General features: G+C 48.9%; 3 protein-coding genes, 1 non-coding gene and 2 pseudogenes across 7 annotated transcripts; 3 read left to right on the top strand and 3 right to left on the bottom strand.

The window, feature by feature from the left end:
• LOC141417131 (small nucleolar RNA SNORA51) overlaps positions 1-58 on the top strand; it is a 71-nt pseudogene extending 13 nt beyond the window's left edge.
• Positions 59-222: 164 nt separating this feature from the next.
• Positions 223-368, top strand: LOC141417126 (small nucleolar RNA SNORA51; annotated as a pseudogene).
• Positions 369-4,670: 4,302 nt separating this feature from the next.
• On the top strand, positions 4,671-8,414 carry Gamt (guanidinoacetate N-methyltransferase). Of its 2 annotated transcripts, XM_020170704.2 has the most exons (6): positions 4,674-4,934; positions 5,902-6,047; positions 6,245-6,308; positions 6,683-6,750; positions 6,887-6,997; positions 8,077-8,414. In XM_020170704.2, exons 1-6 carry the CDS (start codon positions 4,754-4,756, stop codon positions 8,215-8,217), a joined length of 711 nt encoding a protein of 236 aa, XP_020026293.1. In that variant the 5' UTR covers positions 4,674-4,753; the 3' UTR covers positions 8,218-8,414. The 2 variants fall into 2 exon arrangements, with proteins under 2 accessions (XP_073910636.1, XP_020026293.1); XM_074054535.1 differs by lacking the exon at positions 6,887-6,997 and having other exon boundaries at positions 4,671-4,934.
• Positions 8,415-9,431: 1,017 nt separating this feature from the next.
• Positions 9,432-18,769, bottom strand: Ndufs7 (NADH:ubiquinone oxidoreductase core subunit S7). 2 transcript variants are annotated; one of them, XM_020170702.2, is made up of 9 exons: positions 18,647-18,769; positions 18,384-18,557; positions 15,322-15,421; positions 14,678-14,746; positions 14,221-14,338; positions 12,304-12,483; positions 12,181-12,227; positions 10,550-10,638; positions 9,432-9,586 (listed from the first exon to the last, which is right to left on the bottom strand). In XM_020170702.2, the coding sequence occupies exons 2-9, from the start codon at positions 18,397-18,399 to the stop codon at positions 9,489-9,491; spliced, it is 717 nt and encodes a 238-aa protein (XP_020026291.1). In that variant the 5' UTR covers positions 18,400-18,557; positions 18,647-18,769; the 3' UTR covers positions 9,432-9,488. The 2 variants fall into 2 exon arrangements, with proteins under 2 accessions (XP_020026291.1, XP_020026292.1); XM_020170703.2 differs by having other exon boundaries at positions 15,322-15,358; positions 18,647-18,764.
• Positions 18,652-18,725, bottom strand: Trnan-guu (transfer RNA asparagine (anticodon GUU)). The gene has a single exon. It is a non-coding gene; the product is annotated as a tRNA-Asn (tRNA).
• A 4,828-nt stretch (positions 18,770-23,597) lies between the features above and the next one.
• Pwwp3a (PWWP domain containing 3A, DNA repair factor) lies at positions 23,598-47,701 on the bottom strand. 2 transcript variants are annotated; one of them, XM_020170708.2, is made up of 14 exons: positions 47,550-47,701; positions 46,300-46,427; positions 45,632-45,717; positions 44,186-44,256; positions 40,554-41,408; positions 39,308-39,409; positions 36,838-36,908; positions 34,714-34,790; positions 34,015-34,075; positions 30,819-30,894; positions 30,350-30,400; positions 29,426-29,862; positions 27,525-27,613; positions 23,598-24,708 (listed from the first exon to the last, which is right to left on the bottom strand). In XM_020170708.2, exons 2-14 carry the CDS (start codon positions 46,354-46,356, stop codon positions 24,651-24,653), a joined length of 2,091 nt encoding a protein of 696 aa, XP_020026297.1. In that variant the 5' UTR covers positions 46,357-46,427; positions 47,550-47,701; the 3' UTR covers positions 23,598-24,650. The 2 variants fall into 2 exon arrangements, with proteins under 2 accessions (XP_020026297.1, XP_020026296.1); XM_020170707.2 differs by having other exon boundaries at positions 47,437-47,594.
• Positions 47,702-55,023: the final 7,322 nt, after the last annotated feature.

Below are 55,023 nucleotides of genomic sequence, written 5' to 3'. Positions count from 1 at the left end.
TTACCACAGGCTGTGTTCTTACTCTGACTGTATAGACAGAGGAAGCACTCCGATACTGGTGGCTCACGCCTGTAATCCTAGCTACTCAGGAGGCAGAGATCAGGAGGATCGGATTGCGGTTCAAAGCCAGCCCAGATAAAAAGTTCTGGACCCTATCTTGAAAAAAACCCATCTTGAAAAACCCTTCATAAAAAAAGGGCTGGATGGAGTGGCCCAAGGTGTAGGCCCTGAGTTCAAACCCCAGTACAAAAAAGAAAGAAAAAGGAAGGACGGAAGAAAGAAAAGAAAGAAAGAGACAAGTAAACTTACCCCATACACACCTCAGCCCAGGCCCTGTGTCTGGTCTGTTTTGTGAATGGGAGACATGAGAAAAAAAATTATTATGTTCTTGGCTGGAGTCAGACACACCCCTGTGTCCATCCCTCAGGATTTGCCATGCACCCTCTGAGTCTTTGTCTGTAGATTGTTCCCTTGAGCAGACACAATGAGCACTGTGTTTCATTCCTTTGTCAATGTTGAGAGGGGTAGTAACCAAAGCCCCATTAGAGGAGAAAGGTGAGGGTTGAAGATAAACCACTTATTTAAGTAGCTGGCCGATTGCATTTTGGCTGCCACTGGGAGGCAGCAGGTTGGCCAGAATCTAGGAGGCCCTTTATCTCCTGGAGTCATGAGGCCCCAGGGAGGCCTCAGGGATTTGGAAGGATCCCTTCCTCTTAGGTCCTGTGGAGTCAGCTGGCTCCAAGCTGGTTTTCAGTAGTCCCTCCATCTTGGTATTTATGGTCTTAAATTATTTTACCCAGAGTGCCTGGTTTCTATTTATTTATTTATTTATTTTTTTGTGGTTTCTAGACATAGAATGTGGCTGGCCACATAAAGGATATGCTTCTGGCTTAGTTTGAAAAAGATTCTAACTTGTAGGGCTGGGGTATAGCTCAGTGATGAGCCTGGCATGCATGGGGCCAATGGTTTCATCCCCAGCATCACAAGATAAAAAGGAAAGCAAAGACGGGCAGCTAGTGCTTCCCACCTATAATCCTAGCTACTTGGGAAGCTTAGATTGGGAGGATTGTGGTTCAAGACCAGCATGGGCAAATAGTTCATGAGACCACCCCCATCTCCAAAATGACCAGAGCAAAGCCAGGCACTGGTGGCTCACACCTGTAATCCTAGCTACTCAGGAGGCAGAGATCAGGAGGAGCTTGGTTTGAAGCCAGCCTGGGCAAATAGTTCAAGAGCCCATATCTCAAAATAACCCATCACAAAAAGGGGTGGAGTGGCTCAAGGTGTAGGCCCTGAGCTCAAACCCCAGTACTACATAAAAAAAAAAAAAAAAAGACCAGAGGAAAAAGGACTGGAGGCATGGATCAAACCATACAACACCTGAAGTCTTGGGTTCAAACATCAGTCCCACTTCCCAGAGAAAGAGAGAGAGAGAGAGAGAGAGAGAGAGAGAGAGACAGAGAGAGAGAGATTGATTCTGACTTGTATTTTATTTTATTTTTTTGCGGGACTGGAGTTTGAACTCAGGGCCTACACCTTGAGCCACTCCACCAGCCCTTTTTTGTGGTGGGGTTTTTTCAAGATAGGGTCTTGTGAACTAGTTGTCCAGGCTGGCTTTGAACAGCAATCCTCCTTATTTCTGCCTCCTGAGTAGTTAGGATTATAGGTGTGAGCCATGGCATCCAGCTTGACTTGCATCTTGATGGGAAGACTCCCCTCTCCTTGTGGGCTTTTTTTCTTTTGTTTTTTGGGGGGGAGTTTGTTTGTTTGTTTTTGTAGTACTCAGGTCCTCTACCACTTGAGTCGTGCCTCGTTCCCTTTTATTTTAGTCTGTTTTTTAGATGGACTCTCTTGACTTTCCAAGCCTCAGACCATGATGTTCCAACTTCTGCCTCTGTGGTAGCTGGGATCACAGGCATGTACCACCATACCTGGCCCATTCCTGACTTTGATGAGGCAGGTTGTCACACTGGGGAGGCCTGTGTGGCAAGGACCTGAGGCCCTTGGTCAACAGCCTGAAAGACCTGAATGCTACCAACATTGGTCATAAGTTTGGCAGCAGATCAGTCTCCAGCCAAGACTTAGGATAAGACAGAGGCCCACTTGACTGTACATACATTCCTAGATCCACTGAGAGGCTAGCCTATGTTTTCTTCAATGTTTGGGGTAATTTATTACACAGCAACAGCTAGCTAATACAGTCAGCCTTCTATCTTAGATATTCCAGGCACTCTCCTGAGTTGAGTGATGTCCAGTGAGTACTACCTCACTTGGGGCATACGCTCAGGAAAGCAGCGTCCACTGTACCATTTACAGGCCAGGATACTGGCCTGTAAAGTGGTCATCATAGGGACAGTAGCTGAGAGTCAGACCCCAGAAAGAATGAACTTACATGAGGACAAAATGCAGCAGAGCCCAGCTCTAGTCCTGGAGCCCAACTCTGGTCCCTGACAGCATTCACTCACCCTAATTTCTTCTGAATGTCATGTGACACTGGTGTTATCACACTCAGATCTCATTAGATCCTAATGTGCACTCAGTATTTGAGCACTTTCTTTTTTCTTTTCTTTTTTTGGTGGCACTGGAATTTGAACTCAGGGCCTTATGCTTGTTAGGCAGGTGCACTACCACTTGAGCCACTCCACCAGCCCTTTTCTTGTGTTGAGTATTTTCTTTCCTTTTTTGCTTTTTAATTAGGACTTTTTTTGGGCAGTACTAGAGTTTGAACTCAGAGCCTCACACTTGCTAGGCAGGCATTCTACCATTTGAGCCACTCCTCCAGCCCTGTGTTGAGTATTTTTGAGATAGGGTCTTCCGAACTTTTTGCCTGTGCTGGCTTTGAACTGCGATCTTCCTGATCTCTGTCTCCTGAGTAGCTAGGATTACAGGCTTGAGCACTGTCTATGTGTCAGGCCCCTCAGATGGTCCTGTCAAGTGGGCAATAGAACCATTAAGAATTACTTGGGGCTGCGCACTGGTGGCTAATGCCTGTAATCCTAGCTACACAGAAGGCAAAGGTCAGGAGAATCATGGTTCGAAACCAGCCCCAGGCAAATAGTTTGTAAGACTCTTTATCTTGAAAAAACCCTTCACAAAAAAAGGGCTGGTGGAGTGGCTGAAATTGTAGGCCCTGAGTTCTCTTCCCAGTCTAGGGTCTGCCAGGAGATGAGTGGGCTCAAACATGAAGCAGAAAGATAAGACAATCAGGCTAGGAGAGCTGTCCAGACAGAGGGAAGAATAGATGCAAAGGCCCAGGGTCAGAGGAACATAGGAGCTGCGTAGAAGGGGCCACAGATGGGGGGGCATCTGGGGCCTCAGAATGTCTGTAAGAAGCATAGTGTCTTCTGTCATCAGGTGTAGGGAGGAATTCCAACTCAATGCTTAGGAAGCTTCCTGTTTTTACTTCCTGAGTAAAAGGAAGCTCTCTGAGACCTTGGCCTCTCTGGGCCTCTATTTTCTCATGTGTTAAATGGGAATAAGAACAGACCTTATCTGTCAAGCTGTGCAAAGTGCTTGGCAGACTGGGTGTGGTCTTGCATATCTGTAATTCCAGCAGAAGCAGTGCTAGGAGGATCTCCAGTTGGGAGCCAACCTGTGATACATAGGAAAACCCTGTCTCAAAAACAAAACAAAAGAAAGTGCTCTGAGTGGCGGGTGGCTCATGCCTCTAACAGTAGCTACTCTGGAGGATCATGGTTAGAAACCTGACCTGGATAAATAATTCACCAGTTCCTATGTTGAAAATACTCAACACGATAAAGGACTGGCAGAATGGCTCAAGCAACAAGAGCTCTTGCCTAGCAAGAGTGAGGCTCTGAGTTCAAAACTCAGTACCGCCAAAAAAAAAAAAAAAAAAAAAGAAGAAGAAAGAGCTCTGCAGGAATTGTGACATGGCCTCAAGTTCAGTAGGGAAAGAGGAAGTCATGTTTAAGAGCCAGAAAGCCAACCTGGCCTGGCGTGGGGTCCCATGAAGTAGAGCAGAGGAGGCCGCTGAGCCCCAGGGCCCACTGCCTGACCCCAGCAGCAGGCGCTGCTGAGAGTGAGCCTCATTCCGTGTAGGGCTGCAGCCTAACTTCCCCGGGATGAGGGACACTCCTGGGATTGGGTGCTGCCAAGTTCTCCCCCCCCCCCCCCCCGTGAGACTCAGGGTTGGGACATGAGATCATTCGAGTGAAGAGGGCAGCTCAGTGTACTGGTAAAAGTGGGGCTGTCAGCGTTCTACTTTGCTTCTAGCAGTCTCAGTTTCCTCCCCCCTGTAGAATAGGGTACCAGAAACCACTGCAGCCTATCCTGAAGATTAAATATTTTAAATATTCTAAGCATTGGGAAAATTCTCATCTCTCCATAGCCCTTTCTGGTGGGGGCTTCATGCGGTGATGACACAGGAGGAAACTGACGCAGCTGATGCAGGGCTAACTTCGCCAGGCGCACAGCCTTTGTGTGGCTCCGCGAGGAGTGCGCGCCTGGGCTGGCCCTGCTCCGCTGTCCTCCGCCAGAGGCCGCAGGGTGGCCGCGCGGTGCACACGCCCCGCCCGCCCAGCCGTTGTCCCCAAGTCCTTGCTCTCTCAGCGCCGGCTCCCGCCCCCGCCGGCCGCGACCGCCAAGCCCCACCCACATGGCCCCAGCCCCGCCTCAGATCTCCCAGAAGGCCCCGCCTCCACCAGAAAGCCCGGGCCTTGTCCCTGCTGGGCCCAGAAGGCCCTGCAGTCCCGCAGATCCCTGCGGGTCAGGAGGATTCCGCGAGGCCGCAGCCATGAGTGTCCCCGCCGCCAGCCCGCTCTTCGCGCCCGGCGAGGACTGCAGCCCTGTGTGGCGCGCGGCGCCCGCGGCCTATGACGCGTCTGACACACACCTGCAAATCCTGGGCAAGCCAGTGATGGAGCGCTGGGAGACCCCCTACATGCACTCGCTGGCGGCCGCCGCCGCCTCCAGAGGTACCCCCTCCTGGACGGACGGCGCGAGGCGCGGGGTAAACCGAGGCTGGGGTGTCCAGACCCAGGGACGCTGCAGGCGGCTGACTGGTCGATGAACACCTGCGCCTCTCTGTGCCTCAGTTTCCTCGCCTGGGGAATGGGACTGCCAGGGGGCAACAGAAACAGTAGAGGGGAGTGTTGCAGCAACAGGCGCCTGCTTGGGACGGGGGAACTTCGTCTCCTGGGGAAACACGCCCTAGTCCTGGAGCTGGGTCTTCTAACGTGCAACCTGAGGTGGAAATCAGGGGGGCGGCTCCCCATCTGTGGCCAGGCTGCCCAGAACTGGGGTAGGTTCCGCCCCACTGTGGCTAAGAATAGCTTGAGAAAGCTGAGCAAGGACGCAGCTGTCCTTTCGGTGGCCCTGTAGTCTCCGGTGTGGGAGCCTGGGGTTCCCCAGTACTAAGTGAGTCTCTCCAAAGACTTGTGGCCTGTGGCCTCTGGACGTTGGTGTTCCAACTTGGTAGATGGGCACATGCATTGTCCCATGCAAAGCCTTGCAGAAAGGGGCCTCCACCATGTGGTTCAGAGGGAAACAGCCCCTTCCCTCCCAGATGGCTGCAGGTTCCAGGTCCCAAAGCCAGGCCTTGCCCTTGCAAACCCCATGGTCAGCAGGGAAAGAAGGGGACAGAAAAGTAACCAACTGGAGAGATAAGGGTCAACAGCACAAACAGCGTGGGCAGGGGCTCAAAGTCCAATGCTCTGGCCCCAAAAGCTACTGCTTGGCTGGCCACCCTGTTTGGCTGCTGGCCACGGCCCACACTATTCCCTTCTCAGGATTGCGGTGTTCTGTCCACCTACAGTGCCCTCCTAGCTAGATGTCACATGGGGCAAATGTGACTCACAGCCAGGGTCCCGCCCCTGTGTCCCTTCCATTGGCAGTTCCCCAAACTGGGGCCCACTCTAATGCTTGGCGCCCTTTGTCCTCCAGGGGGCCGGGTCCTGGAGGTGGGCTTCGGCATGGCCATTGCAGCCTCGAGACTGCAGGAGGCCCCCATCGAGGAACACTGGATCATCGAGTGCAATGATGGCGTCTTCCAGCGGCTTCAGGCCTGGGCCCTGCGGCAGCCACACAAGGTGCCCTGTGCCTGCAGGCCCAGCCTGGGGGCAGAGGCCTAGCTTCTCAGAGGGGGCAAGGCCTTGGGCAACATGGGGTGGGGTGGGGTAGGGGTGGTCTCCTCTGGGAGTCCCCCTGCCCCTCCCTTTCAGTAGGTGGGGAGACAGTGGGGTTCTCTCTGACCCTCAGCCCTCTCTCTTGCTCTCTCCTTTCCAAGGTCGTCCCCTTGAAAGGCCTGTGGGAGGAGGTGGTGCCTACGCTGCCGGACAGTCACTTTGACGGTGAGGAAATATAAGCCCAGTAAGGGGGACCTGCTGGCCTTCCAGCTCCAATCTGGGGACTTCTGCTTGCAATGACAGTTAGCCCCTCCTTTGCTTGTGGATGATTTTCTAAACACATCCTCTGATGTGTGCTTGGGGACAGAGCATGGGGAGGGGGCAAGGACATACAAGGGCACATGCATAAATAAGCACACATACACAGGGCCTGGAACACAGGAACTTAATTGGACTGTGGAGAGGCGGCACTGAGTGTCAAGGGCAGCTCCAGGGCTCAGACCCACCTCACAGTGCAGCCTCTGAAGCTCTGGGGCCAGCGAAGTGAAGCTGGGCAAGGCAGTGGTGACCCTGACTGGCAGGCTTGTGTCCTCTTGCAGGTATCCTTTATGATACGTACCCCCTATCGGAGGAGACCTGGCACACACACCAATTCAACTTCATCAAGGTAGGACACAGTGCCCTGGGCACTGTCAGCAGATGGACACCTCTCCTTCCACTTCTTCCTCTGACTTGCTGGGGTGTGGGGGCCCACACTGCGCACACCACAGTGCCTCCCTCCTGATCACCGAACCTGTCCTCAGAACCACGCCTTCCGCCTGCTGAAAGCTGGAGGTGTCCTTACCTACTGCAACCTCACCTCCTGGGGGGAACTGATGAAGTCCAAGTACTCAGACATCACCACCATGTTTGAGGTGCGATCACCTGGGACCTGCTGATGGGCTTTACCCCAAAGCCCAGCAGTGACCTTGGGGGTGACTTGGGGAGGACCTCTTTGTCTCACAGGCATCAGGGGTTGAGCTCTGGGGTGGGTTGGGCTGTGTTGTGACTTTTCCACTGAGAAATCAGGCAAGGTCTGGGCTGGCAGAGTGGCTCAAGTGGTAGAATGCCTACCTAGCAAGTGTGAGGCCAAGTTCAAACCCCAGTGCCACCAAAAAAAAGTAAAAATCAGGCAAAGTCTGAACAGCACTACCACTTCCCATGTTTCCCCAGTACCCTCCTTCACCTTTTCAGCTATGCTTTTTTTTTCTTTTTTGGAAGTACTGAGGCTTGAACTCAGGGCCTTGAGCTTGCTACCAATGTGCTCTACCATTTCAGCCATGCCCCCAGCTCTTTCTGCTTTAATTTTTCAGGTAGGGTCTCTCATTTTTGCCCAGGGCCTGCCTGAACCTCTTATCCTCCCACATAGCTGTGATCACAGGTGGGAACCACCATGCACAATTTGTTAAGATGAAGTCCCACTAACCTTTTGCTCTGGGCTGGCCTTAACCTTGATCCTTCTGATCTCCACCTCTCAAGTAACTGAGATTACAGGCATGTACCACTGCTCTGGGCCTAGCTATGCTTATTTCTGAGCTGCTGTCCTAAAAGCCCACAGAGGTCTTCTGAGAGCCTACTGGTGCCAATAGAGCAGCTGCCTTCCAAAATGTGAGTTAGCTAGCAGCCTACATGTCCTTTTCTGTCCTGGTTCTTCTGCTCTGGTACACACTGATGAAGGCAAGAACAACCTGCCTGGGCATTCCATAAGTGGGCTTGAGTGCCTCAGTGTTTTGGGACATTGGTCTGAGACTGACTGGCATTTGAAAACACCCAGGGGCCGAGGAAACTGCTGCCCAAGGCTAAAGGATGGAGATTGTCACCCACAACCAGGCTGTGTCCCACATGCCTCCACGGTGTATCCCCCATACCTTTGAGCTCCTAATATTGTAAGGTGTGGGTGTCATGGGTGTGGTAAGGCCCCCAGTCCTGGTTGACTTGAAACCCCTCCCCACAGGAGACACAGGTGCCGGCACTGCAGGAAGCAGGCTTTCGGAGGGAGAACATCCGTACCCAAGTGATGACGTTGATCCCGCCTGCTGAATGCCGCTACTATGCCTTTCCGCAGATGATCACGCCCCTGGTCACTAAGCAGTGAGCTGCCTCCCTGGGTCTCTGGACCAGCTCCTCTGTGCCCCTACTCAGTGCCTTTGTGGCTGACAGCAGGATCTGGCCTCTCAACTTGAGTTGTCCCGACTGTGACAGTGGACAACCTTCCTAAGTGCTGTGGGGGGGGTCCGCTGCCTCCCTAGGGTTCCAGGGTGAAATAAACACTGATACTGGCCTGGCCAGTCAGCAGTGTGTGAGCAGTGCAGCCTGCAGTAGGCCTCTTGGGGGCTCTCCGCCTTACTTTCTGCCCTGCTCCGAGCAGCCATCTAGTCCATTACTGATGCCTCCCTATCCCCCCAGCCAGGGTGTGGGGGACTGTCCTCGGGGACACTCAGCTCAGTCCTACACACCTCAAGTGGGGTCATTTGTAATACTTTGTCCCACCACTGCAAATCTCCATTTCCAAATTTCTTGCCTGGCTCCCGAAACCTTGCCTTGCCCATCTGATCACTCTGGGGTTGTCATCCTGTCTGTAACCAGCTCTTGGACCTCTTCATTCACATCCAGACTGTCTGCAGGTGCCCCCACTGTCAGGGCCCCTCCTGATCACCCTTTTTCAGCCCCACCCTAAACATAAGGCCAGGCAGCAGGCTCTGCATTCAGGGCCAGAGGGAAGTCATTCCACCTGAATGTCGATCTCACTGCAGCATGGTTTTGTTCTGAGCCATGCCCTGGGTTTGGGCTGGGTGCCCAACCCTCCCCTAGTGAGCTGGAAATCCCTCATTGCAGTACTAACCAGTGTTAACTGCCCCTGGTGTGTAGCAGGCACATGCCTTGGATTTGTAGAATCACAGTCATAGGAGGACCAGATGTTTGTTCAATGAATACATGACTGAGAGCAGACTCTACAGTGTGGAAGCCCTTGCTCAAGATCATCAGGCTAGGAGAAGGTAGAGCCATAGGTCTCCCCACAGCCCTAAGGGCAGGTGGGAGGCCATATGCATGCCCCAGGTGCTCAGTTGTAGGCTGGGAGGATAGGCTGTCATCAGTCACTCTGGACTGAGAGGGAGACTGAGCCAGAGCTTCTAGCTTTCTGTTCCCCAAAGCCAGCTCAGCTGGGTGACTGGGCCAGGTGGTTCACCTCCAGGGCCTAGTGTCTTCATCTACAGAATAGGAGAAGGAACTCAGTGGGCATGGACACCAGAATCCACTTGCTTCCCTTCCTCCACACTCCACATGGCACAGTATGGTGGGCTCCAGGACTCAGGCGGGTTTACTACAGATTTATTCACAATCTCAGGGATGGCAGTGCCAGTGGCACTACCTGCGGTACCAGATCTTCAGTCTCTTCTCCCGTTTGATCTTCCTCTGCAGCTGCAGGATGCCATACAGCAGAGCCTCGGCCGTGGGTGGGCAGCCTGTGGGGACCCGAGTGTCTGTTCCTCCCTGTACCTCAGACTGCCCCTTTCCTCCACTGTTCAAGTCCCTCCCAAAGGTCTGCAAGGTGCAGAGGCCCAGGGGCCAGGCAGCCCCATACACTTCCCTGAGAGCTATCCCTGTTCAGCTGTTTGCCCTCCCTCCTACCCCCTTCTGCTCAGCAGGCTCAGTCCAAAGGGCTTGATCAGGGCAGCAGAACAGGCCAGATGAGGGCAGGACAAGTGGAACTACCAGGAGACCCTGGAGCTCTGGCAGGTCATGTCTGTTCCCTCAGTTGGCACTGCTGGGGAGGTCAGGGACCTTGAGCCCCTGACCCAGACAACACCGCTTAGCACAGAATGCCAAACAAATCAACACACTTTTCCAGTGAACCCTAACCCAACATGAAACCTCTCTCTGCCTTCTGGGAGGGGCCAGTACACAACTTCCATTTTTCTGGGTGACTGGGATCTTGCTCATGAACATTCCCTAATTCTCTGGAGACCCAGGTTGGGCTCTCAGCCACTGCACTTAGGCCACAGTGCAAGACTGAGAAGTGGGCACCTCTGACCCCTGTCCCCAGCAGGAGCTCTGTTTCCTAACCCTGCTGACCACTGTCCACCAGTAGGGCAAACACCCTGGGAGGTTCCCCTTTGGTGCCAATCTGTCAGGCCCACATTGCCAGGCTTGCTAGGACCTTGTGAAGAGAGCGATCCCTCAGATCCCCAGGTCAAATAAAGGAAGGCCAGTGAAATGTGAATTCCAGATAAAACCAATACTCATGTGTAAGTCTATCCCCAATGCTGTATGGGACAGACTTACCCCAAAATAATATATTAGTCACTATTGTGACTGTCAGTTAACTGAGTGTCCAGTAATGGAGAACCTCCCACAAAAGAAGGCCAGGCCTGAGGCCTCGCTGCAACTTGTGGGCCTAAGTGGGAGAGATGAGGGCCCAGTCTCACCTGGCACGTAGATGTCCACGGGCACGATGCGGTCGCAGCCCCTCACAACGGAGTAGGAGTAGTGGTAGTAACCGCCTCCATTAGCGCAGCTAGAGGAGAAGGTGCAGTAAGAGTGGCTCAGCTCAGTGCAGCCTACTCTCCCAACCTCTAGGCCTCACCCTGCCCCCAGCCTGCCTCCAATGCTAGCAGGGGACTGGCTGTCAGAAAAGGCGATCCAGACTCAACATTGCAGACAAGCAACCAGCAGAGCAAACTGGCTTCCTGGAACCTTCTGTGTGATAGGTTGTAGCACAAGGAAGTATGTGGCTGATGAACACTGAAGAATTCACCATCAAGAGGGACTTTTGGGGCTAGGCGTCAGTGGCTCACACCTGTAATCCTAGCTACTCAGGAGGCAAGAGATCAGGAGGATCAAGATTCTGAGCAAAAAGTTCTCATCAGACCCTATCTTGAAAATACCCAACACAAAACGGCTGGTAGAGTGGCTCAAATGGTGAGACCCTGAGTTCAAGCCCCAGTACCGCCCATTAAAAAAGAAAAAAAATATGGGCTTCTGATGACCAATTTCTGAGGCTCAGACACGTGGGATCCAAAGACTCAAACAAAAAGCACCTTCAAGCAGCAAAGACTGCCAAGGACAAAGCTCCAGGCCACAGGTCAAAACCTTTAACCCCCTCCCTCTCAGCTCCAGTGAGTGAGGCTGCTAAGGGTCCACCCAGGCCAAGAAGCAGAAACGCCCATGTAACTTCTGTGCCACACTGCACATTGTAGATGTAAAGAGGGAAACAACCTGAATATCAGTAGGTAGGGACTAAGCAAACTCTAGAATGTCCTACAGCTTCAAAACTAGGTTGGTAGTCCATCCACACAATGGGATGTCATTCAGCTATGAAAAAAAAAGAAAGGTTCTGAACATGCTACAACATGGAGGGGCCCTAAGGACACTGCTCAGTGAAAACCGGACACAAAAGGCTGCACAGTGTGTGACTCCATTGATAGGAAACATCCAGAAAAGGAGAATCCAAAGATGGGAAGTAGATTTGTGGTGCCGGGGACTGGGGAGGGAACAGGGCTATTTGGAGAGAAAAAATGTTCTGGAACTTGATAGTGACGACAGTTACACCTCTCTGACCAAATCTAAGTCACCGAAGTATGCACTTTAAAAGGTTGAACTTGTAGGTGGGGGGCAGGGGGAAGAAATGGTCCAAACAATGTATGCACATATGAATTAAATAAATAAATAAATAAATAAATTTACTATCAGGAAAAAAAAAGGGCTGAACTTTATAGTATGTAAATTCTATGGTAACAACAACAAAAAAAGTGGCTAAACAGTTTTTAATGAGATGGAGAGATCGCTATACAGATGGGAAGATGCAGCCTATCTCCCAGGCAATGTGGCTTCTACGTTCACGAAGCAGAGAGCCAGGGAGAATGAGTGGCCTGCTGCCTGGGCCGGGGTGGACAGGGGGAACATCCTAGGGGCAACATTCTGTGGTGGCAACTCTATACACAGGCCCCCAGAGGAGTCGAGCTGAGAGTTGTCACCCGGCCACTGACTGCATTTCTACTGAACGTAAATTACTCCAGGGAAAAGTGTGGGCACTGGAAGGCTCCTGCATGGCACTTACCTCCCCATGGATACAACATAACGAGGCTCTGGCATCTGGTCATAGACCTGGAAGAGACACAGGGTGTAGGGTCTACAGGTGGCTTGTGCCTGGGTCAACTGGCTGGGCAGGGACAAGGCCTACCTTGCGGAGTGCCGGGGCCATCTTGTTGGTCAGTGTGCCGGCCACGATCATCACATCAGCCTGGCGTGGGCTGGCACGGAAAACCACACCAAAGCGGTCCATGTCATAGCGGGGTGCTGCCATATGCATCATTTCCACAGCACAGCAGGCCAGGCCAAAGGTCATGGGCCATAAAGAGCTCTGTGGGACAGGCACTCAGGTCACATGTAGCCCACACAGGTTTCATGTAGAAAAACTTAGGTTTTTAGCCTCACTTGCAAGAGGATCACCTAGCTACTTTATTAAGGACAGCAGTCATGTTAAGAATGCTAGTCCTTGACACATGTGAGGCTTTGGCTACTGAGAATGAGCTTGCTGCCCGGCAGAAATGCCAGGCTAGCTATGCCAGCAGGTCAGTACCCCAACCCTGGTACACTCTATATCCCATGGGCACCAGCCAGATGTGGCCAGTGGGAGGATGCAGGTCTAGACCCTGGGACTGTGCATGTCCCAGTCCCATCCCCAAGCCAGCTGGGGGGGGGTTGGGGTGGATAAAAGGTACTATACCTTCCAGAACCACATGTTGGACCCGTCCCTGACACTCCTGGGCCAGCTGAGTGCCACTCCTCCAGGAAACCCATTGGTTCTCCAGCTGCCCCACCATTTCCTACATCTGTTAGTGCTTTGTTCTCCCTGCTCACTCTTTCTTGGCTCTGAGACCCAGAAGTGGCCCTTGCGCCTTGCAGATGTGGGTGCACAGTGAGCAGTAGGGCCTGGGCTATACAGCAAAGAAGAGCCAGCCCACAGCCATAGCTGACATCTGTAGCTGGACAGATGTCCAACCCTGTGTCCCTGTAGCAGGCATTCTGTCTTGGCAATGCAGGGTTATCATGAGGACACTGAGCACAATGCAAACAAAGGCAGAGGCATGTGGACATCCATTAATGGGCGATTGTTATACTTGGGCTATCATAGCTGAATGCTGCCTAGTGCTGTGAAGCTCAACACCTGGGTGTTCACACACTGGAAGGGCGCACAGCACAGGACTGCCATGTGGTGGCTGCAGGAGAGGGAGGTTTACTGAGAAGGACCTATAGCTTCAGCATTCTTGATTGTTCTAACAAAAAATTATGTTTTACAGGAACCAGGTATGATGGTGCATACCTCTAATCCCAGCTATTTGAGAGGCAGTGGTGGGAGGACCTTGGTTCAAGACCAGTGTGGGAAAAAGCACAAGATCCTATCTGAAAAATAACTAAAGCAAAAAGGGCTGTGGGGCATGGCTGAAGTGCTAGAGTGCCTGGGTAGCAAGCACAAAGTCCTGAGCTCAAACCCCAGTATGCCCCCATACAAAACAAAATATTAGCCAGGTGCCGGTGGCTCATGACTGCAATCCTAGCTACTCAAGAGGCAGAGATCAAGAGGATTGCAGTTCGAAGCCAGCCTGGGCAAATAGTTTCCAAGACCTATCTTGAAAATACCTAACAAAAAAAGGGCTGGTGGAGTGGCTCAAGGTGTATGCCCTGAGTTCAAGCCCTGGTGCCGCAAAAAAAAAAAAAAAACCCCAAAAAAACAAAAAAAAACTTTTACATTAGAAGAGAAAAAAGAGGTACATGCAGAGGTAGGAAAAAAACTAGAGAAGGGACAATGTCCTCCCTGGGGCTGAGAGGCAGGCGAGGAGGTAAGGCAGGAGCTCTGTGTCAGTGACTGGGGTGGGAAGAGAGGATGGGGAGAGAATATGAGGAATTCCAACATGGAACCACAAGTGTGAAGAAGTCTCCAAAAGAGCCCAGCCTACTCCTTAAGCTATGGGAGTGGATGCACATGCACATGTGGCAGATATGCATGTGCAGCAGCCTGCATAAAAAAGCGACATGTGCATGTGCTCAGTGGGTATGTGAGAGGCCCCAGAAACTATGGCAGAGCACAGGGACTCACCCGGCGGGCCCAGTTGACGAGGTCATCCAACTTGGCCACTACATACTCGCCTCGGCTCCTAGGAAGGTCGGCGGATTTGGGGACCACGGCTCCGGCCTTTAACACGGAAGGCTGGGTGCTGAGTGCAGTAACACAGGCATGGTTGGTGTGAGCAAGGGAGGCACCCCTAGGGGTGGGTTCTGACCCCTCTTATGGCCCCTGTGTGTGGGGAAACAGCCTATAGCAGCTGCCCAGAGACAGGGACAGAGATGTAGCCACAGCCAGGGGCCTGGATCAGGACCCTCCCAACAGGCAAAGGAAGGAAAGACACCACTCCAGGGGCTCTGGAGATAAGCTGTCAGAAGTTGGGATCCATTGGGACAGGTTGGAACCAGGATGCAGTATCAGCATAGCTGGTGAGGGAAGTGGAGAAAGAGGAAAGGGACTGGGGTGTGTGGCCTCCTGAAGGCCAGCCTACCTGCTCGGGCACACAGTAGCCACACTCTGATGGACACCACGTGCCTGTACAGCTGTGCCCACACTGGAGCTGCCCAGGAGATGGACTGAGGGTCAATGGTCATCCATGAGTATACTGGCTGCTCCCCTCTCCCATCTAACCTTCCCACCCTACTGCAGAGCCTCTTGCTCCTCTGTCCACCAGCCCCCATTCTCTCAGACCACTGGCCAGAGTCCCCAGATCCCAGTGGCCATCTCCTAGCCCTGATAATGCTGTAGACTTTTAAGTTTCTTCTGGGATGTACACCATCAAGGATGGCTCTGAGACCCAGCTCTCCGTGTCTGACTAAGGGGTTCGGCAGCTCCCCTGATGATCAGTCCTCACAGCTCTGCTTAAGTCACAAGGAGGATGGCAACCAGTGGCCCAGATTCACAGGATGCTTTGCTGAGATGAAAAGTGAGCTGAGAGAACCAAGCCAGGCAGACGAAGGTTGAGTCTTGACTTTGCCAGCCTTTGCTGCGCCATGGCTAAGACCAGAGCCCTGTCACTGGCTGACCTTCATTAAGCAGTTCCTGCTTGTTGCTGCTGAAGGGCCCTCCTGACTCTGAGCCTTGCTGCACCCTCCCAGCCTGTCAGGGCCTCCCCACAGGCAGTCAGGCACTTACCGCAGGCCCAGGATCCGGATACAAAACAGGCCAGGAGCTGCAGAAAGAACCACAGGGGTGGAGCCTCCGGTGGCACCAGATGCCAGCAACTCTCTGAGTCCTAGGCCCAGCCTCCAGGTGTTTTCGTCAATACCCTTCTGGCAGGTTCTCTGTCTCATATCCACTTAATCCCAGACTCCACATCAAGGCCACCCTCCCCCTTCTTCCTGTATGTCCACTCATTCCTGCCTCAGGGCTCTTGCACCTGGTGTTCCTTCTGTCCCACATTTGCATGTAGCTGATGCCTTCTCATGGAGCAGATTTCAACTCACATGACTGGGGCATCAGGTCCTACCAGGTCCTCTGGATCTTGGTGCTCATTCAATCTCTGTCTTGTGCACTGATATGCTGCCTGTCTCTCCCATGACACCAGAGCCTCCCTAGGTTCTAAGCACCATCTTGGCCTTGACTGGGCCTGACATACAATGTGTGTGATGCTCCAGGCTCTGGGCTGGAGCTTGAGGGGTTCAAACCCTGCCCAGCACAGTTCTGACCTCTGGTGGACAGCAAATGCACTGTCCATATCAACCTCCCTAGCCAAGTGTCCCCAAGAACTAACTGCAAAGGAAACACAAGAGAGTGTGCTCCAAAAAGAGGCTTCCCTGGAGAACCTTCTTGGAGGAGCAGCCTAAAGCACGACAGAGAGACAGGAGAGTCAGCCTGGAGGTGTGAGAGATCCTGATGAAAAAGGAACAGCCAGAGGCCAGGACTGAGGCACATCCTGGGCTGAATTATGTCTCCCCAAGTGTATATGTTGAATCCTTAACCTTGGAATGGTACCTTGGAATGTGACTGTTTGGGAACAGTCTCTATAGAGGTAATAAAGGTTCTAAGCCAGTCCGGGCTAATAGTTGGTGAGGCCCTATCTCAGGAAAAAAAAAAAAAAAAAAAAGACATTATCTGAAAAATAACTAAAGCAAAAAATGGCTGAGGGTGTGGCTCAAGTAGTAGAGAGCATGGGTAGCAATCTGAAGGCCCTGAGTTCAAACCCTAGTAGCAACAAAAAAATCAAACAAAATTAAAAAACCAAAAACAATCCAGGCGTGGAGGCACACGCCTATTTTTTTTTTTTTTTTTTTGGTGGTACTGGGGCTTGAACTCAGGGCCTCACCTTCAGCCACTCCACCAGCCCAATTTTTTGTGACAGGGTTTTTTCTAGATAGGGTCTTGCAAACTATTTGCCTGGGCTGGCTTCAAACTATGATCCTCCTGATCTCTGCCTTCTGAGTAGCTAGGATTACAGGCATGAGCCACTGGTACCCAGCAAAGCCTATGGTCTTAACTATTCAGGAGGTAGAGGCAGGAGGATCATGGTATGAGGGTGGCCTGGGCAAAAGAATGAGACTCTATCTGAAAAACAAAATAAAAGCAAAAGGACTTGGGCTGATAGAATGGCTTAAGTGGTAGAACACCTGCCTAGCAAGCATGTGGCCCTGAATTCAAACCCCAGTATGACCACATGAGGACACAGAAAAGATAAGCATCTATAAGCCAAGGAGAATCTCATCAAAGAGCACCAGCCTTTCAACAGTTTGATCTAAAACCTCCAGTTTCCTGGCTGTCCCATCTGTGGCAGCCCCTGCAAATTAATCCAGGCCAATGGGAAGTGGGGCTGAGAGAGAGGATGTTGTCACACTGCCTCCAAGGCCACATCCAGAGCAGCTATGCCTTCTATGTGGAAACATAGCCTTGTTCCCTCTGTAGGCCCCTCCTCACTTCTGTCTCAGCCACAGAAAGTGTCACCAAGGACATGGGTGTGACCTACTTCTTGGCAGGTCTAAGGTTGGGCACAAAGACAGCCCCAGACTCCTGCATTTCGCCACCTGAAAACGGAGGGCCTTGAATAAGCTCGCAGCAAAGCAAATGCCCTTCTGAGTGCCTCTGAGGTAATAGGGTCTCTACACCTCTGGACCAGACTTTCTTTTTTAACATACTTGCTATGGATCTCGCTGTACTGCACAGGCTGGCCCTGAACTCCTAGTCTCAAGAGATCTTCCTGCCTCAGCTTCCTGAGTAGCTGCGCTCATAGGTAAGCACAGGACACCTGGCTTTGGACCAGGCTGTTTGACAAAGGGCTGCTGGTGAGAATTCAGAACTATGAACTTACACAGAAAAATAAGCAAATAAACTTTGTCGTTGTCACCAAGATCTAATTAGCCTTTCACTCAATTCTGAGCATAGGCAACAAAACAGCCATATTGACCTTCCTAACCATATTACTGAGGCAACAGAACCCCAATCAGAGCCTTCCAGTCTACATGACTTCAAAACCACAGGTGTAGTTAGACCTCCCCCAAAGCTCCCGCTATGTATTAATAACATTGTCACTTAGATGACTAAGCCACAGCCAGAGGTGAAACAATGTTTGATAATTGTCTTTCTGCATACTGGATTTCCTTGGCCATCCTAGGGACTGTATTTCAGGTCTTTAATCACTTTATCAGAGGAGGGGTCTGAAGGCTTGGCCCTGGAACAGGACGCCATGAGACACTGACCTCCTCTTCGTCCTAGGGTGGATGAAGGCAGTACAGGAAGGGAGAGGCGGGTGGGTAGCTTAGGTCCCATACCTGCCGAGTCTCTCTCTGGACCTTTGAGGTTTTGCTAAGGGTCTGTTTCCAACCCTGTCAGGTGGGTGCACGCCCTGCCCTACTCTATCCCGCTGCTTCAACAGCAGCATCTTGGGCCTTGCTCTGGTCGCAGGGGGCCTTTCCCGGGGCCTGTTTCCCCAACTGTAACCTGCTCCAACAATGAGAGGCCGTGCTTCATCGCAGGCTGAGCTGGAGCCCGAAGAGGGCCAGCGTGAATAGGTCCGAAGCGCTCCTCCGCTTCCCTCGAGATTCCACTCCTGTCCTTGAAGACCTACTAGCCCCGTTCGGACTCGCTGCCTTCCCTCACCTCGGGTCCTGCACTCCGACGTTCCCAAGGCCTCTATCCTTTAAAGCCCCCCCAGATTCAGACCCAGTCCCGACCGTGACACACCCGGGCGACCCGACCCCGGTCACCAATACAAGGTCCATACTCACCCGACAGCGACGCCATCTTGGCCGCGGCCTTCAGACAACCTCTGCGGTCCGTCCTCCTTAGAGCGCCGGGTCACAGGGGCCTTCGCTAAAGAGGCTCGGCGTGCGTGCGGAAACCGGACCCGGGACCCGGTGTTCCGCCTTCGTGGTCGTGGTCGTGCCCGCGCCGAGGGTTCACTAGAGCAAGGTAAGAAAGACATAGGAATGAGGATGGCAAAAACAAAAGCTCCATTCGTTTCTTTTAATCGTGGGAATCAAAACCGTGCCTTTGCGTCCCTGGGTGGGCTCGAACCACCAACCTTTCGGTTAACAGCCGAACGCGCTAACCGATTGCGCCACAGAGACAAGGCTGCGAAGGGTGTTTAAACGGAGCTCTACTAGGGCTGTACAGCCCGGGCAAATGAAGTGAATTGCGCCTGCGCGGCGGCCGGAGCAAGGCGGCGCTGGAAATGGAGTAACTTCGACTGCCTGCCGAAATAGCTCTGTCGGGAGCGTGTTAAACTGAAGATATAAAGGTCCCTGGTTCGGTCCCGTGTTTCAGCAGGACATTTTGCGTTCTAGGATGTCACCCCATTGTGCAGACCGGGGAGCTAGGACCACTCCAAACTCCTCTCCCAGAACTCTATGATGCTAGCCTAAACTTTCTCCTCAATTCTATTTTCTATGTTTTTGTGATGCTGGGGATTAGTCGACCCAGTATTTTTTAAGTTAGTAGGGCTAAAACTGGTTCTGCTTATCAAATCTAATCATTGTTTGGCCGGTGGGCAGCCACCCCATGGCGATCAGGGACTCTCTGCTCACTTTCCACTCCATCCCCTCCTTCCCTTCATGGTTACCAGGGCAACTCTGGCGCGCAGCAATTAGAGGCTTCATGATTACCATGGCAACTCCTGCTGGCAGGCAATGGGTCCTGACCTATCCTACAGATCCATATTACCCCGAGCTCCTCCCCACCAAACCTCGACCTATCCCTGATGCCCCATAATACCTTAGGCTCTTGACTTCACCCAGGCTATAAAAAAACTGGGCTGCCATTTCTCCGGCACGACTTCTCCGGCCCTGCTCTTTGGGAACGGTGAACCTCGCCCGAGAGCGCGCTCTCAATAAAGCCTACTTAAAGCCTGCTTGCTTTGTTATTTGGTTCCAATTTGGCCTTCCCATCAGCGTCGACCTAACAATAATAAACACCCAAATTACCAAAAGAGAGTGCAAAATGCACTTAATTTTAACAATTCTACAGGATATGTTCTACCGCTTTTAGCAATGGGGGACCTAAGGCACCAGCAACACAGGCCTCCTATTGAGGACACTCCAGGCATTTATTAAATTCCTATGAGGTGCTGGGCAACACCAGCCGTGGCCTCTGCTCTTTAGGGCCCTCCAGCACTGGGGTGGAGGTGAAAGGCAGGGGGCAGAGGCACCAGTGTGTATATATGTGGGGGTGGGGGGGAGGGCGCTGTATTGCCCAGGCCAGGCATGGCCTTGAGAGTGGCAATTTATAGAAGAGGGAGATGCGATCTGGGCTGAGAACACTGCAAGGGGGCCTGAAATGCTAGCAGGTACACAAAGTATTTTCCTCTGTGGTTCTCAGGACTCACCCAGCTGGTGTGTTTTAAAAAATGTATTTAAATGAACTCTTTTAAAGTAACTTTAGAGTTACAGAAAAGTTACAAAGATAGTTCAGAGAGAGCCTGTGCAGGCCACACCCAGTTTCCTGTGAACTGAATTTGATGTTAATGGAATACATGTGTCACCCTTATTGATCCATCATTAACTAATGCATGTTTACTCGGGCTTCCTGGGTTTTCCCTAGTGTCTCCCCAACAGTTCATGTGCTGGAAATGTAATCCCCAAAGTCCTATGTTGATGTTTGGAGGCGATGAGGTCAGGAGGGGTCCACTTCATGGCATTAGTAACTTTATAATAAGGGGGGGGTAGGGTGTGGCTTGGTGGGGGGGCATCCTTGGCATTTGAGAGGCCCTGAGTTCATCCCTAGCACTGCAAAAGAACAGGGAAGAACATGCTTGCTCTGCCTGACCGTGTGATTTCTGCTGCCATGTTATGGTGCGTCACAAGGCCCTCACCAGATGCCTGGCCTCCAGGGTTGAGAGAAATAAGTATCTTTTCATTATAAATTACCCAGTCTTGGTAATTCTGTTGAGTGACACAAAACGGAGTCTTCTTTCTGCCCCCTGGACCCCATGACCCCACATCACATCAGTCACCATGTCTCTTTGACTCCCCTAGGGGGTTACCAAGGACCATTGGGACGGACATGAGAACCCTGTGTGTGGGACTGGGGCAGGTGCTGCTCTCCAATGTCAGAGAGCATGTCAGAAGCTCACTGGTCAGGAAGAGGAGTGATTGAAAAGGAGTAGAGGCCTCACACCATCCCAGTACCAATGTACCATGTCCTGACAGAGGCACCTTGGGCCCACTGTAGCTTAGAGTCACCCTGAACTGCCCAGCCAAGCTGTTCTTGGAACACTGATCCACAAAAACTGTGACAAAGAATACTCTTGTCCACCACTAGGTTTTGAGGTAACGCTTCTGCAGTACTAGAGGCTAATTGATAAAGGGATTAGATGGAGAAAGGGATCAGGTGAACTGGGAAGGGGAGGAGCTGGGTGCTTGGGAACACCCAAAGAGGGGAGCCCATGGGAAGCAGGTGTGATGGGGGGAGTGGGATGGGAATGGAGAAGCAGAGGGCAAGAGATGGCTTCAGGAACAGCTGCATACCAGTAAGGACAAGGAGGGGCGGGAGGGGCGGGAGGGGCGGGAGGGGGCGGGGGGGGGGGGAGGAAGAGGCAAGAGACACAGAGCTGTGGGCACACAGGCAGGGGCTGAAGATAATTCCAGCCACTCAGGTGTGGTTTTCTGTGCATGAGGTATAACTTTCCAGAATGTTGTGTGTGCTTAAGTAGGTTTAAACTTTTTTTTTGGTGGGACTATGTTTGAACTCAGGGCTTCGTGCTTGCAAAGCAGGCACTCTACTGCTTGAGCCACATCTCTAATCCATTTTGCTCTGGTTATTTTGGAGATGAGCCTCAAAGGCTTTGCCCAGGCTAGCCTTGAACTGCAAAACTCCTGATCCTAGCCTCCCAAGTAGCTAGGATTACAAGTGTGAGCCACTAGTGCTCAGTTGGTTTGCACTCTTGATGCAAGGTTCACGTGGTGGAATTCTCCACTCCCTTATACAGTGGCTGCACAGATGCGTCCTTACAGCTGGAAATTCCATTTTTTTGAACCATCTTGGGTTGCAACAACTAAAACTAACTTTATGAAGGGGACCCTAGTGACATGGGGATCTTCCTGGTTCTCTAAAGGGGTGGGAGGTCAGAAAGACAGCAATAGATGGCACCTGGCAGGTCTGGGGACAGGGGCTGGGAAACTAGATGGATGGACCAAGGGAGGGAGGGGGCAGAGGAGGCTTCAGAATCTGTTTCCACCATGGTGGAGGCAAAGGTGGGCAAGGGTTCAGTAGTTTATGGCATTCCAGGAGTCCCTGTATCTGGGGACATGTGTGGCTGTCACCACTGGGGAGCTCCTTGCATAGAGTGGATGGAGCCAGGGATACTACTTAGCACGCTGCCAGTGTCCAAGACGGCCACCCCAGAGAATGAACCAGTTCTGGTGTCCACAGTGCCAAGGGGGGAGAGCCAGGTACAGGGTGACATGGGACCCATGGAGAACCATCAGGTGGAGGAATATAAACCCCTAGGCACAAAGGCAGCTATGTGGGCGGATGTGGGTAGGTCACAACTGGCCTTTTGATGCCTCCAAAGCATCCTAGCCACAGTGGCCACTAAGGGTGCGCTTCTAGAACTTTCCTTACTGGGCATGCCAGTGAGGTTGACAGGCTCTGACTTGCTATCCTGCTGCACAATAGTCAATATGGGGCACAAACACCCTCCAGTGCCAAGGAAAATGCCCCCAAAGTGGCCTCAGGACAAATTTTAAACTAAGTATCTTCAACATCCATAAAACATGGGCCAAGAGGGAGGAAGTGAGGTAGGGTACTCCTGGACCCCTCCTAGAGCGTGCAACTGGTTTGGGTGTGTGTGCCTCTGGTCAGGTTTCCCCAATACACATGTATTCTTTTAGCTTGCACTCAAATATGCTAGCTTGAGAACCATCATGTTAGGGCAGCAACTCCAGTCCCAGAGATCAAGGCCCTATGTGCTAGGGACAGAATAAATAGGTCTCCATTTTCAGCCTGGGCCCAGGGGCCAATTCTCCTAGGTAGTGGTACATTCCCCATTGCAGACAGAATTTGGGGTATCTGAAAAGAAAAGCTAGGGTTCAGAAAAGGCATTTAATTCCAGTCTGAACAGCCAGACAATCTAATCCTTAGGACACAGTGAAGGTCGGCAGAAATAAAAGCCCAGGTATAAAAATACTTTGCACAACGGGAATTACACACACACACACACTCAGGTTCCATAAAATGTCCAACAGGTTTCTCATCCACCTGAATGCCATATGTTTGACATGGCCTTTGCTGGTAACCAAACAATACCAATGGGAAGTTCCAGGTCCAAGTCTACAGGGGGTGGCTGTTGGGTTTTCCCATTGAGGACAGTGAGGGTGCATTCTGGCATCAGTGCAGAGGCCCTTCCTCAGGGGTGCACAGAGGGGTTAAGCTGGCTCCCCTGTCTGAAGAAGAGGAGTGACCAGCACAGGGCTGGGCACCCAGAGATGCTTCAAGTCATGTTTCCTTTCCTTAGATGTGGAGCCCACGGAGGGGGGACCAAGGGAGGCAGAACCATCAGGCCAAAACCAACCTTGTATCACCACTTCCTCCTTTCAGATCTGAGCAAAATCAAGTTCAACCAAAATGGCCACGGGAAGTTCTCTGCACCCCATGTTAGTAAGCTGTGGCCACCTCCCTTCACCAGGCCCTGGAAACTCTTGTTAAGGAGATGTTGCTCATCCTGGGCTTCTCCTTGCTCCACACTACCATGCAGGCCACACTTATTTCACACCCTGCAGGAACCACCTTCTGATCTTGCTCCGAGGTGGCTGCTGTCCTCTGGGTAAGGAGGATGTTGGGAAAGAGATCTGGATCCCCTGCAAACCCAGGACCGCAGAAAGGACAGACATAACCAATAGGGGCAGAAACTAAAAATGACCAAATGACCACATCCAAACATGGCTCTGCAGCTGGGGAGGGATGTGCTTTTGATTAAAAGTTCACCTCATGTCACAATCTGAAAATTCATTTGACCAACGTTTATTTCCTCATGCAGCCTCAGGTGTCTTAGAATAAATTATTCACTGGTCTTCAGCCTTAACTTTGACAGAATCTTCACGACTGTGAGGAGGACATGGCCTTGGTGCAATGTCCCCAGGGCCACAGTGCTAAGAGTGCACCCTCAACCCAGGGCAGGGATGACCTGCTGGTCAGTGAGGGTCTGGTCCTCATATTGAGCCTGGCCCATGAGCCAGGTTGGAATCCCAGACAAAGGGCTTCATCTCTGCAGGTGCTGGGCGCAGGCAGAGCTGCAGTACCCCCACCCACACTGGGATCTCACTACAACTGTCCAGGTAGACTGCCAAGACCTTGGTGGTTGGCTGTATGGTGACAGCATAGAGCAGGGGACAGGGAAGCTGGGTGTGGCATCCAGTGTCTGGATTGCACGCCAACTCATTACCCTCTCAGGCCCATGCACAGAGGCCATGGGAAAGACATGCTGGAATCCCATAAGGAAGTGGCTTGCCTTTGGTTCCACCTCTCACCAAGACACTTTCCCTGCTCACCCCCCAGGAGGGACAGGGCAGATTCTACCCAAAGGGGACAGAACAAAAACAAGGTCAGAAAAATATACGGGTCCTTCTGGAGTTCTATATTCACTTCAGACTCTTTTGAATGCTGGGTACATGGATACAACACATAATGTAAAACACAAATGTGCATCTCTTATCAAACTATATAGTCACAATGGGGTATGCAATAAAATCTATTTGTTCTTTTAAAAACCTTTCAGAAAATTTTTTAAAAAATCAAAAACAACCTTTGAGGAACTGCACCTTCCAAAAATCGCCAGGAAGAGAGAGCTGCCTTTTGGTGTGTCAGTGAACTTGACTCTTCAGAACTGACAGACCCAAATACAACACACTTCCTGGGGCCTCTTGCTTTCCAGAGCATTCATGAACATCACATTGGAGGGGTTGAGGGGCATCCTGCAGCTGGGCTTCTTACTAACAGTGGGATACACACACTGGCCAAGTGGGGGCGCTGCAGGCCGCACCAGGGCGGTAGCTGCTCTGTCACCAGACACGCCGATTCCTCTCCTCCAGGAGCTGGTTATCGAATATTTCTTTTTCCCTTAAGAAAACAGAAGATGAAGCACATTTTAGTAATGAATCATTGAATTTTAAGGAGAAAGAAACAGGTGAGGTGGTGTCTAATGGGGGTAGTTTCAGTTGGGGAGATGAGAAAGTTCTGGAGATGGATGGTGGGGACAGCAGCACAGCAACGTAGATGCGTTGAATGCCACCGACCTGCACACTTACAGCAAATTTTAAGTTATGTGTATTTTACTATAATCTTCTTCTTTTCTTTTTGGTGGGACTGGGGTTTGAACTTGGCTTTGCACTTGCAAAGCAGGCAGTCTACAGCTTGAACCATGCCTTTATTCCATTTTGCTTTGGTTATTTTGAAAGTGGGTCTCAAGAACTATTTCCCCAGGCTGGCCTCAAACCTCAATACTCCCAATTGCAGTCTCCCAAGTAGCTAAGATTACAGGCATGAGCCACGAGCATCCAGCTCTTTTTGCTTTTTTTTATTGTGGTGCTGGAGCTTGAACTCAGAGCCTTGTGCTTGCTAAGCAGGTACTTTCTTTTTTTCTTTTTTAAATTTTTTATTATTTTTAAAAAATTTTTTATTTTATTCATAGTGTGCAAACAATGTTTGGGTCATTTCTCCCCCCTTCCCCCACCCCCTCCCTTACTCCCCCCCACCCCCTCCCTCTCCCCCCACCCCCTCCCTCTCCCCCCACCCCCTCGCTACCCGGCAGAAACTATTTTGCCCTTATCTCTAAGCAGGTACTTTCATACACATTTTTGCCTGGGCCAAGAATCTCAGACTCTCCTACCTAGGACCTCCTGTATAGCTGCTCCAACACACCTGGCTCATTTGTTGAGATGGGGTCTGGCTGAATTTTTGCTTGGGTTGGCCTGAACCTCAAGATCCTCCTGCCTCTACCTTCTGAATGCCAGGATTACAGGCATGTGCCCACCATGTCTGGCCATACTGTTTCTTTAAAAGTTATTATTTTTGCACAGGTACAGTGGCTCATGCCTATAATCACAACTACTTGAGAAGTGGAAATCAAGAGGATTGAGGTTTGAGGCTAGTTCAGTCCAAAGTTTAACAAGACCCATCTCAACAAAAAAAAAACTGGGTGTAGTGATACACATCTGTCACCCCAGCTACATAGGAGGTAGAAGGATCTCAGTCTAAGGCTGGCCCCTAGCAAGAACTCAAGACACTAGCTGAAAAATAACTAAAGAAAAAAGGCTGAGGGTAGCTCAAGAAGTAGAGCAGCTGCACAGCAAGCACAAGGCCCTGAGTTCAAATCCCAGTACTAAAAAAAAAAAAAAACCAAACATATATATATATTTTAAGTCCGGCATAGGGGTGCACCTCTATAATCCCAACACTTGGGAAACAGGCAGGAAGATCACAAGGTTGAGGCCAGACTAGGCTACAACCCTGGGGTGTCTCAAAAAAAAACAAGGCTAGGTGGTAGGGTGCTCACCTAGGATGCACAGGCTCTGGGTTTCATCCCCAGTACTACAACAGAGATAAAAGGCAAAATGTGGGTGCAACTCACCAAGCATGTTGCTTAGTTACGCACTTGCATACCCAACCAAATGAATTTAACATCATGTTCATTTGAGGGTTTCCTGGTCCACAACACTTTCTGATGCTGACAAGCTAGAAGGGTAGTTCCTCAAAGGAGGAGAATATAAAGATGAGGGAGACATCCTTAGCATCAATGATAGAAGGTTCCAAGATGGGAGGGAGGAGAGTATGTAAGGCTGGGGAGACAGCCCACAGCTCCCACCTCGTTCTCTCAGGACCACCCCCCCCTTTTTTTTGTGGTACTGGGACCTCTCACTTGCTAGCCTCTACCACTTGAGCCATGCCTCCAGCCCCTGTCACTTTTATTAGTGTACAGAGTATGACAGGCTAGACTGCTAAGAGCTAGTGACAAAAATGACAAGTTTCTGTGCCAATGGCCCTCCCTTCCTGTTCTATTAATTCAGCTGGGTCAAAACTCCTGAAAACAAAGTCAAATTTAACATCCTTAGGGCAGTTCTAAGGAGGCTTACCCCATGCCACAAGGCCATGCCACCTTCTCATCTCCGCCAACAACACTGCTACCTTCTCAGAGAGGCCATGGGGCTCTCACAGTCACTCCAAGGCTTTGAGGCAACCTTGGCAAATGGTGGGTCCAGTGTGCCTGGGAGGCAATGGGGGCCTGGTGTGTGGCCCTGGCCGTCAGCCCAGGATAAAATCCTGGGACTTTACTTGAGTGTTGAGCCTGTTGCTGCCCTGTGGCCCTGTCTGGTTCCCAGCAAGGCCTGGCAGCATGCCCAGAGGTGGATTAGAGGGTCTGGGGGCCAAAAATTCCAGGGCAGCTAAACGGCGGATGGAAAGAAACATCTTGATCACAGCATTCTCTCTTCCTGACTGGGGCAAAGGCTATTTCTTAATCTTGTTCTGTTTTCTCAAATAGCCATGGGGCTGGAGCAGGTGAGACAGAGGGTTCCAAACACACACCCTGCCAAGTACAAGGAAGATTAGAGGGAGGGACTCAGCCAAGCATACAACCAGGCCAGCCCAGACATGCTTCAGGATAGGGGTCCCCTAGGGTGGTTTCCTTTGGGCTTATGTCCAGCTCTGCCTGCTGTGGACCTGACTGGAGAGCCTGAGCCCACTGCTACTGCAGCCCAGTAAATGGGAAAGTTCAGCACTGACTCCACTGGGTCCTTGTAGGCACTCCTTGGTCTTATGATAACACATACTGTTTGATTTACACAGCAGGTCCAGCACCTAGATACCTGGGCAGCTTCGTGTATACGTAAACAAAACCCCTAAAGACAATACAATGAAAAGGGTTTGGAACAGCCTACCGGTAGCTGACCGAAGGTCCCTTGATGTACTTCTCCTCAGCTGTCTTGTAGTCCACGGAGTCTACTGCAGCAATTGCGCAGATAATGGCCTGTAAAGAAAGCAGTCAGGTCAATCCGAGCAGCCAGCGCCAACAGGCCAGATCCTGCTGCACACGCAGAGGGAAAAATCCACAAGAAGCCAGCATGCCCCTGTCACCTCCAGCCATGGCCTGGCTTACAGTTCAAACCCAGGCACACAATCTATGATCTCTGCTTGCAGTGAGCTTCCTGATTTAAATCAACAAGGCCATATTTTGGACTGGAGACGGGAGTTCATGTCACTGAAAGCAAATCACGAAAGGCAGGACCCAAGCCCACAATGCATTTTTGAAAATCTGTAAGCTTACTGGAAAAAAAAAAAACCCTAAAAGATATAGTAAAGGTTAATTGAATACACAATAGAGACTGATACTAAGGAATCATTGGCAAATACATTTTTATTTTATTTTTAAAATTTTTTTTTAAGTTTTATTTTTGAATTTTCATGCATTTATAATGCAAGGGAAGTTGGGGGGTCATGGCTCAAGAGGTAGAGCACCTGCTTAGCAAGCATGAGGCCTGGGTTAATCTAACTAAATACAGTATATTCACAGCTAAAACACTATCATAAAACCCCTTTTAACAATGAATACGGCGGGGAGGGGGGCGGGGGGGGTTCAAACAATGTATACACATGTAACTAAAAGTAAAAATGATAAAAAAAAAGAATATGGATTTAGAAATGAAGGACGTCTTTTGAGAGGGTGAGTGTTTGTAGGAGGGGAAGGGGAATGGAAGGTGAATATGGCTAATGTAATTTATATACTTCTATAGTTTTTGACTGTTTTTTTTTTTTTTCTTTTTGGCAGGGCTGGGGTTTGAACTCAGGGCCTCATACTTGCTAAGCAGGCGCTCTACCACTTGAGCTACTTCACCAGCTGTACGTTATAGAATAGAACAATGAAACCTTTGGTAATTGTTTTAAGTAGCGGGGAGGAGGGATGAGGGAGACAGATGGTGGGGGTGAACCTAACTAAGGCACCATGTTTAAGTATATATGGAAATGTCACAACGAATCTCCCCTGGACAACTAATATATGCTAATAAAAAATTTAAAAAAAAATAATACAAGGGGGCAAATATATTTTAAAAGCATTCTCAGGGCTGGCAGAAGGGCTCAAGTGGCAAGAGCACCTGCCTAACAAGCATGAGGCCCTGCTAGGCAACATCTCTGGCTTCCACCTATCCCATGCTAGGAGCATCCCTAATCATGACAACCACATGCTTCCCAGCATCTCCTAGTATCCCCTGGAGGGCAGAGTCACCCAGTGTTAGAGATACACACTAAAATATTTATGGATCAAAAAAAGCTTAAGGTTTTATTTCTTCCCCCAATATAATACAGAGGGGATGGGCACAGAGCCAATTATATTTTTGTTTTTGTATCTATCTGAAAATTTCTACAACTATAAGGTTTTTTTTTTTTTTTTTCTTTTTTGCAGTACTGGGGATTAAACTCAGGACTGGTGCTTACTAAATAAATGTTGTAACCACTTGACCCATGCCCCCAGTACTTCTGCTTTTAGTGTTTTTCAGAAAGCATTTCATACTAACTCTGCCAGAGTTGGCATTGAACCACAATCCTCCTACTGACAGTTCCTGAGTAGCTGGGATTACAGGGGTCAAATGATTTAGAATCTGAGGGTGTCTTTCCAGCAGCACACGCATGCCTAACTGCACCCTCTCTGAAACTGACCACTATGAGTAGCCTTTGTATTTGCTCCTAACCTAGCCGTACTCCCAGTTCTGGTTCAAGGCCATGACTGAGTGCTACGCAAATTGAACACCCCTGCGCACCCAGAGGAGGTCCCTCGCCACCTCACCTCGGGCAGAAGCACATCCAGGATGAACCTGATCCTGTCGCCATTGACACGAGTCAGCATCTCCCCATCCATCTCCTGATAGACGCCCTGCAGGTACTTCACCACCAGGTCCAGCTGTTCCTCGTCTTCCAGGTAGGTCTCCACACAGGTCACGTATTGGCTAGAGTTCAAGAATGTCTTCAGCCACCGAGACGGCTTCCTGCTCTTCAAGATGGCCCTCAGGTGGCTCTCTGCACCCTTGGCTTTCACAATGTACTCCACCAGCTTCTGGTTGGCCCGGTCCCGCGCAGCACGAGAACGGTCAGGCAGCACCTTCCTGCAGGGCCGCCGCTGCCCCTGGGGGCTGCCCCCCTCCTGTTCCTCAGGGTCTCCCTTGCTCAGCTGAGGAAAGCTGGTTCCCAGGACATCCTGCTGGATGGACTTCCGGACAGGGTAACCTGCAACCAAAGCACCTATCAGGGCCCCACTGGGGCTGAACAGGGGTTCTGCTACCTTCTGCCAGCAACTGCCAGCAACTGCAGAGCAGAGCCTCCTACCCCAACAGCCCAGCTACAAAAGAGTCAACTTTTCTGTCTCCACGCCTTTAATGACTGGGAGGAATGGGAAACCTGTTCCTGCCCATAACTGTAAACACTGAATCCATGATGAACAAGCACCAAACATTCTACTATACAGGTGATACAGGTGACATTCCCGCCATGATGGGACAGTGGGACGTCCCCTAGCAGGCAGGGGCAGCCCCATCACATCTTGGGGGAACCTCAGGAGTCAAACAGAAACCATGGTGGGGTAACGCAGCTCTGCTCAGGATGTCATGGTGCCTTGGCCCTATGTAGCACCCCCATAACCACAGATCCCTAAAGACAATCAATCTTAAGGACTAAAAGGCGGAACCTACTTTCACAGCCAGGCTTTTACACTTACTTATGTTGGCAGCATAATATTCCAGGAAAGAGCCCGCAAAAGAACCGCAACCTGCAGAGGGTTAGAAAAGAGCTGCACACAGACTCCAGACACCTTCCAGGTTCTTTGGCTCAGAATGCCTCCTAGAATTTTTATCTGAACCCGACCCAGGGAGGGCTTTTTGGGGCACAAGTCTATGTCCACCACCACAGCAACGAACAGTCAGGGTGGTTCAGACAAGTCATCTGCTTAATAAATTCCCAAAAAGCAGACTCGGAACATGTGGAAACATGCTGTCACTAAAGGGAAATCTTGCCTTCTGTTTATCCGTATTTTTCCCATTTCTGCCTTTCACAGGCCCAAAAAGACCAACAGAAGAAGGGCCTGGAGCCAGTAAGTACATCTCCTCTGGGCAGCAGCAAGCCACCCTTGGAGGTCTTCAGGGACCGGTACCCACTGTCCCAGCCCCCCAGGGTGTAGCCCCACGTACCTAACCGCACTCGGTAGTCGGTGATGAGGGAGACACACCAGCCGATGGCTTGGTCATAGTTCTCTTTGGCTTTGTCCTACACAACCCAGACAATGGGGCATTAGTGGGGAATATGGGACCACTTGGCCCGTTCTCTCTGTCCAGAGGCCACATGAGGACAGCCCTGAAACCCATCTGTGCCTCAGTTTCTTCATGCACTTGAGCCTGCTAGAGGCCCACCATCTAGGGCTTCCAAGGTCAGAAAGGGCAATGCACAACGAGGTTGGGCCTGAGCCCAAGCTGCTCAACCATGGCCACTGGTGACTCCACTGCTCAGGGCCAGCTCTTAGGAGTGAATAGTGGACAAGCAACTCTAGTATAGCCTACATTATCATCAGAAAGACTTAAAAATTATGCTGGGTGCCGGTGGTCCATGCCTGTAATCCAAGCTACTTAGGAGAGAGAGATCAGTAGGATCATAGTTCGAAGCCAGGCTAGGAAAATAGTTCCCAAGACCATATCTTGAAAAATCTCATCACAAAAAGGGCTGGTGGAGTGGCTCAAAGTGTTGGTCCTAAGTTCAAGCCCCAGTACCACAAAAAAAAAAAAAAAAAAGCTATGAAATCGGGCTGCTGGAGTAGCTCAAGCAGTACAGCGCCTGACTAGCATGTGTAAAGCCCTGAGTTCAAATCCAATACCATCAAAAAAATGAAATAAAAAATGCTGTGAAATCACCTATTATGAGAGGTCTGTGTACCCAAGGACACCAGCTTGCCCACTGTTCAGAAGGTGGCTGGTTTACAGGAGGACAAGCTGCCCTCGGGAGGGAGGGAGGGATGTTGTCACCAGCACCAGGACTTGTCCAAGAGTTTCCCTGTCCTCACCAGAAAATAAGGACAACACCCTTGACTCCATCCTACTCCTGTTGCTATCAATTGGCTCTGAGATTCCTCCCAAAAAAGGCCTGAAGCAGCATCCACAGTGAACCTTAGGGCTGGGATGAGCACCTTGGACCAGCCTGTGACCCACCTGCCTGTCAACATTATCATCAGGTATCAGAGATCAGAGCTGTGGCTCCGCAGGTGCCACAAAGACAGTTCTATCACACGTTGGTCCATAGAAGACTCCAAAGCCATGAAATGCCCCACCAGTACACCCCACGCTCAGCGGCTGAATCTCCATTGTCTGCTGCCGCCAGCCCTCAATTGGTTTCCCCAAAATCAATCCTCACAGGCTGTGCTTCCAACTACTTAAGATTTTTTTTTTTTTTTGGTGCTGGGCCATATGCATGCTAAGCACACTCTACCACTGAGCTGCACCCCAGCCTTGATCACTTCACAGACACTGACATCTCCTGCCACCTGCCTACACAGGGGAGCTGAACCCATTTTTCTCAGGGAAAAGGATGTATTCCAAGAGTATAAGGTCACCTCTAGGAAGATGCCCCATTTTCCCATAACCCAGATTTTTTTTTTTTCTTTTTATAACCCAGATTTTTTTGTGATAAAACACAAATACATGAAGACCCTTGATAGAGCAAGAAGACTCTTGGTAGCCCTTGTGCTCACACAGCCCTCCACTTTGAGTAAGTTGTTCCAATCCCCAAGGGCAGAATCAACGCTATAGATGAGCTGTGAGCTCAGGTCAGGTGTCAGGTTGGGTGAGGTCCTGCCCAAGTTCTACTGCGCACGAGTATGCATTTTGGGGAGTATGGAAGCTTGCCCTCTGCCAACACCAAAACCTGCCAGTCTAGGTGCCCAAGAGCTGGCTATGGGTTACAAGTTGCAAAGAATAAACCAACAAAACAGGGGACAAGGCTTGCCATCCTAGAAGAGAACAAACTACTGACAGGTGAGGAAAGGCTTGGGACATGATTTGAGTGAGCACCAGTGGTCCAAACAGCCAAGCATCAGAGAACAGAAATGTGGGGCTAAGCAGTGGCATAGCCCAGGCTTAGTAAGCTTGAGGTGCTGGGTGCAATCACTAGCACCAAATAAGGGAGAAAAAAAAAAAAAGAGAAAAATGCATTTGGCGATCACAACCAGCTTCACTGTTTGCCAAGATACGCCCAATGTTCAAAGGCTCCCTGTGAACTGGTAAGCCCTCAGCCAGGTAGTAGAGAGCCCTGAACCTCAGTCAATAACTCAGTGGGACACACAGGATGACTTCCCCTACAGGCCTGACTAAAATGGGACACCAGATACATGACAACTAAAAAGTGAAAATAACTGTGTTGAGCTATGGTGGAGGCCACAAGGACCCCACAGCCACCTAGGTCTGTGTTTTTTGTTTTTGTTTTTTTGTTGTACTGGAGCTTGAACTCAGAGCTTCTCAATTGCTAGGTAGGTGCTCTTTTTACTTGAGCCCTTTTTGCTCTGGTTATTTTTGAGATAGGGTCTTGCTTTTAGCCCAGGCTGGCTAGGACCTTGATCCTATTTTAGGTTTCCCCCCATAGCTAGGATAACAGATACATGCCATTACACCAAACTATTTTCCTTTTAGATGGGGGTCTCACAAAGTCTTTTTTCCCCCAGGACTGACCTGCAACAGTGATCCTCCCTATTCCTGCATAGCTTGGAATGATAGGCATGTGCCACTGCACCTAGCTATTGGTTGAGATGGGGTCTTGAGAACTATTTTCCTAGGCCAATCTCAGCCTCCTAAGTAGCTAAGATTACAGGCATGAACCACCAGTGCCCAGATGTTTTTTTGTTTTTTTAAGAGGTGATATAACAAAATGAGTATTTACCAAAACTGAAACAGACATTTTTAACTGAGCAAACTGTGTCGATGAACACTGACTGTGGTTCTGGGAGCCACCTGCCTCCAGCCGTGTATAACACTCAAGGGCCTGATGTGCTCACTATGCTGGGTCAAACATGGGATCCCAGCTTCCAGGGCTTACAGCCCACATGTTGTCCCCCCATCCCGCACCCCCTATTCCCAGGCAACTTGAGAATAGTCACCCAAGGAGCTAGCCTTTGCCTGCACTCTCACCATGGTCTCCACAAGCTGGGGAGACAGGCTATCATTTGATGTGAGCATTTGATGCAATGACAGTTATGGCCTGAAACAGTGCCTGCTTCTGGTTTTAGCTGTTCCTTCCCTAGTTCCCCACATGAGCACATGACAGCCACAGACTCCAAGGGCCACACAGACAACATGATGACCAGTCATAAAATAAACCACTTACAGAAGCAAGTAATGATCCACCTACCAGAAGTGTCTGTTTCTCTTTACAATCAAAGTGCTTCAGCCGCTTGAGAGACACGGTGATTCTTGACAAAGCAGAGAAAAGCAAGGGTTAAACACACAAGAGTTTGGGGCTGTGTTCCCTACCTTTGATGAAATTAGTGAGGGGTTGCTGTGGCCTCCCAGAAGCCAATCTATTTATGGAAGGTGGCCATTTTCTCAGCCAGGCCCTAGAACTAACAGGGCTGAGTACTGATGCCAGGGACCCTACTGTACCCCGCCAGTTGTCTCAGAAAGCATAGAGTGTCCAAGGGCCAGATGAGGCTAGCTGCTTATGCAGGCTTCTGCAGAAGGTGCCTGCAGGTTCTGAAAGGCAGCTTGGAGCCAGTTAGCATGATTGTATGCGTTGTGGCAGGGAATAGCTGGCAAAGACTGGCCAATTAGCCAAATGGCAAGACACAGGTTAAAATAGGGATGCTGTTTTTGTGGACCAAGCCTTGTGAGAGAGGGCGCAATAAGCATCAGCTCAGGTCATCTTTTAGAGATGTTCTTTTAGAAATTCTACAAACTGAACACCCTTTAGCCATGACTCTTGTTCCTGGCAAGGCACCCTGCCTGGCTCTGGGCTTATGCTCAGGTGCGCCCTCACTCCCTCCACACTACATCCTGAGAGCTGTCAGAACGTCAATTGAACCACTCACAAAATCCAAGAGAAATGTTTTACCCTCTGCCTTTGGGGTTCATGTTCCCTTCAATGAATAGCACGCTGGCTTTCTTATCTCTCCGCCTGACGCTTTTGACCTGTCAGCAAATCCAAGAGAAAACAGGATCAGGAACATGAGAGAGACTGTGGGTTTCTACTCTGTCCTCTGTAGCCCTCACTCAGGTAGGACTGGCGTTGGTGAACAACTAGACATGGCACTCAATGCCCTGTTACTGGGTAACCCAGGCAGAGGCCACAGCACCAACTGCTAAGAATCTGGGCTGGGCTTGCTGCCCACCTCATTCATTCTATGTGGTGTAACAGTATTATGTGGAGCTGAATTGGGCAGTTTTCCACTTTGGTTTCTTAATAAAAGGCCTTGCACCCACTACTTTGTTGCCCCTCTGCATGTGTCTGGGTCAGTTTCTGACCAAGTAGAGGCTGCTTAGAGAGGCTCAGGAGCCAGCCCAGCATGAAGGAAGCAGAAGATCTGCTGTGAGTCCCAACTTACATCTGCCCCTCCATGGCCTGCTGTTCCTGTGGCCCCCAGGAATGATGCCAAGGAGCCCTTCTTGTAGAGCAGGGCTGGCTCCCAAGCCTCCACCTCTCGGGCAAGTCTGCCTGTTTCTGTGCCTGGAGCCCCATCATGCTAGTGACCCACAAGGGACTCTGGATACTGATGACAAGCCAAGCACTAGGAAGTGTAGAGAAAGTGTCTGGGAAGGGCCCCACACACTGCCTCCCTCACAGCTGGACCAAGGGGCCCTTGAGGATCTCAGCTCAGCTCCCCATTTTTCTCAGGAACTACTGTTCTTAATGTAACCATACTCTAATTCTGTTCTTAATGTAACCATAGTCAGCAGGCACAGAGAGGCCTGGTATTGTAGAGCACAACCACTAAAACAGCAAAATTATCTCAATGGTAGAGCCAAATCCGCTTTATTTTTTTTTATTGTTGTTGCTTTTGGTGGGACTAGGATTTTGAACTCAGGGCTTTGCATTTGCAAAGCAGATGCGCTACCACTTGAGCCACACCTCCAGCCCATTCTGCTCCGATTATTTTTGAGATGGGAGTCTCAAAAACCCTTTGCCCAGGCTGACCTTGAACTGTGATCCTCCAGATCTCAGTCTCACAAGTAGCTAGAATTATAGGCATGAGCCACCAGCGCCCAGTTATTTTTGTTGGTTTTTGAGATAGTCTTGCTATGTAGCCTTGGCTGGCTTTGAACTCAAGATATTCCTGCCTCTGGGGTCCTGGGATTACAGATCTATACCACATCCACAGTTAACCTTTTGGATTTAAACGTTGTTGTCTCTTGATAAAAATTAAATAACTAGGGCTGGGATGTGGCTCGGTGGTAAAGTACTTGCCTAACACATTGAAGACCTTGGGTTGCACACCCAGCAAAACACAAAATATGCAACTACAGCTAGAATAAGCAGAACTCTGTCTGTGCTAGAGGAGGGGAAAGTGAAGGGTAAATCCTGAAGGAGAGAGAAAAGGCCAGTGTATGTCTTTATTTTAAAAATTCAAACTACTGAGCTGTAACGTCCAGGTGTATGGAGAATACAAAGCTACGAACCCAGCCTCCTCTGAACTCATCAAACACACTGGGAACCTCGACAGGCTCACAAAGAGATGTTTATCTCTTTTTGGTTCGTTCTTTTATTATTATTTTCTTTAAGACAGGGTCTCACTATGTAACTCAGGCTGGCCTGGAACTCTTTATCCTTCTGCTTCAGCCTCTTGACTGCCACAATTACAAGCATGCACCACCATGTCCAGTTAAAAAATTCATGAGTTTTCATGGGTAAAAAAGCTTTAAGTGCACATTACCTAAGAGGAGCAAATTGCAAACTTTTTTTTTTTTTTTTTTTTTAAAGAAAACAACAACAACAAAAACAGGAAGGTTTGTCTAAGAGTCTGCTTGGTACAAATTTGACCTGTGAATCTCACACTAGATGAACAAACCCTTTTTATTAGGTCAATGTATCTACAGTCATCTTCCTTATAACATTCCCCACCACCTCACTGCTGCCAAGTTTTCCAGTAATAACAAAACCATAAAAACATCTGCCCAGGCCAAAGGATGGGGAACCAAGAAGGGGATCCGACTGTTCAGACGGTGTGGGGGGCGCTCTTACCACTGCTGGCCAGAAGGGGTATTTTTGGTATTTAAGCCAGACTAGCATTCCTACTTCAAATGAACGTGGTTCTAGAATTTAAAAAAAAAAAAAAAGGAAGGAAAGAAAGAAAAAAAACAAAAAGATAGAAGAGATAAGTCAAATCCATATCAACCAGCAAGTGTAACAGCTTGAAAAAACACAATTATCATAATATTGTATAAAGCCAATTTTAACATAATTCACCTACATGATCAAGAGAATTTGAAGCAGAAATATAACTCATGTCACTGGAGTCTAAATGCCAATCATGAGACCTCAAGATAAACGACAATGGTGTGATTTCCTGGTGGTGACAAATGTCCTGTAGTCAGGGAAGGCACTAGTGGGAGGGATAGATGGGCACTCTCTGTCTTGTATTTGCAATTTCTCTAAATCTTAGTCATTTTCCAAAATAAGATTTTTTTTTAAAAAATGAGTATGGTTCAGACTGGGGTATGGCTCAATGGTGGAGCACTTGCTTAGCATGTATGAGGCTCTGCATTCACCCCTGGCAACACAAAATAAATAAGAGTATGGTAACAAAGCAGAAACGAGACAGCGGTACATAATTAAGAGCCAAAAATATGAGCTTAATTTCAAAGAAATGTATCGAGAAACTAGATCTTCAAATGGGGAGAAATTATTTAAGTCATAACTACAACCCATTTATGAACAAAATTTAACTACATTTTCTGCAAATCTCTCCCCCCCACAAAAAAATACCAGTTTGAATTAATAGTTTAAATTTTAAAAAGTCAAGTAACTGGAAAAGTAGCAGAAAGTCAAGGCCCTTGGCCATTCAGGGTGACAGCCCAGGATGAGCTGATGCAGAGGAAAGGGAAGATCCCATATCTGACTATAAAAACCAAGGTATGTGAAGAAAAACACAAATCCACCTGAGAAGGGAGGCAAACAAGAGACAAGGCTCACTGTGACCCTAAGGGAAAGCAACTTCCCACCTAGGGAAGGTATTTAGCTTTTTGGAGACTTTGAGGCCTCAAACCAGTCAGAGAGATATACCCCGCCAGTGTGGAGGTGGTTGGTAAACACCAAAACAAGTTTGGCCTCATGGTTAAAAAACAAAATCAACCAAAGCAAAAACCAGTTTAAGCCACCAACAGAAGAAAGGGGCAGAAATTTGTGGTTAAGGCCATGTGATTCCTTTGGCTGCCAGTGGAAGGAAAGGTCACAGGGTCCCTTCTCTGTGGTCAGTGAATCCTGCTTGTGGGAATTGATCCTACAGCAATTATTCCCCACAAGTGCATGACGGGTGCCCTAAAAATCCCACAGCCCTAGAAAAATCAAAATACTCAGTGGGTGGTGGGGAGGACTCAGCAAGAAATGACTCATCACACTTAGTAATAGTAACCAGTCCCCACTAAGAACAATTTGCAATTTGTGGAAATGTACAAAAAAAAAAAAAAGTTTGAGCTCACATAAAATCAAACAAACAAAAGAACAAAGAAAAGAAAATGCAAAGCTGTATTACGTTCATTTAACAATGAAAACTCTTTAGCAGTTTGATCCAAAAAAAGAAAAAAGAGCCACATAAAAAACAGCACAGATGCATGTACACATATTAGTGTACATATGGAGTTGGTGAATGTCTGGCTGCATAGAAGTGGCCTTCTAGCTGGGCAGCTCTGCAGGATGTTACTAGTGGGGCAAGCTGGAAACGGGCCTACCCTGAACTCTTTCTGTCACATCCCATGAACCAACAATTACTTCCAAATTAGAAATAACTGGAAGGGCCTAGGTAAAGGTCATGGTTAATGGGCCCGTTTGAAAGCATAGCAGATTCTGAACTTTCAGTTTGCTGACAATTTAGGTCTCTTTATGGCTAAACCTTTCTTTCTCTATAACAAGCACTCTTACCTCTGGGGTAAACAGGATGTGTGTGTGTGGGTGGGGGGACAGGAGGAGGGTGCAGCTCCCTTGGGCAGAACATGCAGAGAGACATTCCCATGCCCTCACCAAAGGGAAGCGAAGGCCAGTGGCCAGTGGCAGCACAGCCAATGGAGGCAGTATGCGGCCACGCCCAAAGGAGGGCAGTATAGCCCAGCTATTCAAATATTCAGCTGTCCTTGTTCCCAAGGAGTGGACAAGAGGACAAGGGCTGAGAGGGAGGGCTGGCTGCTGCTCATAGAACCCCTTTCCCCTTTGTGTAGCTTATTCTTCAGATAAGGGTACAGAAAACATTCACTTCCTCAGGGTCCCTGCCAGGTCTTGGTTCAGTAGCAGAAAAATGAACCAGCAAGAGACCATTAGCTGGAGGTATCAGAGCCAGTTTCAGAACCCTGGCCCACATTTCTTTCCTACGCATCATTAAAATGATGTATGTATAAATATAATGATATATAAATATATATAATGATATATATATGTATACACAATGATGCATATATAATTCATCATTATAATGAAGGCCCATGCTATGATTATTTCTTACCATGATACAAAAGGATTCTTGGCGGCTCCTCATCTTCCTCATCTTCATCCAGGATGGAAGTAATGGAATGAAACTCTGTGGACTCTTCTGAAGACTGACGGTCTGCCAAGAATGTGAGGTATCGTATTGTCACCATAAGTCATCCCAAGAAAATACTTTGAGGCACACGAACATCAATATAAAAGCAAAGATCCACAATTCCAATAGGGTGCACCTTAATTACGGTGTATTTTATTGTTTTTCTTTTTGGTGCTAAAGATACACCCATATATGGTCTAACGAAGACTAGAGCAAGAGCTCTACCACTCAGCTATATCCCAGCACTTGGGTTTTGAGACTAGGTCTCACTGTGTAGCTCAGGCGACCAGCACTTTCAATCCTCCTGCCTCAGCCTCGAGAGCTGGTATCACAGGCATTCGCCATCATGCCCAGCTTCCAAAGTACATTTTAGGGAAGGAAAAAAAAAAAAAAAAAATGAGAGGGAGAGAGTCTGAAGCACTGTGTAGACAGGGAATGGGAACTAGATCTAAGATTTAGCCCTGAAGAAGACAGGGAGCCAGTCACTTTCCCTTACAAAAACACGGTGAGGAGGCCAAGTCAGTTCCCTGTAGCTTTGCAATAGGTAGGGAGAGGGCCTCGTGCAGGGAGTTCACAGAAAGATAAATCTGTGTTGTATCTACAATGAAGTGGTTTCCAGATATTGGTTATGAAGTAGTTAAGACTTCTGAATTAGCATTTCAAACTAAGAGAGATACTATAAGATTTAGAGGGCAAAAAAAAAAAAAAAAAAAAAATCACACATAGTGCATGTCTGCTACCACACAAAGATGTGGGGAATTCCTAAAGTCGGGAGACTTTTAGTCACTTTTGAAAGTTCTGCCTCATTTGCGGGAAATGCATTATTAGTTCTGCAATGGTTAAAATTAAAGAGAATCCTGAGGGCGCAGATGCGGCAGCATCCCAGGCACCATGCAACCCTGCCTGTGTCACCAACAGCCTCCCCTCCCACTCTGCCACAGGCTCCCATTCCACTCTCTCTGCTTCAAAACAAAAATAAAGACCCAAATATTTGGGAGGAGTTGAAGTAATTATAGCTCAGTGGGGAGACAAAGGAATGAGAAATCTCTGCTCTGAATCTATTTCAGACACGCTCTCATTAAAATCTGGTTAAAAATACTCAAGTGCCACCTACGGATCTGGCCTGGCAGAGCCCGATTCTGCTTAGGCACCACCCAAACCCATTTACCTTCCTCCAACCTGTCGAGGTCCTGGAGATGAAGACTGCTGGATCCTTCCGCCAGAGTGTTTGAGGGAGGCAGGCTGGGTTTATCTGCAGCGCTACGCAAAGTCATGTACTCCCTGGCCTCCTGCTTGCAGGACAGTGCTGCAGCCACAGTCCCTGTCCCCAGCTGAGTGGCAGGCAGCCTCTGGCCTCCATCCAGGCGCAATCTCTTTGCAGGGCGTCCTCTGGCCTGCTCTGGAGCTGGGAGCACTGTGAGGCTGCCTGATGGCACACCCAAGTCATGTCCTTTGGCTCTGGCACATGGATCATCCTTCCAGGCTCGGGAAGGCGAGGCTGGCGCTATCCAGACGCCAGCCTGTCTCTCACTCTCTTCTTTGATCTTGCCCCCTGAAAGGCCAGGCACTGTCTGGCACCAGCTGGACTTAGGTGTCTGAGTCCGATTTCTGTAGCGGATCCTTGATCCACTTCCATCCTGAGAATCCTCTCCAGCTGAAAGGACCAACGGGGCTCTTGGGTTTTCACTTTTCCTGAGACCCTTCTTGTGGTCCACTTTGTGCTCAGGGTCCTTTTCCCAAGTGGATGACCACAACGAGCTTTGTTGTGCATGTCCCCTCTTCTTCTCAGGTCTGGAATGAGCTGATACATCTTCATGGAGAAGGGATGAGGTGAGAGAATTAGGTAGTGAGGAAGCGGCTTCCGTGCTCTGCTTCTCTCTCTGAGATAGTGAAGGTTCACCTTTCCTCGAAGGGCTTTCTTGACTCAAGCTGGGTCGTTCATTCAAAACATCTAGAGCCACTCGAAGCGACCGTCTATAGGTCAGCTCTTCCAGGGGTGCGGCCGGGACCTTGCTTTGTGAGGCTGCAAGGACAGAACACACATGCGGGTTACTATGAGGTACCCAGGAGCCACCACTATAGCCTCTCTTCAAAAGCTGAAGTGTCTAACTGCAGTCACTACTGTCAGTCCCTAATTGAGTGAAGGGCAAGCCTAACATTTCTCACCTACATTTTCCCAAAAAGGGGACAAAGCTACAAGACAGCTATTCATTCGGGTTGCAAAAAAAAATTACTGACCATAACCCGATTGGCTGAAAACAGAATTCTTCCAAGACACAAAAGAATACCGTGAACAAAATGTATTCAAATGTTTTGCAAATCCTCTGTCAGTCTTACAATTTCAAATTCAATCAGGGTCAATAAAAACCAATGCCAACTAAATAAAGAACTTGGCTGACAGTGAATTCCTGGCTTGGGGGGGATGCAGTCAGAACAGGGGATAAATAAAAACTCATTGTGGCTGCTAGGTTTTCCCCATTTCTTCACAAGGGCATTTCAAAGCCAGAAAGGCATTCCAGGTCATCAGACTGCACCCATCCTCTCACTGAAATAGTTTTATTTATTCATTCCGACATACAGACACGACGCTACTTATTTGAACAAGATGATAGAGGCAATATCACAACTCAGCAGGCATAATGCCTCAATCAAAATGGTATTTTGCCCGTTTAATATTAAAGGCACCCATAAGTAGCCAGCTCTCCAACATGGTTTGTACCAATGATGGGATATCATCCAAGGACAGTGGTCAGTACTGCCTGAGACAGGCAGGCATGACCTTGCTCCAAACAACAGCAGTTTTTTGGAAGACACAAGAAACTAGACCTTGTTTTCTAAACACCGTGGGAAGGAATTCTGGCCAATCTTTTCACAATACAAACTATTCTTTTTAACACTGAAATTTTTTTTTAATTTTTTGATGCCAGGGATTGAACTCAGGGTCTTACGCATGCCAGACAAGTACTCTACTACTAAGCTATACCTCTAGTCCTGAGACAAACCATTCTTTGCCAATGGAATAAATGCTCCCATTTTGAGGGGGAAAGAGCAATTATTTATGTTTGAATTTGCTGAACTTCGACTAGGTGAGCACAAGGAGGGTGGCTGCCATTCTCTAGCTGTGTGTGCATGTGACAGGTCCCTGGCTTCGCTGGGCTTATGCCAACTCCCTCTCAGCTATAAAACACTCAGGGGCCGGGTACCAGTGACTCACAACTATAATCCTATTTGGGAAGCTCAGATCAGGAGAATCATGGTTTGAGACTAGCCAGGCAAATAGTTCTTGAGACCCCCATCTTCAAAATAACCAGAGCAAAATGGACTGAAGATATGCTTCAAGCAGTGGAGTACCTGCTTTGTAAACACAAAGCTCCAAGTTCAAACCCAAGTCACACCAAAAAAAAAAAAAAAAAAAAAAAAAGGAAACAAAACAAAAATGCACAGGTGCTAAATTGAATGCCCTAGAGAATGAAGCTGAGTTCCAGTCTCATCCCTACGTAGATGGCACCTACAGACAATAAGCAGTCTCCAGTGGAGCCAGGCTCATCCATTTTTTCCCCATTAGGTTCCACTCTGGAATCAAACACACAACCAACTGCTTCTTAAAGTCAGGCTGAAATCAGACCAGCAAGAGAGCCATCTTAGAGTCTTACTGTGGAATGGGGGAAAGAAAAAAGAACTCCCCAGGCGAGCAAACTCATCAGTGTCTTCCGAGCACTGGAGACCACATTTCAAAATGACCTTGAACCTTGGGTCAGGAACAGGACTAGGGCCAGGCGGGTGTGGTGACCATGCCTATAATCTGCAATCCCAGTACATGGGAGGTTGAGGCAGGAGGACTGACTACATTGTGAGATGCTATCTCAAAAAAAGAAAAAGCTTAAGACAGATGGGTGCTGGTGGTTCATGCCTGTAATCCTAACTACTCAAGAAGAAGAGATCAGGAGGATCGGGGTTTGAAGCCAGCTGGGGAAAATAGCTTGCCAGACCCTACCTCAAAAAAAAACCTTCACAAAAAAAGGCTAGTGGAGTGGCTCAAGGTGTAGGCCCTAAGTTCAAACCTCAGTACCACCAAAAAAAAAAAAAAAAAAAAAAAAAGAGGAAGAGGAGTATAGCTCAGTAATACAGTGCTTGCCTAGTGTGTGCAAAGCTATGGGTTCTTTCTCCTGCACTGTCAAAAAGAAAAAAAGAAAAGAAAGTCAAACACACAAGAAAGAGTAGAATTGGTTCTAGGAACAAATTCTGGAAAGGCTTAAAAAAGCAGATCCATATTTTCCTTTTTATTTATTTTTATTTATTTTTTGCGGTACTGAGGCTTGAACTCAGAGCCTACACCTTGAGCCACTCCACCAGACCTTTTTTGTAAACGTTTTTTTTTTTTTTGTCAAGATAGGGTCTTGTGAAGCCAGCCCAGGATGGCTTCATACCCCGATTCTCCTGATCTCTGCCGCCTGAGAAACAAAGATTATAGGCGTGAGCCACGGGTGCCCAGCTTTTTTTTTGGTGGTACTGTGGCACTGGAACCTTGTGCTTGCTAGGCACGTACTCTACAACTTGAGCTGCTCCTCATCTTTAATTGCTTTTGTTTTTTGAGACAGGGTCTCACTATGTAACCTAGTCTCCCAAATGCTGAGATTACAGGCAGAGCTACCACACCCAGTTATTTTTCCCCTTCCATCATTCACGTTTCCTTGTACTAGGGTATAAATGCTTCAAGTTTTTACCCACAGAGCCAATTCTTCCCGTTCTCCCAAACACTGTTTTGTCAGACCTCACACTCATTTGGAAGTCTGCTCTTACCTAAGAAGGCAGCGATGTTCTCAATTTGGGACTTCTGCAGGGCCTCAACATCTGTGCTTTTCACCTGGATTCTGCAGGGAAAGAGACGACTTTATGCACTACCAGCCAAGGCCACAGAGACACTTTCAAACATGTTTTTCTTCAGATGACAAAAGAATTATATTCGTTTCCCTCCTCAACCTTCCTCTTGCACTAAAACTCACAGCCAACTAGGAATTCACCTGCCTGAGGTTAGAGGCAGTAAGCATCCTGGATGTAGTTTTTTTTTTTTTTTCTCTTTCATTCCTTCCCCCGCTCTCTTTTAAGACAGAAAAGGTTGGCTGGAGTTAAGAGTAAAAATAAATTCAAATTGTGACTTTTATGAGGCAAATCCAACTTTCAACTGCACAAATAACTCCTTTGTTAGGTTTTCAGAGTAGAAGGTAATGTCACTAAAAGCTGTTTACAGCCCAGCAGGCGTGTTTTAGTTTAAAAGGATGTCTTTCCTTTTTAACTCAAGTATTCAATTACCTTCCCAGCCTCAGGGAGAGTGTGAGCAGAGGGCCAGGCGGGCTCTGAAGAAACGGGAGGCAGCAGGAAGGAGAGGGGCTGGGGAGCCCCCAAGAGACACAGGCAAGAAAGAGAGCCAGATGGAACTCTTTAGAAGTGGGAATTCTGACACCAGACACACCGCCACCAGAACCATCACACATCACTTGGGCACTCAATTCATTGTCCTTCCAGATGACCCACACCTTCCACCACTGGATAATCAGATGCAGAAAAATAACAGGCTGCACCATAGCTGCTGATTGGCCTTTTGAATGCTGAAATATAGTCTCTTATTGGAGTACCGGGCCCAAACTCTAAGTGTTCCAAAATCAATGGGCCTGCCACACAGTTTTCCAAAGAAGATACACTAATATGACAAGGAAAGATACCAATTTGGACACCAAAGAGAAATCAATCCAGGATATAATTTATGTTTCTTCAAGTTTTATACCTATCTCTCCTATGGATCTCACAGAATGCCTTGTTTAGGTCAACTTCCAAACTGGCATTAAAAAAAAAAAAAAACAGGTGTCATCCTCAAAGGTTATTTGGAACACTAATGAGTAATAATAACTAGAGAGTTAATAAGCTCTTTAGAGCAAGAGTTCATTTGGTGGGGGAACGGGAAAAGTATCAGAAACCCCAGACAGAACAAAATACCATTTAAAAAATACAACACAGCTGGATAATGGTGGCTCATGCCTGTAATCCTAGCTACTCAGGAGGAAAAAATCAGTAGAATTGTGGTTCGAAGCCAGCCCCAGACAAATAGTTTATGAGACCCTATCTTAAAATAAACCCTTCACAAAAAATGGCTGGTGAAGTGGCTCAATGTGTATACCCTGAGTTGAAACTCGGAGGTTGGGGAGAGGTGGAAAAGGAAAAAAAAAAAAAATAAAAACGACAACACTTAACTTTTCCTCTAGAGAGAGTATTTGAACATCTAAAAAGAATTCCTTTTTTCTCTTATTTTTTGTTGAAGTCTCCGTTCTGGCCAATACCTAAATTTTAAAAAAGAAAAATAATCCTTGTTATTGAGCCTAAAAAGAAACAGAGCCAACACAAGAATACAAATGTAACAAGGACTTCTTAAGGTTATGTCACCACAGAATTTCACAAACAGGATCCAACCCTCTTCAATTCTAATGGGGAAACTGAGTCACGCAAGGCCAGTGGCGATCTGAAGCCAGGACCCCCTGCCTTACAGCTCAATACTTCCTGATGAACTGCTGGAAGGCATCCCCAAAACACAACTGTTATTTACTATCATGGAGCTTCTTGCCAGATTATTTCCTTGAGTCAGAGCCTTACATGCCTTTTTATAGCTGACTCTGTTATTTCTTTTTTCATAGTGTTAAAAAAAAAAAAAAAAAAAGACACTTCCTGAAGCAGAACTTTGTAAGCACTAGACCAAAACCCCATTAAATGGGGAGCAAGGATTCCTGCCAACAGATCCAGGTGTCAACCTTTCAGGTTCAATTATTTCACCCAAGCCACTCCTAAGAACTGGAGCCTGATAAAGATTTTACTTGTCACCCAAAAGTCATTTCTAATTCCTGAAATCACAGAGTAATGGCTGTCACCTTCGCAGGCCATAATCGCTTTTCCCATCTGCAGAGGACATACTTGGCATCCGTCATGATTTGGACTCATGTGGCAAGTGGTAATGATTTGGCACAGAAAGTGCTTCAAGGTCTGCTGCTGATGTGCCCTGCAACAAAATTTGCACAGTGGTTTATAAAAGCGTTTGCTTGCAATTTTATCACAGACACAACTCTTAAGAGCAAAGGTTAGCTTAGCTTATCCTCCAGTAGATGGTTCAATTCTGTAACCTCACACTGAGATGCTCGGCACCAAAAAACCAACTGACAAAGGAGACGCCTTGGTACCTGGGGAGGTGCCTGTTTTTTTTTCATAAATAAAATGCAGCAGACTCCCTTCCCAAAGGAACTGTCTATATTATTTTTAAAAAGTTCCTGAATAAATCATTCCCGGGCTGAAGGCCTACCTTCCACCTCAGCACAAGAGGCATTTTAAACAATCACAGCTTACAACCCTCCCCTGCTCTGGGAGTCAGCAGTTAACCACAACCCAAAAAAATAGAGTTGAGAAGCACTGCTCTTTCTGCTGCCATGTCCCTGAAAGGACGAGACAGCTGCAGTTGGTTCACTACACCCATGGCAGAGGCTGCCCTGGCTGTGGACTGAAATGGAAAGGTTGTGGGGGGGGCCTCTCCACAGGGGAGGTGTTTAGTCAGCAGAGGAGGGAGTTCACAGTGATAGAGGGTGGGGTTCAGGCAGAAGAAGGAGAAGGCAGTAGGCAGTAGGAGAAGCAGTGCTTGAGGCAGCAGGGACTGAGGAATCAGGCTGTAGACGGGGGTTTTCAGGTAGCAGGGACAAGGAATCACGCAGCAGAGATGGGTGTTCAGACAGCGGGGCGGGGCGGGGGATCAGGCAGCAGAGACGGTTCAGGCAGAAGAGAGCGTTCGCAGAAGTAGAATCGAGGGATCAGGAGGCAGGGACGAGGGATCAGACAGCTGAGATAGGGGTTTAGGAATCAGGGACGCGGGTGTAGGTAGAGGTAGGGATTTGATCAGCAGGCACTGGGTGCAAGCGCGGGATCAGTTTGCGGGCAGGGGCCTCCCCTCCCCTAGGCCCCGCCAGGCCTCGCCGCCTCAATTCCACCCAGCTGACCCCAGGGGTGCAGCGGGCCAGGCTCACCGGGCGCCTCGGCCTGTCCAGCGCGGCGCCCAAGCCCGAGCAAGGAGGCCGCAGCAGCCCCAACGGCGGAAGGCTAACCCGCCAACCGCCGCCGCCCGTGCCCCCACGCTCACCGCCTCCGCTGCCGCGCCGCTTCCCGCGGGCTGGGGGCGGTGCCTACCTCGCAGCGGCGCCTAGCCCCGCCCCCTCCACCGCCCAATGGGACGCGTGCGTCGTCGCTCCGCCCCGTCTCCGCCGACAGACGCTAGCTCTCTCCTGTAGGCCACGCCCCCGGTACGCAGGCCAGGCTCTCCACACAGCTTCTCGTTCCCGCCTCCCCAGCGCGTGCGCAGAGTGAACCTGGGTGACCTGGGTTTTGCTCTTCGGCGGGCTCTTGCTTTCCCGCGTTGAACTACCTTTGTCTTCTAGTCAGACCCCGGACGCTTGTCGGGAGAATCCCTGTGGGAAGACAGAAACCTCCCCGCCTCACTCGCGCACGACCCCTCAGAGAAACTTCCAAGTTGTTTTTTTTTGTTTTTGTTTTTGCGGTACTTGGGCTTGAACTCAGGGCTTTCACCCTGAGCCATTTCACCCGCCCTATTTTTGTGAAGGGGTTTTTGAGCTAGGGTCTCGCGAATTATTTGTCCGGGCTGGCTTCGAACCGTGACCCTCCTGATCTCTGCCTCCTGAATAGCTAGGATTACAGGCGTGAGCCACCGGCGCCCAGCACCTTCCAGTTTTTGCCGTCCCTCCCCGCTGATCTTATTCCCACCCCAGAGCCAGAGTGCCCGCCCGTGACCAAACACCACGAACTCTGCAGGAGACCCATTTATTTGCCACAGACCTCAGAGAGGAGATCTCCCGCACACAGACCCTGCTGTGGAGAGGGGCCCTCAAGGGGATGGCCTCCTCCCACATGGGAGTGAGGTTCAGGTCCGGAGGTGAAAGTGGGGTGGAAGGGGGGTCTCCAGGGCTCCTGAGGGTCCCCATGTGTACCCGGGCTAAAGGAGGTGACAGGAAGGACAGGGCACTCCATGGCAGGCAAGCCAGTGTATGGGCCTTTGTGTGAACCTAAAAGGCCCAGTTCTACTGCTGTCCATGAAGCAGTGACTAAAGAGACTGATGCAGGAAGAACTTCATTGGCAAACACCACAGGCAGGTGGATGATGGAGGGTCTGTGCCCTATAACCCGTTTTGGGGGGTTATAAGTACAAAGGGTTACTGTGACTTTCTGGGAATCTCTGTAGCCTGACCAGGTGGGTACCATGTGTCACTAACTTGAGGTAATTGATTCTTCTTACCACAGTTTCCGTGTTGTCTTGCAGGTCCCCTTGTGTTCCTGGTCCCTGTAGTTCTAAAGATTTCTGAGTAGGAGACCAGGCTGACTTTAGGGGTTATTCGGGATGCCAGGCGAAACAGCTACAGTGAAAACCAGACTTGCTAGAGCAAGGAGCCAGTTAACTGGCTCATCAATTAACCTGTTTACCTGTTAGCTCATTCATCAGTTAACCTGTTCATCCATTAACCAGTTCAACGGTTGTCCTGTTGTTCATCTGTCAACCCATTTACCCATTCATCCATTGACCAATGCACCAGTTAACCTGTTCATCAGTTAACCCAATCACCTCTTCACAAGTTAAATTGTTCATTCATTAACCTGATCATGTGTCAACCCATTCATCAGTTAGCCTGGTCATCAACTTCTGTTAACAGATTTGCTGGTTAACATACTTCTTGGCTTCATTTGCTGACGTGGCTCATTGGTTTGGGGTCTCCTCGGAATCCAGGAGCACCAAATGACCACCTTCCCTCTTGTGTTCTGAGTTTTCCATGTCAGGACTGACAACCTATGCAGACCTGTAATTGGACATCTGTAAAACTCCAGTAGCTACAGGGCCGTGCAAGTGGACAATATAGTTCAATGTTAACAAGGTCAAGGGACAACTCAGTTTCCCAGTGTGGTCCCATTATGGCCTAATTAGGACCTTGGATGGATTGAAGCACCAGTCAAGTCTCAGTTCAGAGATGATTTTGATGTTCCAGCTCAATCGTTTTAGAAAAAACACATTTCAGTTCTGGTTCAGACTGGCTCACCAGACGCAGTGTGCTTGGAGGTTTTAATCTTTGATTTAGTTCATGGTTCAGTTCCACACTTAATACATTTTCTACCCCTCATCGAATTAACAAAGATGAGAGAAATCATCACACTTGGCCTTCGTGAGGGGTATGAGATAGGCGATGCAGGGTGCAGGGGCTACAAATTGGTACTTTTCTACAACTTGATGTCTGTCAAATGTCACCGTGTTCAGACCCAGCAATTCCAGGGATTTACCCTAAGTATATAATGAGGAGTGCACAAAGATGTACACACAGGGATGCTTTGTTCAGCATTATTTATGACCTGGAAACAATCAGGTGTCACATAAATGTCCAGCATTGATGTTTAGCTATCTAAAAGATGAAGGCAACCATTTTGTGACATTTTATGTAAGGAGAGAAAAGTGTATCATCTCGTCTATTTCCAGTGGAAGGGGAAGTTTTAATTAAAGTTGTAACTGACTCCAAACAGGATGGATACTGTGGAAATGTGTTCCCTCTACAACTCTGCTAGGCATTTGTGCTGTGTTAGAAGTAAGCCTTTCAGTGTGACTGCAGATCCTGATGTTTGGGATATATATATTCATTCTTTAAACATCTGTGAGTGACTGCTTGGTGACAGGGTCTAGGCATGTAATGGGGAGGAAAATGCACTGAAAGAACTCAGCTTAAGGAGAAAATATTTAATAAAATAACAGCTCCCCCATAAGCACTTCATTATGGCACAATGAAGGTACACATATTGTTGGGTGCCAGTGGCTCATGCCTATAATCCTAGCTACTCAAAAGGCAGCCTTCAGGAGGATTGGGGTTGGAAGCCAGCCCAGGCAAATAGTTCACAAGACCCTATATCAAAAAAGGGCTGGCAGAATGGCTCAAGCAACAGTGTCTGCCTGCAAGTGTGAGACCCTGAGTTCAAACTCCAGTACTGCCAAAAAAAAAAAAAAAAAGTATATGTATTAACTTATGTAATGCAAGAATCCTACAATGTTGATTAAAAAAAAATAGCCTAATTATTTGAACTTTCCAGCCTCTAGAACTTCAAGAAAATAAGTTTCTGGTCTTTGTAAATTAACCAGCCTCAGGAATTTTATTATAGTAGCACAAACAGACTAAGACAATATCCATCCAGGTTCTAGCATGTCTGTTCCTTGTCACTGAAGACTAGTGTTCTGTGGTTTGTGTGCAGCAATGTATTCTCCTTACCTAATCTCCTTTTCTTAATTACCTCTGCAGAGGCCTTTCTGCCCAATCTATGGGGTGTAGACAGAAGCTGAAGAAGTCACTTGTACCCCACCTCCCATGGTTCCAAACATATGCACATAGCTATACCTGACTGCATGTGAGCTGGGAAGGTGGTCTTTATCCTGGGGGCCACGTGTCCATGCATAAGTGTGGTTGTCCTGCTCTAAGTAGGGGAGCTAGGTGTGGTGGTGCATGTCTGTCATCCCAGCTAGGAAGGAAACAAATAGGAGGATCAAAGTCCAGGCCAACCTAGGCAAAAATGTGAGACCCTATTCAAAAAATAACTAAAGCAAAAATGGCTGAAGGCATGGCTCATCCTGTAGAGCACCTGCCTGGCAATCACAATTCAAAACCCCAGTATTGACCCCACAAAAAAGCGGAGGACAAAAAAAAGTCAGAGGACAGTAGCATCCTTGGTCACAGCAAACCTCACGTTTAGTTCGTGGGTGGGTATGATGGGTGTCTGTCATGATACCTGGGCTGCGGCACTTGTGTCAACGGCATGAATACCCTGTTCTTTGGGTATGTGGCCTATGTCTCTGTTTACTCACTGTCAGTTGGAGGTGAGTGCCCCAGGAATCAAGCCATACTGTCTCGCACATATGCTCCTGTCTTACCTGCTGCGTCTGGGCCATGGCCATTCTTAGTGTTATGGGGGGCAGGCAGGGCTTCCTGCCCATCAGCTGTAGGAGCAGGGACCCCCCTCATCCACATCTATGGTGTGTGGCGCCCAGGATCAGAATGAACCAGAGTTGAGTAGGTAACCAAGTAGCCAGATGCTTCTCCTCAGAGGCCATGTCACCAAGCCAGGACTTTCACTCCTTGGTGTTCTCACTCAGGATGTGTCAAACAGATGGGAAGGCTGGTGCTGTGATACTCAGAAGCCAAGAACAAACCCCAAGAGAAGGGCCACTCCTCTTCCTAAATCACTTCTTCTGAGGCCAACAGTGTCCACAAGCACCAGCTGAGGGCCATTTGTTACCTCATCTATCCCAGATGGCCAATCCCTGCCTGGCTCTCCTGCCTGCTATCTCAGAGTCTCCTACAGTAATCCACATGGCCCATGGCCTTGTGTATTCCGTGCAGTGCAGATAAAACCTGTGACTATCATTCTCCTTTTTAGGTGATATCACATGGCAAAGTGAAGGGACTTTTCAGATGTAATTATGGTTCCTAATCATTTGACCTTTAGTTAATCAAAAAGGAAACCACCTTAGATGGGTCTGACTTAATCAAGTGAGCCCTGTAAACAGGGGCCAGAATCTCTTTGGGACACCTCACCTCTCTTGTAGAGAGGTGGAGAGGGTTTACCTCTGGAGAGCCCTTCTCTGAAGCCCAACCCTGAAGAGCTCAGTCTCACTCTGAGCTCCATACCAGCTCACACCTAAAAATTGTGGTCGGCAGTGCTTTCTCTCTCTCTCTCTCTCTCTCTCTCTCTCTCTCTCTCTCTCTCTCTCTCTCCTCTCTCTCTCTCTCTCTGTCTTTGAAATGACTGTACCAGGATTCAGGGTCTCCCAGTGCTTGACCATTTGAAGCATACCTCTAGCCTATTTTTCTTCATTTTTTTTCTTTCATTTTGTTTTTTGAAAAATGGTCTCACTATGTGGCCCAGGCTGGCCTGGAACTCTCTAGCCTCCTGCCTCAGCCTCCCGAGTCTGGAATTATAGGCATGTACCATACCAATGTGCCCTAGCTGCTTCGTTCTTTCTCCCTTCTGGGTATGCAGTGATGTACTTCCTGCCCCACTAAATCCAGACATGGCTGTGGGACCTGCTTTAACCAATGAGATGTGATCAAAGAACCCTCACTCTTCTCTCTACTCTCTGTCCTTCTACATAGGAATCAGCTCTGTTCCTGGCCATGGCTGCCCCATCAGCCTGAGTTTCTAAGGTGGCAACACAGAGCCAGGTCTACCAACTGTGGTGGACAGACAGTGTTTGAGTTTCCTGGGAGGCTTAAAATAACAGAAAAGTGTTCTTTCACAGTTCTGGAGCCAGAAGTCAAAATCAGGGTAGTGACAGGGCTGCTTCTTCTGGGGGTTTCCTTTTTTTCTTTTTTTTTTTGCGGTACTAGGGCTTGAACTCAGGGCCTTCACTTTAAGCCACTCCATCAGCCCTGTTTTTGTGAAGAGTTTTTTGAGACAGTCTCGGGAACTGTTTGCCTGGGCTGGCTTTGAACGGCGATCCCTCCTGATCTCTGCCTCCTGAGTAGCTAGGATTACAAGCATGAGCCATCGGCACCCAGCCTTTTGGGAGTTTCTAAGGGACAATTTGTCCCAGGCTCTCCCAGATCCTTGGGGTCCCTTGTGTATGGACCCATTTCCCCCAGTTTCTCTCTCTGTCCTCCCATCCATGCTGCCTCCCAGTGTGTCTCATCGGTCCTTTTTTTTTTTTTTTTTTGTGGTTCTGGGCTTGAATTCAGGGCCTTCACTTTGAGCCACTCCATCAGCCCTGTTTTTGTGAAGGGTTTTTTGAGACAGGGTCTCGGGAACTGTTTGCCTGGGCTGGCTTTGAACGGCGATCCCTCCTGATCTCTGCCTCCTGAGTAGCTAGGATTACAAGGGTGAGCCACCAGCACCCAGCTAAACATCTTCTTGTTTTTTTTTTTTTTTTTTTGGTGGCACTGAGGTTTGAACTCAGGGCCTTGTGCTTGCTAGGTAGGCACTCTTACTGCTTGAGCTACTCCACCAGTAGGGTCCTCTTCTTATAAGAACGCTAGTCATTGGACCCACCCTACTCCTGTGAGACCTCATATTAACTAATAATAAATTTGAGGGAACATTACTGAAAAACAGGAAATAAACCTTTGTTCCTCATCACTGAGCTGTGGGGATGTTTGTTACTGTGCATCACCTTGCCTAGCCGCACTGATGTGGGATGCTTTTTTTGTTTGTTTTTTTTAATGTAATTATTGACCTATATGCTTGTCCTTCCCCTAGATGCCTGCCTCCTGGGGATGTGCCTATGTGTGTTGCTCATTCTGGTATTACAGAAGGTAGGGGGGGAGTTAATTTTGCGAGCTGGCATCAGAATTCATTTTCAAGATGCCACCAGGCTTGTTTAGGAAAATACCTTAATTAGTCCTGGGGTGGTGAGGGAGGCCCCGAGGACATGAGATGAAAAGGGCCCAGAGAACCAGGCAGCCTCCTCTGCAGGAGAATATAGCTGCAGCTGGGGACAGAGCGAGAGCTCTGAGAAGTGGGGACTGTGGAGATCAAGAGACAGAGGAAGCCAGAGAGATAAAGGCAGAACAGATGGTGGATCGGGTGACCTCCAGCATCTCATTTGTGGGTCCCTAGGCTGCAATGTAGGGACAGCGAGACCTTCTCTGAGCTGAACTTGCTCAGCAAAAACAGAACACAGTGAGAGACAGGGAGGCCTCAATGGCACTGGGAGCCTGGAAAGCCCCCAACCAACCGGAGCCTGAGACAACAGGTATGCCCTGGCCACCACCCATAGGTGTTTGTGGCATATGCCTGTTCCAGGAAGGGAAGGATAGAACCAAGCATGGTGCTCATGCCTGTAATTCTAGCCACTTGGAAGGTGAACATCAGGAGGATCACAGTTCAAGGCCAGTCTGTGCAAAAAGTCAGTGAGACTCTATTTCAACCCACAAGCTGGACATAATGGTGCACATCTGCAATTCCAGCTACTTGGAAACTGGGATCACAGTCTGAGGCCAGTCCTGGGAAAAGTGGGAGACCCTACCTAACAAAAAATGAAAGCAAACAAGGGCTGAGGGCATAGCTCAAGTGGTTGAGTACTTGCCTAACAAACACAAACCCCAGTACTGCTAAAAAACAAAAAAAAAATGATGATAGTAAGACCGGCACCAGAACCCCCCCAAATGCACCAGAAACCCAGGAGCACCAACCTAGTAATTACCAGAACAAAATCCTCAGGTAGAATTGAGGCCCTTATAGTTGATCCAGGCATGCCATGCTACTATTGGCCAGACATGGATACAGGACCATCCTGGAGGAGCAGCTGGACAGGATCCATGTCTTCTCCATTGTATTCCTGGGATGACCTTGGGCCTGCATTGCTTATGTTAGTGTAGGAAACAAAGAAAAAAATATGAAACCGTCTGCACATGCTGGTTCTTAGCTGATCTAAGAACAGCTTCTTCCAGGCTCTAGGAAGGAGTGTGTAGTGGTGTATCCTGGGTACTATAGAGTGCTAAGCAGCAAGCATCCCTGGCCTCCACTCACTATATGCCAGGAGCCCCCAGTCATGACAGACACATATCCCCAGATAGCTTCCAGGG

This window comes from Castor canadensis, chromosome 14 (genome assembly GCF_047511655.1).
Source record: "Castor canadensis chromosome 14, mCasCan1.hap1v2, whole genome shotgun sequence".
Taxonomy (NCBI): Eukaryota; Metazoa; Chordata; class Mammalia; order Rodentia; family Castoridae; genus Castor; species Castor canadensis.
Note: the sequence above shows the minus strand (reverse complement) of the source record. Positions and strands in the feature narration are given on the sequence as shown.

Coding starts and splice junctions, on each gene's coding strand:
- Gamt (XM_020170704.2), top strand. CDS start 4,754: ATGAGTGTCCCCGCCGCCAGCCCGCTCTTCGCGCCCGGCGAGGACTGC. Junction 6,751..6,886: donor ACCAATTCAACTTCATCAAG/GTAGGACACAGT, acceptor ACCTGTCCTCAG/AACCACGCCTTCCGCCTGCT. Junction 6,998..8,076: donor ACATCACCACCATGTTTGAG/GTGCGATCACCT, acceptor CCCTCCCCACAG/GAGACACAGGTGCCGGCACT.
- Ndufs7 (XM_020170702.2), bottom strand. Junction 14,747..15,321: donor ATCCGGATCCTGGGCCTGCG/GTAAGTGCCTGA, acceptor TCTCCTGGGCAG/CTCCAGTGTGGGCACAGCTG. Junction 10,639..12,180: donor TATGTTGTATCCATGGGGAG/GTAAGTGCCATG, acceptor CTTCTCCTCTAG/CTGCGCTAATGGAGGCGGTT.
- Pwwp3a (XM_020170708.2), bottom strand. CDS start 46,356: ATGACGGATGCCAAGTATGTCCTCTGCAGATGGGAAAAGCGATTATGG. Junction 44,257..45,631: donor ATACTCTCTCTAGAGGAAAA/GTTAAGTGTTGT, acceptor CTTTCCCTGCAG/AATCCAGGTGAAAAGCACAG. Junction 24,709..27,524: donor GGACCTTCGGTCAGCTACCG/GTAGGCTGTTCC, acceptor TGTTTTCTTAAG/GGAAAAAGAAATATTCGATA.